The sequence below is a fragment of the Ammospiza nelsoni genome, chromosome Z (genome assembly GCF_027579445.1).
Source record: "Ammospiza nelsoni isolate bAmmNel1 chromosome Z, bAmmNel1.pri, whole genome shotgun sequence".
NCBI classification, from domain to species: Eukaryota; Metazoa; Chordata; class Aves; order Passeriformes; family Passerellidae; genus Ammospiza; species Ammospiza nelsoni.
The window spans coordinates 5,566,274-5,638,362 of NC_080669.1; the positions used below are offsets into that span (position 1 = coordinate 5,566,274).

The 72,089-nt window shown below is 44.9% G+C and overlaps 1 protein-coding gene across 1 annotated transcript; it reads left to right on the plus strand.

Moving 5' to 3' along the window:
* Positions 1-25,312: 25,312 nt before the first annotated feature.
* On the plus strand, positions 25,313-28,885 carry LOC132086407 (uncharacterized; the record flags this gene model as incomplete). Its single annotated transcript, XM_059492059.1, has 1 exon — positions 25,313-28,885. A coding segment is annotated over one exon (3,573 nt), but the record flags the coding sequence as incomplete, so codon positions are not given.
* Between the last annotated feature and the right edge of the window lie 43,204 nt (positions 28,886-72,089).

Sequence of the window (72,089 nt, forward strand, 5' to 3'; positions counted from 1 at the left end):
AAAACCCGTGACCCATTACAGTCAGTCACAACACAACTTTGACCTAATTGGTCAATCAATACAAACACTATCACCAGTCTCCAATTAACAAATCCCTTTTGGGTAAACAATCTCCATAACACATTCCACATAATACATGTGCCAAACAATAGCTGCAGCAAGCAGAAAAAAGAATTGTTTTTCTTCTTCTCTGAGCTTTCTCACTGCCTTCCCCAAGAAAAATCCTGGGGAAGTTGTGCCTCTGTGAAGAGAGCTGCGGCCACAAGTCTCTGCTGTAAAAAAGTGATTTCTATGCAACAGAGTTGATAAAGGACAAACCTGAATTAACAACAGCTGCCTTGCCCAAGGACAGCCCCTGTGCCAGCAGGGGGAAGATGCGCTGAGCAGCCCCAGCACGGGCAGGGCCCGCTCCTGCCCCGCCGGGCAGTGCCCACGGCCACAGCCCAGGGCAGCCTCAGCCCCAGCCTGCCTCCCCGGGCCTGTGGCCTCAGCCGGGCTCTCTGCAGGCTGGCAGCAGCAGGTCCCCGTTCACTGCTCTTGCACTGGCCTTCAGCTCCTCCCTGCTGCCTCCCGTCAGTCTCCGGCTGTCGTCAAGGTTTTTCCTTGCAGCTGTGGCAAAAGTGGAGGCTCTGGAATTGCTTCCAAGGCCTGGCAGAGCTGCAGTACCTGCTGTGCTCCCTGCTGGCCCGCTCCATCCCCTCAGCCCCGCCATGCTCTGGGTGAAGCCCCAGCCCCCTTCAGTTTCTTCAGCCCCTCACAGTCCTCTCACCCCCCTCAGTCCCTTCTGAGCCATCCCGTCCCCTGAGACCCGCCAGCCCTCAGCCTATGTCACTTCCCTGTCACCTCAGTGCCACCATGGCCCTCGGCTGCCCCACAGCCCTCAGCCCCAGCAGCAGCTCAGGGTCAGCGTCCCTTTAGGCGCCACCGCCCCCTCAGCCCCCTCAGCCCCCTCTGTCTCACCGTCCTTCAGCAGCTCCTCAGGGGACAGTGCCTGGGGCCAGCGGCAGCTCCCACCGCTCCAGGGACAGCCGGGGCTGGAAGTGCTGATCCGCCCGGCCCGGCTGCCAGCTCGGACCCAGCACAGGGACAGGGGACACAGGGGGTACCAGGGGAAAAGCAGAAGTGAGGGAGGAAGCAGAGCAGAGAAACAGGCCTATAAAAAAGAGGCCTGTACCTATACAGATACCAGTCTATGTAACTAAACCCCATATACAAATATGTACATAAACACACTTGGTCTCTCATCTCACAACTCATTCTGCAAGTTGCAATAAACAGCTGAATGCTCTCAGTAGCTCCAAGTTGTTCCTCTTAGCATCCTGAAGGGACAGGCAAAAGTAGTAATAGACAATATGAACAACTCTTCAATTCTATTATAACCTAACTCTTCAAAGATCAGTTTTTATTTTGTGTCTTCCAGGCAAGCAGATGGCCCAAACACACAGGAGAATATGATTTTACTCAGTGCTGATTGGTCTGGCAGTTAGTATGGTCAAGAACTGCTTTCCTCAGGAACTGGTGAGTAATCCATCTCTATGCCTGAAGAACTGCATAATGAGTAAAGCCTGAACAGACCAACTTGCATTTCATGAGTTAGATGGTAATCCTTACATACTCTGAGCAGTGTTTAATAAAGCAGTTAAGGGATATTGGAAAAACATCCTCTCCTGGCTTGATCTGTGATTTATGGGTAAGAAAAAATGTTGGTTTTCCAAAGAGAAAAATAGTGTTTACAATAGGGAATTCCCTAGATCTGCCTTAAAAAGCTGCACTTCAGAAAAGACAATGAACAATATAGGGATCAAAAAGAAACTTAGCTTAGAGCTGAGAATAAAAGCACAGAAACACATAATACAGATTTTAACCTATCTTATACACTGAATGGCTATGACTCTGAAACTTTTATTTCAAGTTGTATAAGTTTTTATGTATTTTCCATAATTTATTTTTAAGTAGGACTGTACTAATAAAGTAAGAAAAGCATGAAGTACACCTAGTACCATCTAAAGAGTGATGTTAAACACAGGCAGAATCAAATCATGTCAAGCAATTTCTGAAGCTATCTGAAGTCTGCTGGTTAGTCACTGACTGAAAGGAACTGTAGAAACACCAGAATAAATGTAAAAAAAACCAAGATTGGCTATGACATCTTTAATAAATATCCATGCATAAGTGTTAGGTCAGTTCAGATCAGTGAAAAGATTCTTGCTGACTCCAGTGGGTTGGAAAATGCAAATTGGAAATAATTAACTTTGTGAAAAGATCCCAGAGAAAGCATTAAACTAATCTTCATATCGTTTGTAATCAGTCTGTTTCCTCCAATAAAACAAGATACATGCTTATAAATCACAATCATTCCTCTGCTATTAGTCTTAGTTTGGTATTTCACACCACTCTTAAAATTGAATTTGCTGTTCTCCTTTCTATTCTTCTAGCAGTCACATGAGTAGGGACAGTGAAGAGTCAAAAAGTGCACCCCAATTGTGTGGTCTTTTTGGTTTTTGATTGCTACGTCACATACGTGTGTGACCCTCTCCTTAAGTGAGTTTCACCTTAACCATTAATACCTGCTAAATATCACAGCAATTCAGCACAGGGAATAATTTGTTTCAAAAGTCAGACTCCTAAAGTCATTGCCCTTCATGAAGCTGCTTTCCCACCGATGGAGACCTCCTCAACAAAGCCTCTTGGGTTTGTCTTGAGAATTAAGAGCAGAAGTGCCAGCTGAGCACATCTGCAGCTGCCAACATCTCCTGCAGACCGTCATGCCTCCGAGCTGAGCTAGATTTTCATATATCTATATATCTATACATCTATGTATCTATATAGATGGATATCTATGTATCTATATCTATAGCTGTATCTAATCTCTAGATGTATATATGTATAAATCTATGTATCTATATCTATCTAAACAAGCTCCCATGGAGGCACAGGTACATGGGAAACTAAAGTACAGCCCAAAATTATTAAATCTCTAACTATAATACACCTGTGGAAATAAGGAACGGGGGGAAATAAGGAATGCAAAGAAGATGCAGTCCTACTATAGAGACTTCATGTAGCTGCCTGAGTGTTTGTTATCAATTTTAATAGTATATGAAATTTTTTCTTTGCATGTCCCAAAGGGCATGTTCTGCAGGTCTTGGGTCATTTTGTGGACATTCTGCATTTAAAACAATATTAGGCAGCTGTGCTGAGACTACAGATAAATTCTAGATATCTGGCTCTAAATTATAGATATCTAAATTCTAGATACCTTGTTCTCACAGACTTGACGAGCCTTCATATACAATCTTGGAGCAGCCCAGAAGAGCAAAGACGAAAACTCAGGCAAAATGATTCTTGGCTTAGATGGCTTAAAATAATAAAATATTAAAGAAGAATATAAAGAAGAAGCATATTAAAGCATTTTTAGTATTACTTTTCCTAGACGGAAGCCATAGAGTCTGTGATCTAAAATGTCTCCTATAATTCATAGCTGCTTACCAAGAGCACAAATATTAGCCAAAGGAATAAGTCATGCTGCACATGGATAATCAAGAGATTTCATAATGTGGCCTAAACAATAACAAATCTTTGATATTGAACTGCATTGCTGCTGCCTCAGCAACCTCCAGGTGAATGAGTAGAATAATTAACTGATGCTGTTGAGTCAGGGATGGAATGAAAGACTCCAGTCTTCAGAAGCTGAATCAGAAGGCAATTTAATGATGGTAGCGTGTCTTTTATAATGTGACTCGCTAAGGCAAGACTTGGTTGGTCAACAAAGTAAAACCTCTCACACTATTGGTAAACTATGAATAGCACACTCTGGAGAACCATATCTATAAACAACGGTTACAGAAAGAGAGATAATAATTGTTTTAATTCTTTTCCCAGGCTTGGCCTGGGAGAAATTTTCTCTGTTCTTTCTTCCACTGAACCGAGGATACCCATAATTCCCCCTTTTTGTTTAAAGGAGGAGGCAGTGTTTGTAATCTCCTGTGGGATCCCTTGCAGGAAAGAGAATAAACACAGCTCCAGAGGTTTATCAGTTATCAATCAAAACCGCAATCAGACATTGGCTCAGAATGGTCAAAGAGATCTCATACTTATACTATAAATTCTCTACCATTACATTCCATAAACTTTAACTATTAATTCTAAAAGTCAGTTACCAACTTTTAGTATAGTAACATTGTTAATCTGCTCATAACACTGGGAGTCTAACTCATCAACAATCTGTTTCCGGAAACAAGAAAAAGATAAAATGCTCATACCCCATTCGCAGAGGGGCTAGCTTGTTGATGGTCAGTATCTTGATCATCATTCAAAGACTGTGACTGATGGTCAGCACTTTGGCCACTGCTTGAAGGTTGCCTGCTGGCCACATTCTGTTTCTGATGTCGCAAGTCAGGGCGAACACTCCTTGCAGGTATCCATCGTACCCTGGTACCTGTGGAGACACATGCATATCCGAGGCCCCAGGTGATAAGGTCACACGGGCCCTCACACTTATTGGTGGCAAGGTCCCATATCCAGACCTTCGCTCGACGCAGGTGCGTCTCACCTGCTGAATTTAATGAGAGAAAATGATTCAGAATTACAGGAATCTCTGAATTCTTTGGCACTGTAAGGTGATTAATTGTGTATAAAGTTTTTTCCAGTTGACTGTGGGGAGTCTCTCCCAGAATTCCCCTATTTTTGTTTTTCCAGAACATGCTGTAAAGTGCCATGAGCATGTTCAACAATAGCTTGACCCATTGGTGAATGCAGAATACCAAGTTTGTGTGAGACTCCCCATAGGTGTAAAACCTGACGTGTCTTCTTGTGAGACAAGGCAGGGCCATTGTCAGTTTCCATAGAAGAAGGTATCACCAAAACTGCAAAAGCCATCCTCCAATGAGCAATCACATCACAACCCCTTTGAGCAGATGCCCACATGGCAGAGGAGAAGGCGTCAATAGACACATGCACATACAAAACTCAGCAATGTAATATCTATTTGCCAAAGCTACAAGCCCCTTAAGCCTCTGGGGTTCACCCCTGCTGGTAAAGGTGCAGCAAGTCCATGGCACTCAGCACAGGAACTGACAATGCCATGAGCTTCAGTCAACATTAACTGAAATTGCTTTTGCAGAGTATGTGCACTTTAGTGAAAAAAATCATGTGATGCTTTGGGTTGCACAATCTTGTCAGGCTGAAGAGCTACCCACGCAGCATCAGCGAACCTGTCAGCCCTGGCATTACCTTCTGCTATGAAACCTGGTAAAGTGGTGAGACTCCGAATGTGCAGGATGTAACACAAATGAACCTGGGTTTGAATTGCACACCCCAAGGCTTCCAATAACAAACAAATCTGCATTATTGACCTCTTTCAGAAGTGAGCAATCCAAACGCTTGGTTATGTCTGCGACATAGGCAGATTCAGTGACCTAATTCAGAGGCAGAAAATTTCTGGAATGCCATAGCAACAGCTTTTAGTTCAACCAGTTGGGCCGAGCTGGACACATGGCCTTCCAGCACTTGCCATACAGACTCATCATCCTTCCAGGTAACAATGGCCTTCCCTGTTTTTCCTGAGCCGCCAGTGAAGACGGTTGGTCCCTGCACTAGCACTCAACTATTATTTGGCCATAAGGACAGACTGGCTGTTTTTGCCAGCTGCAGTAACTTGTGACTGGGCAAATGATAAGCAATGTAGCAGGCACAGGGCCTTGCAAGGGCTCCCTGGTGTGCAGAAGTCTAAGATAGGAAATGCCAAGTCATGGTGAATGGGCTAGAAGCCCCTCTCTTCTGCCTTTGGACCCCTGCTTACCTCTCTGTAAGACTGTAGGTCACTTTCCTTTAACCCTTGCTATTGGACAATTTCTGATACCCAGGTACCCTATGTAAAGAGCTGCTTTTGCCCAGCTTGGGCAGAAGAGCTGTCACTGGGAACCTTCTCAGAAGAATCAACAAAGACGCTCCTGTGGAGCCCCACACAGACTTCTCCTCTCTCTCCCTGCATCTGCCTGCCTAGGCACCTAGAAAGCTGAAGGGCTGAAATTATAATGAGCTGATAATCACTAAAGAGCTGATATCACTCAAGCTTGCTAAGTGGCTCGGACAGTCTGTCCTGAACCAGACTGCGCTATCTGGGCCCCTGCAGCCTGCTGGAGACACCCCGAAACCCAGCAAAAGGTCGCAATAAATTACGCACTGAACTGAAGGAACTCTGGAGCAGCATCTCTTTTGAAATCGTTATTGCCTTCAGATTGCTAGGGCCCCCGAAGAAAAGCCTCCATTATAGCAGGACTCTTCGGGGGGGGGGGGGGGGGGGGGCAGTCGACCCTCAGCTGATTTCTGAACGAGTCTTTGAGGAGACTGACATCAGCAGACCACCTCCAGCAGACCCTTGACCCACACCCAGCTGAAGAAGTGTAAGTTTTAACACAGCTTTTATCACAGGCATCTTGGGTCCCCTTTTTGGTTTTTTCTTTTTTTTTTTTGTCCTTTTGTCTGCTGGTAGGGAACAGGAAAACATGGAATCAAAACTTAGCATATTGAAAGGATCCCACAACTAGAGAAATTTATACTTACTAATCCTAGCAATCCTATCTTCTAACAACTTCTCTTTCTCTAAAGGTAATCTTTCAAAAACTCACCTGAAAAAATTTATAAAATGGATCCTTTCTCAGTTTCCAGATACTAACACAGACATCACTGCTAAAGACTTCTTTTAGGACCAAGTTGGGAACATGATACATACACTCCAAACTAACCAAGATTTCTCTGTAACTCAGTATATTCCTATGTTCCACTTTATAACTAAAGCCATAGAGAAAGCCAACAGAAATAGCTCACATTCCCTGCAACCTCCCACAGCAGGGACAGACTACCTCCCTTCAAATCCCAATCACACTGATAACAATCTTTCCCTGGAATTCCGCCCTCTGCCTCCGGGTCCCCCCAAGGTCGCAGTGCCACCTCTGCCGCTGTTCCATCCTCTGCCCCTTTCCCTGCAAACCTCTCGCCACTTCCCCCCACCACCTCCGCGCCTGCGGGGTTTGCGTGGTCCCCCCTTCCCCTCCCGGACGTGGCAAACGCGAATTCCATGGCATCCTGTTGTTGCCCGATTGATAAATGACACAAAACTCGGATAAGTTTTGTGGGTGCTTTATTAAGGGCCCAGGGAACTGGGGGACTCACGTCCCAAAGTCCGAGCCCCCAAATTCACGTATGGGTGCTTCACTCTTATACATGCGATTCACAACAAAGTCTCTAAGAAACAGTCCTCCGTTCCCCTTGCCTGGTCACAGACCCCTTGTGATACATTCCTTGGTTCACAAACAAGATCATTAATCCTCTGCTTATCTTATTCTAAGAGCATTGTATGCTGCCTCTAGAAAGGTTAGCATTCTTACTTTCTTGCACTAGTTTAATTATTTATTAAATCTCTAAGACTAACTGCTAGGTAACACACAAAACCCAACACACACTTTCAACGGCTACAAAACTACTTTTTAACAAACCAGTTCACACACAACTCACTATAATTAAATATTTTGCTAAATTTAATTTCTATTCCAACATTTCCCCCCTTCTGAGCATCCTTCAGTCCTGCTGCAAGGATGCTCAATCAACAGTATTGACAGTAACATCTTCATAACGAGGTGGGGAGTGTTCTTCATTCTGCCGCCCGTGGGTCATTGCCTTCAGCAACCGGAGAGATCGCCTCTTTTCCTTTTCGATCACACCTAAGAGGCATCTATATACAATCCATATAGTCACTAAAAATACTAAAAACATTAGTACATACTGTATAGCAGACGTAATCCAGCCAGACAGGTGAAGCTTCAAAGAATCAAATACTGCTCCTATCCAATTATGCTGTGCTTCCCTTTCAATTTCCTTGGTTTTTGTTTCCACTTCTGCCAGTTGAGAAATATCTTTCTCAACTTCAAGTGTAACATTTGGAATGTGTACACAGCAATGATCTATTCTCCTACTCAGGTAACCACAAACTCCATGTTCCTTTAACAGTAGCAAATCCAATGCCATTCTGTTTTGTAGGGTCATTCTTGATGTAGCTTGCAATTGCAAATTTAGATCTTTAAATCCCTTCTTAGTAGCTGCTGCCAACATTTCTGTCTGTCCTAACAAATTGTTGAGCATTTCCCTGTTTCGGTATGTCGCTACTGGGGGGAATAATGACTCTAATATCCATCCAAATTGCACTCCTGAGCCAGGTTCATGCCACTGCTCCTCTAGGGATTCTTCCCTCTTTCTGAGTCCTTTCCTTTGGATCAATCTATTCTGTTTCCAGTATGGACACAATGTGGGAACCCCTAGGGTGATTTGTGTTACTGATCCATCTAGAGGTAAATGTGTGGTCCACTGTCTGTGTCCCAACACCCAGACTAGATTTCCAGGACTGTGCACAGTAGTATATCTGCAATCTATAGGCCCATCCATGGACTCTCTGCTAACCGTGTGATCATACCCCCTACACTCGCATCCCCACTTTAATGCCATTTTCACCGGTACCAATCCGATTCGGTCTTCCGGTGTATCACATGTAAAAACCTCAGTACAATTCCAATCCTCTTTCTGCGGTCTGAACTCTCGGGAAGATGTAGACGTGATAAGGGCCCTATAATGTGAATGATTCTTTACTCCTGACCATTGGATGCACCATTGTACTTCCCCAAGGTAATTATAGTGTTCCAAAACACTAAGTCCCCATAATGTCTTCCAACTATTCCAGGTGTCAAAATTCTGTGTGACATTCTGAAAACTCATCTCGTTTAGTTGAGATTTCGTTCTTATTCGTACTGTATTGCATGGCTCATCTACTGGGGTTGCAATTAAACACCTCCTGGTATTTTGAATCCAACCATAATGATTGGATTTCTTTTCACATTCCTCTTTAGTCATAGCCCGAGTGGTCATACACAAATCCCTCCATACATCTACTGGTTTGGGAACTGAGTGGCAGGACCATGAAACATTCTTGAATGTTTCAGGCATTTTGGTTACTGGTATTATTCCCCAGGGAACTGGTTCACCTGCAGCCTGTGGTAACGGCAGGCAAGCTGTTATTTTAGTCACATTCTGCATGATCCCAAAATCTCTGATTAATCCTACCACTACATTTTCCTGCTCAGTATTTCGTTCTATTGTATCATTAACCTCCCATCTACTCCTACCGTGTCTCTGTAAGGATAACATCATTCTGTCATGCCTCCACCATGCATTTCCTATTCTAGGATTAGTGACACTCGACCATCCACAACCTTTGCCTTCCTTCCCCCACCAATTGGTCCCGTCCTCTATTCTGTCCCAGGTCAGTTCCCTATTTTGCTTCCACCATTTGACCCAAAGGTTCCTTTGATATCTTGATCTTACTAGGAAGGAACAATTTATTCTGAGAGGTGGCCCATCCCACATGTCCACTGCCATTGATACTGGATTAACCTTTATGTTTTCAGCACGATCCCCTGTCCATGGCAAAACCCTCATACTCACTCTTTTGTAATCAAAACTATCCCGTATTTTGACCAAACATGTATATTCTCCTGTATCGTTTGTGGTTACCTTGGTAAGATTCAGTACCGTGTTTCCTTGTTGTTTATCCTGATCCCAACCGACTCCTATCTTGCCTCGGCTTCTTTCAGCCCCCCGTTGCCATATTGCAATAACTTCACCGGCCTCAACTTTCTGGCTGTCAAAGATAACACAAGTTAATTGAACATCCATCCCTTCCATGACTGTAACCTTTGTTTCTTCAACCTGTACTAGAGTAGACCCTTGAACGGGTACTAGTCTCATGATCACTAGCAGTAATATAATTAAGAAGGCGGCTTTGCACGGAAGATCATCTGGGTTGGAGACACTATCTGGGTTTCCCATTGGAACGGTGCCTTCTTTACCCTGGTGTAATGGATCCAAGCATCCATCCCCTGGACCTTCACCGCCGTGTAGGTCGTCATCATCACCTGGTGGGGTCCGCTCCATGATTCCCGTAGCGGATCCGTGATCCACTTCTTGACGTACACCTGGTCCCCAGGCTGGATGTCGTGGACAGAATTCTCCAGCGTGAGCGGTCTATTCCACTGTAACGTATTTCTTAAAGAATTCAAGATCTTATTAAGTGACATAACACACTCTGCAATCGCCTGGTCCCCACTCACATGTACCTCCCCTTTTAATACAGTTGCATGATATGGTTTGCCATATAATATCTCATATGGACTTACGCCTACCTTTTCCCTTGGTTTAATTCGAATCCTGAGTAGGGCCAAAGGCAAAGCTTGAGGCCAGTGCAGTTTAGCTTCCTGGCAAATCTTTTTGATTTGTCCTTTCAGGGTTTGATTCATCCTTTCCACCTGCCCACTAGACTGAGGTCTCCAGGGGGTATGCAAATTCCAGGTTATATCTAACATTCGTGCTAATTCCTGCCCTAGCCCGGCTATAAAATGCGGACCCCTATCTGATGACAATCCTAAAGGTACTCCAAATCTTGGTATTATTTCTTTTAACAAGGTTTTTACCACCTCCTTAGCCTGATTAGTTCTACATGGAGAAGCTTCCGGCCACCCTGAGAATGTACATACACACACTAACAAGTATCCGTATCCCTGTGCCCTAGGCAATTCAGAAAAATCAACTTGCCAGTAATCTCCCGGTTGTGGCCCAACTTGCAACTTTCCCATTTGTATTTGTCTCCTAACTACTGGATTATTTTTCAAACATACTGGGCACATTGCATTAACTCTTTTTGCCATTGTTAACATCTGATTAGAGATTATCTCATTCTTCAAAAATTTTACCAATACTTCTGCCCCCCAATGACATTTATTATGTTCTGATTCCAAAATAAATTTCATTATGCGGGTAGGTACCACTATTTGTCCCATTGGTGTAACATACCACCCAAGTTGATTCTTCTGTGCCCCTAGCAAGTTTATTAGTTTTCCATCTTCTATTGAATATTTGGGCTCCTGATTCAGGTATGGGGTAGCCGGATTTGTTCTTACCAGTACCAATGCCATTTGAGTCCATACTTCCCGTGCCACTTGCCGAGCTGTAACATCAGCAAATCAATTTCCTCTGTAAACATCTCCTTCCGCAGTCTGATGTCCTCTAACATGCATTACTGCAACTGCTTTGGGACTGTGTACCACATCCAGTAGCTGTAGCACTTCTTCCCGGTGCTTGATGTTGGTTCCCTGTGAATTCAAAAGCCCCCTTTCCTTCCATAACGCCCCATGTACATGAACCACACCAAAGGCATATTTAGAATCTGTCCAGATATTAACCCTTTGTCCTTGCTCAAATACAGGGCTCTGGTGAGTCCAATCACCTCTGCCTTCTGGGCCGAAGTTCCAGGTAACAAAGCCTTTGCTTCTATTACCTGATCCAATGTTACCACTGCATACCCGGCATAGCGAGTCCCATTCTCGACAAAACTGGATCCATCAGTGTATAGTTCCCATTCAGGTTCTTCCAATGGTTCATCCTTTAGGTCGGGTCTGCTGGCATATACTTGTTCAATTACCTCTACGCAATCATGCACCAGTCCCCCAGCTTCCTGGTCACTGCGTAAAAACTCTGCTGGATTAACATGATTAGTAGTCCTTATTTCAATATCATCCTGTTCTCTCAGGATAGCCTGGTATTGCAACATTCGACTTGATGATAGCCAGTGACCCCCCCTTTTGCTCCAAAACGGCCATGACCATATGGGGAACAAACACTTTCATTTTTGCCCCCAAAGTCAATTTCCGGGCCTCTTGAATAAGAATTATTGTTGCCGCCACGGCTCGTAAACACGACGGCCACCCGGAACTTACCGAATCCAGTTGTTTGGAGAAGTATCCCACTGGCCTCTTCCAGGATCCCACCTTGTGGGTGAGGACCCCCAATGCCAGTTTTTGCCTTTCATTCACGTACAACTGGAATTCCTTGGTCACGTCAGGGAGTCCTAGGGCTGGGGACTCCTTTAGTGCCTGCTTCAATTCCTGGAAGGCCTTCTTTTGCTGTGTCGTCCACTCCAACCGATGCTGCTTCAAGGCCTCATATAGTGGCTTGGCTAGGAGACTGAAATTCATGATCCACAGTCGACACCATCCCACCATTCCTAGAAAAGATCTCAATTCCTGATGGTTACGAGGCAAAGGAATAGCACATATTGCCTCTATTCGGTTTACTCCCAAACGTCTCTGCCCTTGTGTGATCTCACAACCGAGGTAAATAACGCTATTTCTGAGCAATTGAGCTTTTTCCTTAGAAACCGGATACCCTGCTTGGCCAAGCATGTTGAGTAATTTAATTGTTAATTCCACACACATTTCCCTTTCCTTAGTAGCCAGAAAAATGTCGTCCACGTACTGCAGGACTACATACAAGGATGGGGATATTGTTACCTGGGTTATCTTCCATTCCTCCAGCTCCTTGGCCAGTTGGTTTCCAAGAATAGTAGGGGAGTTTTTAAATCCCTGTGGGAGTCTCGTCCACATAAGCTGCTTCTTTCTCCCAAAATCAGGACTCTCCCACTCGAAGGCAAAATATTTCCTACACTCTATTGCCAGTGGGATGCAGAAGAAGGCATCTTTAAGGTCAATCACTGAGAACCATTTAAACTCCTCTGATACAGATGTTAACAAAGTATAAGGATTAGCAACAACTGGATGTATGTCTTTCACTATTTCATTAATAGCCCTTAAGTCCTGTACCAAACGGTACTTACCATTAGGTTTCTTTACTGGAAAAATTGGAGTATTATACTCCGATTCACATTCCTGTAATATTCCTTGAGCCAAAAATTGTTTAATTAACGGGGCTACTCCCCTCCTTGCCTCAAGCTTCAAGGGGTATTGCTTTACCCTCACTGGTTGGGCCCCTTCCTTTAGTTCCACCTTTACTGGCTGTGCAGCTTTAGATTTTCCGGGGACCCCTGACTCCCATACCCAGGGTACTACAGCCTGCTCAATTTCTTCTGGAATAGGAGAGGCATCCACTTCCTTGATCACAAAAATGCCTGCTATTTGTTCCTCAGGTATTTCCAATTTCACCCTTCCCCCTTCAAATATTATTTTCACATTAAGTCGGGACAACAGGTCTCTGCCAAGAAGGGGTGTGGGGCAGTTTGGCATATATAAAAATTGGTGATCTAATTCCTTCCCCCCAAACCTAAGATTTAAAGGTTGTAAAAATGGTTGTTCCTCTAGCTTCCCTGTTGCCCCCACCACCTGTACCGTTGTGTCACTCAAAGGTCCCAATCGTCTATTGAGTACAGAATATGTGGCTCCAGTGTCTACCATAAATTCTTGATCCTTTCCATCTATTTCTAAAACTACCCTTAAATCCTTTTCTAGTCAGCTTTGATTCTGATAGTTTCCCAAAACTAGTGCTTGAGCGACTTCTGCTGGTCCTCCCGTTAATCCTCCCACAGGGGCATTTCCCATTGGGGCTGTCCTTAATCCCATGTTTCCCATGCCCATACCTCCTCTAACCGAGCATTCATTTTTCCAGTGTCCCAATTGTCGGCAAAAGGCACACTGGTTTGGATCCAACCTCCCCATGTTAGGTGCAAACCCAAATCCTCCCTGACCTCTTGGCAACCCCCTCTCTCCGTGATTAGCTCCTCCCCGACCTCGACCCCTAATGGGTCTTCCTCCTGCCCCTGTCTGTTGCATTACAGCCAGAATACTAGCTTGTTGTCTTTTTGCAGTTTCTTTTTCCCTGTTGTTGTATACCTTCCACGCTACCTCCAGCATTTTATCCAAACTTCTAGTATCCTCTCCTTCCAGCTTTTGTAACTTTTTCCTAATATCCTCTTGTGATTGCCCCATAAACAACAATGCCAATTGAAGTTTTCCTGATTGATCCTCTACATCTAAATTAGTAAACTTCCGAGCCATGTCTTTTAATCGTTCTAAAAAGGCAGACGGAGACTCATTCTTGTCCTGCTTGACCGAATACAACTTAGACCAGTTCATAGTCTTAGGTATTCCTGTCCTAATTCCTTCCACCAACAATTCCTGATATCGTTTTACAGCCCTTATTCCTCCCGTAGAGTTTGGGTCCCACTTAGGTTCCTCACTTGGTACCAATTCATCAACTGTCTCATTTAGTTGTCTCAACCGAATTTCCTCACGAGCCTTTTCTCTAGTGGCTCTAATAACCATTTCCTTTTCCGTGGAATCCATTATAGTATCTAATAATACCTGTAAATCATTCCAGTCCGGATTCTGAGTCTTTATTACCATTTTAACCACCATTGCCACCCTTTCAGGATCCTCCCGATAACTCCCCGCTGATTGCTTCCATATTACCAAATCCCCGGGGGAGAAAGGCACCTTTATAAGTATCCTTTCTCCCTGTGGTCCCACAGCTTCCCTCAACGGTGCAATTAAATGTGGCCCCTTTTGCCCCTTCCTTCCCTTGCGAGTCCGCCCTGCTAACGGAGTTCTTTTAACACTCTCATTCTTTTCACCATCACCACCATCACTATCACTCTCACTAGATCCCGTTTTTATAGCTATATCCGCAGGGGGAGCAGGGGGCACATTAGGAGCAACCGGAACCCTTGGAGGTGCTATACAATAAGACAAATCTTCCTCGATTGAAGGATACAAATTACGCTCCTTTCTTTCTTTACATCCCACACACTCCCTTTCATCATTCACTTCTAAAGCCAAAATACCACATTCCTTTTGCCATTCCTCTTTCCGATATAAAACGAAAAACAAATCCAAATATGGTATTTCATCCCATTTCTCATTCCTCCTTAAAATTTGCATCAAAGATTCCATTATCCCCAATTCCAGTGTACCATTCACCGGCCATCCCGCTTCCCCAATCTCATATTCAGGCCACCAATGATTACAATAATCTATCATTTTACTTTTATCCAATTCTTGATAATACCCTTCACTTTTCCACCGTTTCAATATAAAACCTAATGGTGTATTTCCAGGTATTTTACCATTGGCTTGCACTAAGGTTTTAAAAGTTTTAAAAGACATCATATTACAACCTTTAATTCCAGTATTAATCCAAATAAGCCAATATACCTTAAACCAATATACCTTCTCGCCGTCCTTCCCTAAAACAAACAGGAGGCGAGTTCTGGTCCTGCGTCCTTAGACGTCTTATGGCCGGAGCCCAGGCTTTTTTACCAACCACCAAATCCAAATCCAATTATCACCTTTTTTTCCAATATAAAGCACCTTCAGGCTTACCTTAATGCAGTTTGTCCGACAGGCGCGGGGGGTCGGGCACGACCGATGACTCCCCGAGAAGTGCTCGGTGCCAGCTTGGAGTGGATCGGGACGCGAACCGCCCCAGCAGCCTTCGGAGTCCTGCCGCGGTCGCCAGAAAACTGTTGCCCGATAGATAAATGACACAAAACTCGGATAAGTTTTGTGGGTGCTTTATTAAGGGCCCAGGGAACTGGGGGACTCACGTCCCAAAGTCCGAGCCCCCAAATTCACGTATGGGTGCTTCACTCTTATACATGCGATTCACAACAAAGTCTCTAAGAAACAGTCCTCCGTTCCCCTTGCCTGGTCACAGACCCCTTGTGATACGTTCCTTGGTTCACAAACAAGATCATTAATCCTCTGCTTATCTTATTCTAAGAGCATTGTATGCTGCCTCTAGACAGGTTAGCATTCTTACTTTCTTGCACTAGTTTAATTATTTATTAAATCTCTAAGACTACCTGCTAAGTAACACACAAAACCCAACACACACTTTCAACGGCTACAAAACTACTTTTTAACAAACCAGTTCACACACAACTCACTATAATTAAATATTTTGCTAAATTTCATTTCTTTTCCAACACTGTGTGTTATCTGCAAGTGCAAATGTGCCTCTTTCCTCTGAGTCAGCTCCCCCCACCCTTCTTGCTGCTTCTCCTACCCCGGCCACGGCTTCCCCTGCCCCCACTGCACCCGCCCCCACTGCAGCCACCTCTGCTGCGGCTCCCCCTACCCCTCCTCCCGTTCTCCCCCCGCCACCGCCGCAGTCCTTCCCATCCCCGCCACCAGTCCCTCAATCCCAGCCCCCACCCCTGCTGCTGCCACCTGCACCCGGGCGTGTATCCCCATCCCATCCCTGCCTGCTGCACTGGGAGGTCTCCCTGCATGCCGGCACACCCCAGCCGCAGCACACCACGCTGTACCCGCGGCAGCCCAGACCAATCCCACCGCCCCCTCTGCCCCGCTTCTCCTTTACCCCCACCCCCAGGCTTTCCAGCCGCCCACCCACCCTCAATGTCACCCGAACGGAACCTCAGAAACCCCCCACGGTACCACCCCACTTCCCCAACCCTGTGCATGCCATTCTGCTGCCATTCCAGCTCCACTGCTGGCTCCCTCTGGCCAAGCTCTTTTGTGCCTTCTCTCAGCCATAAAAACCCCTGCAAAATCTCACTCCAACACGCCGTGAAAAGCATAGGCCACGGCCTGCTCGCTCTCATTCCTCCTCTAAGGACAGCAGTGACAGTGACTCCGATTCTCATACAGAGGACATTGACCCATGGGCTCTAATTAAGATAGAAGCAACCAAGGCAGGAGACGGGCAGATGGCACAAAAAATTAACACCTTCTCCGTAGATTATAAAATGGGAAAAAGAGGAGGGGCCACTAATAGAAAAACATGGGAACCCAACTCAAATAAGGAACTAACACAATTAAGAAATATAGCCAAAGTACATGGCAGAAGTTCACATATTTTTAGAAATTTCCTAGAAGCTATGTTCTCAACACATATTTTAGTACCCCATGACATTAAAAATATTGCCCACTGACTCTTTGCCCCAGCAGAATATATGTTTTGGAAAAGGCGTTGGAAAAGACAATTAAAAACATTATCAGACTCATATTCTACAAATGCTGGTAAGTCTGATTTTACGGTTGAACAGCTGGCTGAGGAAGGGGATTTACAGAAACCCTCTGACCAAGCTGACACCTTACCTAAGGAAGCATTACAAAATGTGGCACTTGCAGCAAAAACTTCCTTACTTCTTACCCCAGATAACTCTATCCCTACCCAACACTTTTCTAATGTTAAGCAAGGAGTAGATGAAAGCTTTATCAAATTTGTGGACAGAATTAAAGATGCTCTGAAAAAACAGATAGAGAGCACAGAGGCAAGAAAGGGGCTGTTATGCAAGCTTGCCATGAGTAACCCAGATGAACAATGCAAAACAATTCTGAGATCTCTACCCTTGGATACAGAACCTACCTATTACATGCCCTGTTCTAAAAGACTTTTACACTGTTTTCCCTCTCTCTGTGTTTTCACATTTGTTCAACAAGGTTTTCTTTCTAAGAATATTAATCACAATATCCCAAAAAATGGTTGTGTATTTGCTCCCTAAGTATTTACAAAGGAACAATTTAAAAAAAAAATCTGTATACATGCTAGATGCAAAATGCAAATAAAAATAAACTTGAGAATTCTCCCAAAAAACCTTAAGAAAAAAACCCCCCATGTATTCTGTAAAACCCAGAGTATCCATCTACAGAATACATTCTAGAAGACAAAATTTGTACAATGGTTCTGCACAGAATTCCATGCTTTCAAGCTTTTTGCCCTTCAGGGGCAGTGCCATTCTCTGAACTGGAATGCTCTGAGCATGTTCTGCTCTCCCCTGGTACAGATCATCCTCCCAGCAAAGGGGGAGTGCAGCCACCACAACTCGCAGCACTTCCCCACACAGCAAGAACCTGAAGGGGAGAGATGGCTTTCACGAGCTGCTGCGGGTTCTAATAGTGCCACCTCTCAACTGCTGAAAGCTTGAATTTCTGTGTCGCGATGTCTTAGTTTATTGACTTAAATCTTCTATTATCTTGTGGTGTGTTCAAGTGTTCTCTGAGTTATTATACTTAGGTTCTCCTCTGTGTTATGCCCTCCTACCCAAATGTCCCTCAAGGAATTCCCTCCCTCCTCACCAGACTTTTCCCTGTCTGTCAAGACAACCCGGCCCCTTTGGCCTATCCATCAGCCCAAACCCCACCCTTTGTTCCAGAAAGTTCCCTGTCCCTCACCCCAAGATCCAATCCCCACCCCAACCCTCTCTCCTCCCCTTGTTCTGATTTGTTGTAGCCTTTGAAACCACACCCTGAGAGTCGCTTATTGGTTACTATATCGTGTCCACCCCGTTTTCAAAGATTTTAAAATCCTGTGCACAGCAAGGCTGGGAGTTGGGAGTTATTTTTATTTTTGCTTGTGTTTTGCAATTCATTCCTATATGCTTTTTCCCCACCTTTATTGATAAATTTACTGCATTATACACTGTAGAAGAGCTTCCTCTGCCTCTTTCACTTGGTCCTTGTTGGTGCTCTACAGGTCTCTACTGGTAGGCAATTAGCTTAGAGGTTCTGGCTCAGGCAAAACCCTAGTCTAGCCAGTTCCCCATTCTTGCCACTGTCCTTGGAACACCACAGAGCTAGCCAGGGCTCCGGAGGGACAGTGACAGTGACCCACGCCCTGGCATGTCACAGCCCCCAGAGCCACACCTGCCAGGCCACAAGCCCCAGCCCTGGTCCCCACTGCCGGCCTCAGCGGCTCCTGGGCATCCTCAGCCTGGGTGCAAAGGCAGCCACAGGTGCCTCCCAGGGTGCTCTGGATCCAGGCTGCAGACACCCTAAAGTCAGCACTGAAAGGGACATGGATGGGGACTGCAGCTGGATCTTCCAGTGCTCACCAGCCCTGACTGCTTTCTGAGTGCACCCAAACCTCACCTGCAGCACCTTGAGCACATTTACCCTTCTCGCCTATTCTGGAACGTGGTGTCCCCCCATCCTACACCAGCCCTTTGCAGGGAGTGACCAGCTCTCAGCTGCTCTGCTACCTTGGTCTTACTTTCTGTTTCCTAGCAATGAACTTAAGGGATACACTCATGAGAATCCCAGCACAGCATTTGTTACTCAGGAGCTCTTAGGCAAAAAAACTCCACTGATGACTAGTTTTTGCACAGAGGAGGAGGCGCTGACAGCTGAAAAACGTAAGGCACAAGCAGGGCTCGGGCATGAGAATTCCTGATCCGCAGGATTCCACCCATTGTTGTTGCCAACTGCTTTGCTCACATGTTAGAGCCAGTTTGGGACAGAAGCTGCTGTTGACAGGGTAGGAAAATTTGGAGAAATAAAGGCACAGAAAACAACCAAAAAATCCCAAGAGGAAAAATGCTTAGAAACACAGAGAACAAAAGTCCTTGGAGATGGTTCAGTAGAAAATGCCACCAGCAGTGAGCAGAGCTCAAGGCTGCTCACTGCCACCACAGGGGCTCCTCAGTCCCTTGCTGGTTTATGTCTCATCTCTACTGGGCTCTCTCTGCCCCTTCAGCAGACACAGCCCTGCCTGGAAAGGGCTCCATGCTCTCGTGTTCCCTGTTTGCTCCAGGCTACATTTTTAGCAGCACTGAAAGAAGAGGTGAAACAATGCCATTTTTTATCCTTCTTGCAAACTCTTCTTCTTCAGTGTTACTGCCAGAAATCATCCTTCTGTCAGCTTGGCGCAGTGTCTGCTGCTGCAACCTTGCCCATGTCCCTTCCATCAGCTCTTGCGTATCGGCGCTTGCTGTCACACATCATGAACTGAGAAGAGCAAAGATTGAATTTTCTTGGCTTTTCCAACAGACACAACAAATTATAAGTCCAAATAACTTGGTTGTTTGTTTCAGCCCTCTTTTTAGATAACTCTTTCTTGCTTTAATGCAAAAGGTTCTTTTCCCACATGGATGGAATGTTCTCTAATTGGCAGTTGTTGATGGGGATTTGGTGAATTTTCCATTGCTCACTTGGTGGAGTCCCCATGGGCTGAGCTCAGCGGCCGACTCTGCTGTCCCCAGGGGATGCACTGGGACGCCAAGCCCCTCAGGGCTGGAATTCGGGGTTGGGCGGGCTCGGAGCGCGCGGGGCCTGGGCCCGTGAGGAGCTGCTGCTGGCGCTGGCTGTGCTCAGCCCGCTGTGCCGAGCAGCCGCGGCCATGGAGACACGGGCGGGAGCTGTGGCCGAGGCCGGCAGGCGGCCCAGGCCGGCTCGCACTGCGAGGACGCCGACAGCCTGTGCCCTGAGGCCGGGGCTGTGGCGGGCGCTTTGCGGGCAGGGCTTTTCCGAGCCGGCCGCAATGTGCTGCCTCCCGTGTGGGCCGCGGCAGAGGCAGGCGGGAGCGCGGCGGGGCCGGCAGCGGCGGGCAGAGGCCGCAGAGAGCAGCAGCCCGGCCGGGCCCGCTGCGGAGCGGCACGGAGCTGCCAGACAGCCCTCGGCTGTGGCTGTGCGCACAGGGCAGGAGCAGAGGCCGGAGCAGAGGCAGGAGCCGCGGCAGGAGCCGGCCATAGTGGCAGCTCGCCGTGTCCGGGGCCGCAGCCGCAGCTCTCCCCTGCCGGCCACAGCAGCAGCCGCTCGCCTCCTAAGCTCCGGCGCTTCCCGAAGACGAGGGGCCCGGCCCCCAGCACGGCCTGGAGCCCTGCAGCGAGAGGAGCCGCCGGCGCCGCAAAGGGCAGCGCAGAGGGCGCAGGTTGAGGAGGAGGACATGAGGCTCGCTGTGGGCCGCGCTGGGGCAGCTCTGCCCTCTCGGCCTTCGCTTTGAGCCCTTTGCATCTTTTCCAGGAGCCCTGATCCCCGTCCTCGGCCAAGGGCCCCCACAGCCCTTTCCAGGGCTGCAAGAAAAGTTCCCTCAGTGACAGAATCACAGAGTCACTGGCTTGGAAGACAAGACACCTTCAAGATGATCGACTCCAACCCATGTCCTAACACCTCAACTAAAGCATGGCACTGAGTGACACATCCAGTCTTCTTTTAAATGCTTGCAGGGATGGTGAGTCCACCAGCTCCCTGGAAGGGTCTGTCCCAGGAAGAACCAAGATAACACTGGGGCCTTCTACCCCCCAGCACTTGGAGCTCTGGAAGTTTGCCTTTCTGCTTAGGCAAAGGCCATGGAAAAGGACTGGGAAAAGTAGTCACAAATAGAGTGCCCTACAGAGCTCTAAAAAGATGTGCAAAGAATGCAGAAAACAGAAAAGAAAAAGGCAAAACCCAAATGGCATTAGCAAAGTCTTGGGCATAAACACATAGATGCAGATGGTCTTCTCAGCCCTCTTTGTATTTCTGGGAACCAGAGGAATCCTGCTTGAGCCTCTGGGGAGATGGGTTTGGGAGGTAAAAGTTCATTGCTTTTTTTCTCCTTGGGGCAGCTCCTATTCCTAGCATCAGCTGAGCCTCTCTCCAGCCTGATGCCTGTTCTGATTGTTGCAGCAAAACAATTGATGGCAGATAGAAGACGCTGACACTTGCAGAGATGTAACTTTTTCCAATGCCAGCTGTGAGTGGGAGTCAGAACAAAAACTCCAGAAAGCACAACTCCATTGGAAGATTGCCTTCCTTTTCATTCTGTAAAGAAGCTCTAGATCCACTTGGGAATTGTCAGTTGTTTGTTAAGAATGGGAAGTTGTCTTTCATGATTTTTTTCATGTGGTTTGGAAGTGGATAAGGCTCTCCTTCTGAAGCCCCAAAGCGGATAGCCTCTAAGAAATAATGAGTTAAAACATAGAATGTGAGGCATTTGAAGAAGACATAATATTAGGAAACACATAGAGCAATTAATCAGCTAAAGCATGAAACACAATGACAGGAAGGAGATAGGGATAGGGGGAACTGATGGGCTAAGCATGTTCAGAGCCAACAATGTCAAACTGACCCTAAGAACTTTGCCAAGCCATAGAGACCAAGCCAAGTACACCGGGAATTGACCAAATTAGGGAAGAGGTTCAAAAGTTTAAAGAGGAAGAGTCATCGGAAAGACCCCGTCTATGATGAAGGCAACAGGAACGACCACCTGAAAATTCCCCAAAAGAGATGTCTCCACCTACGCTCCGCCTACACCACGCCCCATATGAATATGCATGATTGTGTATCTGATCTGATGTAATCCTATACCCAAAATTGTATATAAGGCTTGCTTTTGCTATGTGAACTCAGAAATCCACTTCATGATTTCTCCGACGCGTCGTAATAAAATACCTCCTGCTTATCTGACTTAGGCTGAGTCTCTTAAGCAGTTATTCTCGCCTTTTGGGGCAAAATTCGGCATCATTTCTGGCGACCCAGATGGGACCAGACAGGAGATCCGGGCCCTGAGGTCCTCCCGGGCCGGGTCCGGGGTCGGGATTCTCTGGGCGCCCCTGACGAATTTTTTTGTCAGAAGAGACCCCCCTGGACTGGCGCCTTGGTGGACGGAGGGTTCCCTGCATCTCCTGCTTCAATTAAGAGGTATTTTAATTGTTTATTGGTTTTATTGGTAGGGAAACGGGGGTCAGACGTGACCACCCGAAGGGAAAGCTGGGGGATGCCCCGGTAACGAATCCCAGCTGGGCTAAAACCCCAGCATTGGGTTGCTAGCATTGGGCTGCTAGCATTGGGTTGCTAGCATTGGGTTGCTAGCATTGGGCTGCTAGCATTGGGTTGCTAGCATTGGGTTGCTAGCATTGGGTTGCTAGGATTGATTGGCCAGGGTTAGATTCCCGGCATTGTTTTGTAGAGAAAAGGATAAAGTCCTGCTGAAAAAGTATTTGTTCATCTTGGTATTTTTGGTCTGTATGGGAAACTGTTTTAACATTGTGTTTGATGTTGTAATACTGTGAATTAAGGGTTAAGAACTGAAACTGCTATCTGAAGAGGTCTGTCAGCCGGTGATCTTTTGTGTCTGTTCTATGTGTTTGTTGCAAAATTTTACAGAAAACATCTTGCTGCTCTCTCTATAATTTTTAGAAGAGAATAAGTTGATAGATATCCGGAAGAAAATTGTGACCCCCTGCAATTGTTACACTGTCTACGGTTGCGATTGCACGAATCTGGCAAACTGGTGTCTCACGGTCTGTAGGTGACCTTGCGTGACCAAACCCGGTAACAGTCTGTTCCGATATAGACCATAAGGTAGGAATTCCTTTATAAAGGTGTGCGTGTATGGTTGAGAGTGAATTAGACGCAGCATCGCTGCGACGCGAGAAGCCAGGACAAAAGCGACTGAAAATTGTGTGTGAAGTGTTAAACCAACACAGGGAATAACTATGGGAAGTCAACAGAGTAAGGACGTAAATATGAAAACCCCCTTAGGATGTATCCTAAGACACTGGAAGGACTTGGGAGGGATCCCGGGGGGAAACATAAGTAAAAAGACACTCCTTAAATATTGTACGCAGTGGTGGCCGTTGTACAAGTTAGATGACAATGAGAAATGGCCGCCGGAGGGAACAACTAATTATAATACTATTTTGCAATTGATGCTTTTCCTTCGCCGACTTAACAAATGGGACGAAGTGATGTATGCTGACATGTTCTTTACCCTAAGAAATAAACCGGAGTGGCAAAAAGAGTGCGGGGTAAATGTAGCACCTCAGGACCCCCTAGTGCTAGCCCTGGAAAAAGATAAGAAAGGTTCAAAGCCTAAAGAACGGTGCTGTGATGCATGTAGCATTGGGCAGCAATGTCTTAAATTGACAAGAAGGGATAGTGGAAAGGAGAGCGAAATAAGCCTGTGGGAATACCATCCATTCGCCCCAGGACGGGAAGGGCCTCTTCCCAGGCCAAGGGAGGAACAAGGGGATCCTAGCCCCTTAAAGGAGCTGGAACGATGGTGGAAATCTAAGTTTGGGCACAGTCCTCAGAAACTAGATAACACTTGGGAGGAGGATAGTCCATTAAAATCGGGGATGGACAAGAAGGAAAGCAGCCCGCAGGGACCAGATAGTCCGCAGGGGTCGGGCAGCTACAACGATGCTGACAGCCCACCCAGATTAGAAGTTGAGAGGGAAGAAGGCAGCCCACATGGAACAGAGAGTCGAGGGGAGACACGTAGCCTCCCCGAACTAAGTCCATATGGGGATAGTAGTACACCCAGAAGCGGAGGTTTTGGGAAATCAGGTACCTGTAGAATAGAAACTAGCACACCAAGGACTGGGGATAACTCACTGGGAGGCAACGTCTCTAAGCTAAGGTATAGTGAGAAGAATGACACTGAGACATGCGAAAGGGAGGTAGAGAACAACTCACAGAAGCTGAATATAATAATTCAGATAGAGGATAAGAGAGATGGAAGGGGAACAGAAGATGAGGACAGTAGCCCGGAACAGGATAGGCGCCGGCAGATGCGGGAAGAAAGGCGACAGATGCAGAGCGAGGCGCGGCTGGACTGTGTAAACCATGCCAGGGGGGTAGTAGGAAAAGAATTAACAGAAATAGAAGGTGAAGATGAAGAACAGGGAAAGGGAAAGAGAAAAGAGAAAAGAAAGAATAGGGAAGACATTGAGGCACAGGAAGATCCTGGGGAAGGGACTAGTCATTCGTATTATACCAGATCTGTGGCACGGAGGGAAGCAAAGCAAGAAGAGGAACGGAACCATACAATAGCTCCTCTCCGACAACTTATGCCAATGGTAGGAGAAAGGACCAGGGTAAAGGTACCGTTCTCCACAAGTGATCTGAACAATTGGAGGGATGAGGCAAGGAACTTCAGGAGGAATCCAGAGGGAGTAGCGAAGAGGTTTGAATTAATGGCAAGGAATTTAGATATTGATTGGGAAGATATAGAGGTGATGTTGTCAGAATTGACAGATACAGAAAGGGAACTCGTATTGGAAACAGGAAAACGACATGCTCAAGTATTATCAGGGAGACTAGAAGATAATTTCCCCAGTAGTAAACCAGAATGGGATCCGGGCAACGAAGAGCACTATCAACGATTGGTGCAGTACAGAAAGCTGATAGCGATGGGCTTGCGTAATGCGATCCCTAAGGCTATCAATTGGTTGATGTTATATGACATTAGGCAGGGAAAGGATGAGACCCCGTCAGAGTTTTTGGATAGGCTTAGGGCAGCCATGAGACAATACACACCCCTGGACCCGGCAACGGAAGAAGGGAAACAACACCTGTTAGGGTTAATGATGGGACAGAGTAACCCAGACATCAGAAAGAAATTGCAAAAGCTTGAACATCCAGAAAATAAAAACCTGGAGGCCTTGCTGAATGAGGCATGGAAGGTATATAATAATAGAGAAGTTGAGGAGAAGAAAAGGGAGGACAGGAGGATAGCTCGAGTAGTGGCTGTGGCAGTGGCAGCTCAGAAGACAGGTTGCTCGGAACCTGGAACCAGGGGTAGGGGTAGAGGCTACCCGGTGAGAGGGGGAGGGAGGTTCCAACCCCACCCAGCTAGAGTAGGGCCAGATCAATGTGCATACTGCCTACAGACGGGACACTGGAAACAGGAATGCCCCCAGTTAAAGAGAAGGCTAATGGCCACCACTACCACCACACAGCAAGAAAGTGAATGAGGGGGACCGGTGGGCCATACCCTAGCAGACCCACTGGTTAAAATGGAGCTAGGGGAAGGTAAAAAGGAATTGGACTTTTTGATTGATACGGGAGCAACCTTTTCGGTTTTAAATCAAGAATTGGTACCTAAAAGTGATGAATTTGTACAAGTTGTGGGAGCAACAGGCCAACCAGAAAAAGCTTACTTTTTGAAACCTATCAAATACAAAATTGGGAAACAAATGGGAATACACCAGTTTCTGTATTTGCCAAATTCGCCAAAACCTCTACTAGGGAGAGACTTACTAGAGAACTTGGGAGCCATAATAAAGTTCAAAAAGGACAGATTTGAATTTCAAGTAAAAGAAGAACAACTGATTACAGCCCTAAGTCTAACAATCAGTTGTGTGAAACCTAAACCTGAGAATCACAATTTTGAGCGAGTCCTGAGCGAGGCATACCCATTAGTATGGGCTACTGATATACCTGGAAAATCGAAACAAGCAGCACCGATTGTTGTTGAACTTAAAGACGGGGCAAGACCGGTGGTAAGAAAACAATACCCTTTGAGAATAGAAGACAGGAAGGGGATTGAGCCCATAATCAAAAGGTTTCTGGAACTGGGGTTATTGGTAGAATGTGAATCGGATTTTAATACACCAATCTTGCCAGTAAAGAAACCTAATGGAGCTTATAGACTAGTTCAGGACTTGAGAGCAGTAAATGAAATAACCAAGATATTACATCCTTTAGTTGCTAATCCATACACGCTTTTAACTAGACTCAAGGATAATTTGGCCTGGTTCACTGTATTAGACTTGAAAGATGCATTCTTCTGCCTTCCCTTAGCTCCCGAGAGTCAAAAGATTTTTGCCTTTGAATGGGAATCTGTAGATAAAGGAAGAAAGACCCAACTTACCTGGACGGTATTGCCCCAAGGATGGGCGAACTCCCCTACGATTTTTGGGAATCAGTTAGCCAAAGAATTAGAACAGTGGGAAAGGCCGCTGGGAGATGGCACCCTTCTGCAATACGTAGATGACCTCTTAATAGCAACAGTAACAGAGGAAGAATGCATTGAATGGACTATTTCCTTGTTAAATTTCCTGGGTTTAAGTGGATACCGAGTCTCTCAACAGAAAGCACAGCTGGTGCAAAAAGAAGTGGTGTACCTGGGATACGAAGTCTCCAGAGGACAGCGATCCCTGGGAGCAGCTAGGAAAGAGGCCATCTGTCAAATGCCTAAACCAGAGACAGTGAGAGATCTGCGCGCCTTCCTGGGGATGACAGGTTGGTGTCGGCTATGGATCTACCAGTACGGGATACTTGCTAAACCACTGTACGATTTGTTGAAAGAAACCAAGGGTGTTCTAGTTTGGACTCCCGAGGCAGAAGGGGCCTTCAAGAAGTTGAAGCTGGAGCTAATGAGAGCACCGGCTTTAGGTCTCCCAGATGTATCAAAACCATTCTGGCTGTTCTCCCATGAACGACAAGGGATGGCCCTAGGAGTCCTGGCACAGCAGTTGGGAACACACAAGAGAGCTGTGGCCTACTTCTCCAAGCGATTGGATGAAGTAAGTAAAGGATGGCCAGGCTGTCTGAGGGCAGTGGCTGCAGTGATAATTAACATAGAAGAGGCCAGAAAGCTCACACTGGGCCAAAAGATGACTGTGTTAGTATCTCACACTGTGTCGGCTGTGCTGGAACAGAAAGGCAACCATTGGTTGTCCCTTTCCAGATTCCTAAAATACCAGGCCATCTTGGCTGAATCAGATGACGTAACCATTCAGGTAACTAACATTGTGAACCCAGCTTCATTTCTAGAAGGGAGAGCCCCAGCAGAACCCATCGAACACGACTGCCTGGAAACAATTGAAGCCGTCTATTCCAGTCGCCCAGATCTCAAAGAAGAGCCGCTCGAAGGTGCGGACAACTGGTTCTCAGATGGCAGCAGCTTCGTGAAGCAAGGAGTAAGAATGGCTGGCTATGCAGTCACCACTACAGAAAGGGTAATTGAGTCAAACCCCTTGCCTGCAGGGACCTCAGCCCAAAAAGCAGAGCTGATAGCTCTGACCCGAGCCCTGGAATTGGCAGAAAACATGCAAATTAATATATGGACAGACTCTAAATATGCCTTCTCTGTTGTACATGCTCATGGGGCCATCTGTAAAGAAAGAGGACTACTGGCTACACAAGGAAAGACAGTCAAACATGCAGAAGAGATTCTGCGATTGCTAGAGGCGGTCCAACTCCCAGCACAAGTGGCCATAATGCATTGTAAAGGACATTTGAAAGGTAACACTATTCCAGAGATAGGGAACAGGAAGGCAGATACAGAAGCTAAATTGGCTGCCACAAGGAAAAGAGAAGTGGAAATAGTGGCCCTAATACCAGGAGAGCTGGATACCAATATCAAGCCAGAATACCAAGAATCAGATCATAGGTGGATTCAAAAGAATAAAGGTAAACTGTTAGACAGTGGATGGGGACAATTAGAAACAGGACAGTTGATAATACCAGGGAACATAATGTGGCAGATTGTGAAGGCGGAGCATGAAAAGGCCCATTGGGGTCTAGATCCGCTTTATCAACATTTGCGAGCCAGGATAGCAGGACCGAAATTATTTACTACTGTAAAGCACGTCACATCCCAGTGCGAGCGGTGTCTGAAAAATAACCCGAACACAGGAACCAAAGTACATCAAGGAGCCATAAATCGAGGTAAATTCCCAGGTGAAGTATGGCAAATTGATTTTTCTGAACTCCCAAGAAAAGGGGGGTTTCGGTATTTGTTGGTACTAACTGATACATTTTCTGGGTGGCCTGAAGCATTCCCTTGTAGGACAAATAAGGAAAGAGAAGTGACTAAAGTACTGTTGAATGAAATTATTCCACGGTTTGGGGTACCAAAGAGCATTTCTTCGGATAGAGGTACACACTTCTGTGCAAAAGTGGTGAGAGCAATAAGCAAAGCATTACAAATCAAATGGCAACTACACACATCTTATCGTCCACAGGCCAGTGGGCAAGTGGAAAAGATGAATCATCTCATCAAACAGCAAATTGCCAAAATATGCCAGGAGACTAATTTGCAGTGGTATCAGGCTTTGCCTATTGCTCTGCTTAGGCTGAGAGTCAAACCAAGATCAAAAGAAAAGTTAAGCCCATTTGAAATTTTGTATGGTAGACCTTATGCTATGCCAGTTGTAAATGGGGACGCTATAGACCAAATCGGTAATCAGTATATTTATGATTATGTAATTACAGTGGGGAAACAGTTTGATAAGAATGCTACTGTGGTGATAGGGCACCAACCTAAACAACCCGACTGCAAATTGCATCCGTTTAATCCCGGTGATTGGGTGTATGTTAAGAATCTTTTAGGAAAACCCCTACAAGAGAAGTGGGAGGGACCTTTCCAAGTGCTGCTGACTACCTTCACCGCGGTTCGGATCAAGGAGCGACCTACGTGGATCCACTATTCACGGGTCAAGAGAGCTCCGGAAAACAAACAAGAGGAGATCAAACCTGCCCTAGATGTACAGACTTCTGAGTCAGCTGTCTCCGCAGGATCACGTGAGAATTCAACATAAACTAACATTGACTTTGCCAAAACCTTTATCCCTCATAGCAGAATTTAATGCCGAAGCTAGAGCTGCATTGCGTAGCACGCCAATACAGTGGACAGGGTGGGTTGAAACATACAGTCAACAAGGACCTGACCCACAGGACCCTATTCACGATCAGCCGTGTTTTGGGTGTGGGGAAAGAAATTGTGTGGGACTAATTGGATTTCTTTGTGGAGGTTGTGATAGAAAATTTTGGAACGTACAAAGTTGTTTACTGGACCTCCAATGTTATGAGTGTAGCTGCAAAGAAGCAAGGGAAAATGACGACTATTTGGCCTTAGAGAAATTCGCCAACAGACCCATTTTAGAGGCTAGGGAATTGTTTGAAGCTCCCGAACAAATTGTATTAGGGTGGTGCCATTGGAAAGTACACCGCTGGTTGCAATATTGTTTGAAACTTAGTCGTTCTAAGGTTTTATCGACCCGTTGCTATTCTTCTGTCCCACGACATCCACTAATAAGTGACCAAATTGGACCCTTTAAAAAACAAAGAGATTTAGACACTGAACTAGAAAAGGCTATTTTTCGAGTAAAACAAATTCACATCAAGCAACGAGAACGCCAAAAGAAACAAAATTGACAGCCAGATATTATGACCCCGACTCCACCCCAAACCCTTACAACTCTGATCATTGGACTCTCGATAAGTATAGCTTTTCCCCAAGACTCTTCCCCAATAGACCCATGGTCTCATGCGCACCAGTGTATCCACCCAGAGTTGGGAACGAGAGGGCCCTATTTCGAGGTTTATGCCTTACGTAACAATCAGCCATATGCAAGTGAAGTGTGGGATCAGCCCTCCATGGTAGCATACAAGGGAGACCAAGTCCAAATTGGGTGTCGAGAACTTGACCCAGAGGAAGGGAAAACAAGGCGGCTAGTATTAACAATTAAACCCTTGATGCCAGCCTTTAAACATAACCTAATTACCTTTAGTCCAGTGAAAATGGGCAGGCCCACAGTCTGGATCCAGCAAAAGGGCCCAATTTCATGTCAGTGGAGCGACTTCAGGGAGGATCCACCTGGGTCACAACAACCGATAAAGGGGGTGATTTATAGAGAAGATTCACTTGGGGAGCTACGCCCTCAAAACATAACCTATGACCCTCACCCCCTTCTCCATTCTCCGGGAGAAATTGTAATATCTAGTGGTCCTGAGGGAGGAAAAGCACTGTGTGAGATGGCATTTAGATTGGATCAGTCAATGACGTTCACATGTGAAAGGGAGTTGAAAACACTGGGACAGGATATTAGCTCCCTCGGGCGTGCTCTCGGGCGTGCTGTCGATTATAGGATACAATTACCAGAAGACGTGATCCCATTGTATCCAGATCTAGACTTGCCTCAAGAAACCACCCTACCAGTGGAGTGTAAAGCAGTACACAACCTAACCTTTATAGGGCCTCAGGTGATAAGAAAATCTAACGAACTAAAATTATTGTTAGACCCCACTTATTCCCTGAAAAAGGTGCAAATGAACATTCACACCGATATTACTTATTTGCAAAAGGATTGCCGACCATTTATACAGCAAAGCCTTAAGGGATGGAATGCATGGCTAGCGACAAGGTCTCATCACAGAAAAACAAAAAGAGATCTAAGTGGGTGGATTGGCACCGGATTTGGTATAGTAAACACAATAGATCAAGAGGTATTAGTAAACAAATTAAGTACCGTCACATCGAGCTTAGGAAAGCTTAAGGTGCCTCTCAGTACATCCATGCTTACATTAGCTGAAACACAATCGCTAGTGGTGAAATTACTAACCATGGTAGCGAACCACACTGCAGAGGATTTTGTGAAGCTCGCTAACTACACAGGGGAACTTGGCAAGGACATTGCACTCGCTATCCAATGCTCTCAGACGCAACAATGGGTACAGTCGGTAGCGGCAGGAATAATGAGAGAAGGAACGGCAGGTATATTACCTCAAGAAATAAGGGAAACAATATTAAAGGACAATCATACTACACGATTTGAAAGGGACCATCAAGCTTGGTGGCAATTAGTAAACTTCACTTATGAACCTCAACAAGAACACGTTGAAGCTTATGTCCTCACCATTAGTGCGGCAGAGGAAAGAGGTATCTTTCCCATCCTCACTTTAGGGACAATACATCAAGATGTCATTGTCAGGCCAATAAACCATAACGTCTGGGCCAGTTATGATTACACCAAAAATAAGTGGCAATCGGTTAGCACAGAAGCATGCATCCCTAGAGGACAACTAGGCTATGTTTGCGAAAATGCTGTGGTAGAAGCCGAAGATTTATGCTTAGATGCTGAAAATGGTGTATGTACCTTAGAAATGCTTCAGCATGATAGAACACAATCACAAGTTTACTATATAGGAAATGGGTGTGCTTGCGTAAGGACAGCTTGTGACAACGTCACTATAGATAATTGCCTAGAAGAGACTAACAATACTAACTTTTGTGTATGCAACTTTACCAAGATCATAGGTTGTGATTTTCATTACACCGTCCCAATAACTACCCAACAGCTAATTAACGCAAATTTCAACCTATATCAAGAGATACCGAAATTACAAATAGGGATGGACGTAAAAATTCTCAAAGCAATGCTTGCACACCCTAAAGTAAAGAAATTGGTGCAAAAGGTGAATCAAACAACTAAACGAATGGTGTGGCAGATAGAACACAATTCAGAAAGGATAAAGAACGTCCTGACCGAAGTAGAACAAGTAGGCCAGCATCACTGGTGGGACATCTTTACAGGATACTCCCCAACAGCTACACAGGTCTTCCATTACCTGGTGCACCCAATGCTAGTAGTAATTATAGCTTTGTTATTACTAACTCTTACAAACATTTGTTTGTGGTGGAGACTAAGGGGCATAATGAAGAGGACCCAAATGATTTGGGCAATGGCACGAGCCTATCAGCGTCCTGTGAGACCAGAACTTGACGAAAGAATTCGTAAGCTATAAGAAAAGGGGGGAATGAAGCCCCAAAGCGGATAGCCTCTAAGAAATAATGAGTTAAAACATAGAATGTGAGGCATTTGAAGAAGACATAATATTAGGAAACACATAGAGCAATTAATCAGCTAAAGCATGAAACACAATGACAGGAAGGAGATAGGGATAGGGGGAACTGATGGGCTAAGCATGTTCAGAGCCAACAATGTCAAACTGACCCTAAGAACTTTGCCAAGCCATAGAGACCAAGCCAAGTACACCGGGAATTGACCAAATTAGGGAAGAGGTTCAAAAGTTTAAAGAGGAAGAGTCATCGGAAAGACCCCGTCTATGATGAAGGCAACAGGAACGACCACCTGAAAATTCCCCAAAAGAGATGTCTCCACCTACGCTCCGCCTACACCACGCCCCATATGAATATGCATGATTGTGTATCTGATCTGATGTAATCCTATACCCAAAATTGTATATAAGGCTTGCTTTTGCTATGTGAACTCAGAAATCCACTTCATGATTTCTCCGACGCGTCGTAATAAAATACCTCCTGCTTATCTGACTTAGGCTGAGTCTCTTAAGCAGTTATTCTCGCCTTTTGGGGCAAAATTCGGCATCACTTCATTCACAAACTCCAGACCCAAGTGCCTTTGGAGTATGGCCCACTGGGCAGTTTTTGCCCAGCCATGGCACTTGTGGATATAAGAAAGCAAGGGCAATGGTATTTGCAGCCAAAACCCAGCAAAGCTTGGCTCAGCCAAAACATCCTGGGGAGACAGAGGCCTCCAGCTGTTCCTAGAAATCAGCAGAGTTCCAGCCAAATGGTTCTAAGTGCACTCTCTTTGCCTGGATCAGAGCCTTGCTCAGCTGAAGAAGCAGAAAGATCAGCAAGGAGTTCCCAAAGGCCCATCACATTCTTTTGATTTTGCTCATCTTGTGTAAGTTTGCAACTAAACATGTGTTTGCCGTTGAGCTGAGAAAAAAAAAAAAACAAACCAAACCCCCCCTCCCCCCAAAAAAAACCCAAAAAAAAACCCCAAAAAAAAAAAACCAAAAAAACCCAAAACACCAAGAGGCTTATGACAGGGCCATGACATTCCACAAGAGGAATCACTGGTGTGCATTTCATGGACCTCTCTCAAGCCTATAAAAGTATTGTAGCCCTGATTTAAAATAGACCAGTATGAACCAACTTGGAGAGACAGACTGAAATGGCTTATAGGGTTTGTTTTAAAAGTGAGGAAAACTACCCAAAGGGTGTTGTTTTGTGACATTTTAATACTACTTTGGAATTACCAACTGCAATAAATCAAGAGGTAAAAAAGAAATTATTTGGTATAGGAATAATTAGAAACACAAAAAATGTGAAGATATGAATGCATGTTTTCATAAAAATCATGAAATTAGAGACAAATAGACGCCCTGAACTACAATAGAAAGGCAGGTAGAACTGGACTTGAATTAGCTCTTTTTACATTGCTGCAGTTTTTTCCTTCTGAAGAGGAGCTAGTAGGGTATTCCTGAAGAAAAGTGACCCAGGCAGGATTGGGCAGCGTGCCGTGCTCCGTGCAGAGGCTGCCAGGGGCTGCCTGAAGAGCGCCCTGCTGCAGCCAGAGCCCTCCTGGCCTGGGGCCCAGAAGCAGAGGGCCAGGGCAGCCACCTCCTCGTCCTGACCCTGACACCGCTCCTTGCTGCTGCTGCTGCTGCTGAGGGAAGGAGAACCAAAGGCTGTCGGTGGAGGACACCAGGCCATTGCTGCTGCAGCCTGTCCTGCCCTAACCCTGCCTTCAGCGCTGTGCAGAACCTGGACATCCTGGACAAGGAACAACAGCTGGTGTGTGCCTGTGGCTCTGAGGCTCCCGAGAGCTGATGTGTAATGGGGAAAAGCTGCCCCAGCCCTGACTCTGCCCTCTGCAAGCTGTGGCAGCAGTACAGACTGTCTCTGCACAACCATCTCCTGTGTCCTCGGTCTACTTGGTTCCCTTGCCTGCCTGGGGATGCCCACCCTCAGGGTGCCACATCTGCATGGCTACACTTGTGGGAACAAGTGAGCACAGCTTGGCCAGAAGAAGAGGTCAACTTCCCATAGTCATGTGGTGAGAGGTCAAGTACTTGTCTGTCACTGGACAGGACCAGGGCAGGCTCTTGCTTGGTATCAACGGCTCTCTTGACTGTTTGTTCCTTGTCATACCTCTGTACACGTTGGAGCCGTGTCACCAGCTCACAGCGGGTGTCCCTGCACTGCTACCAGCATGATTTTTGGGGACCTGGCTGTGACTCAAAGCAGCCGTACACTACACATCCCTGGAATGCTGCACCTGACCAAGAATATACTGACCCAGCTTGACAGAGCCATCAGTTCTGAGAAGGATGTTGTCGCTCTTCACATCTTGGTGGCTCACGTAGTTTGAGGGCAGAAAATGCAGGCCTTGCAGGCACAACAAGAGAAAACAGGAAAAGGAGGGCAAACAAATGTGAGTTAATCACAACAGAAAGAAAACAAACACTCTCAAAGATTCCCTCTCCAGGGGAATGGGGAGTATTGGCAGAACCAGTGCCATTGAGAGGAAGAGCTGGCTCACCCACTGCCACTATCTTCCCGTTCAGTGAATATCATGATGGCATTTTCCTTCTATACTATTTTCTCAGAGGGAAAAAAAATGCAAGATGCTGATTTAAAGCAGAGATGCCAGCTTCCAGGAGATACACAAGGCAGCCCCACTCTCGGGGCCTCTCAGCCCTTTGTGCTCAGCTGGGTAACAACCACCACAAACGCAACAGGATGGGCAGCCCTGCAGTGCAGATGGCTGGCACAGAGACTGATTTTGTACAGTCCTTTGAAGAGTTCTCTTGACAGGAAACAAAGCACAGGTACATGCTGTGAGAGTCTGTCCAAAATATCTTTCATTTTTGCCTAACAATTGGCATGAAGAAAAAGACCACCAAAAAGTTAAAAACCGTTGAGCCAGTGGGGAGGGAAAGTCATAGGCCTATTAGCTTAGTGTGTTCACAGGTGTTGTTTGCAGAACATGCCATGCTGAACTTGAAGGGGGGATGCTGCCCTTTCTGAGCAATGGATCTGGACTTTCTCCCTACCTCCCGGCCTGGCTGGTCTGAGCTCTGGGGTGGTTCCCCCCTCCAAGAGAAGACCCCTCTCGCCTGCCTTCAACCACTGTGACAGACAAACAGAGATGTGAGCCTCTTCATCAGAGAACCAAGACAAGAAATCCCTGTGCAAGAAAACCCCCCTCGCACCTTCTTCCAGGGACTGGGACTGAACACCCCCCAAGCTCGGGGGAAGTGTGCACGAAGGGGGGAAAGTCTGCCCAGAATAAACGCACCTGTGAGGATTGGGCCATGAAAACAATGACTCTGTGTACTCTCCCCCTTTTTCTGTTCTTTCCCTTCCTTGGAGACCTTTGTTTCGGCTCCCCTTCCCCCCAATGAAAAAGAGTATAATTTGGGGTGCAATTCGTCCGTGCTTTGAGATCTCCCCGCACATGCCACAGTGAGCTTCGATGGCTGGACCCCAAAGGACGAAAGCGGCACCACGACTCGGTAGCTATAGCTCCCCGACTTGCTTTCCTCCCTCTTCTCTAATCTTCTCCTTTTCTTCCCCAGATCCCCTCACCAACGCATATCAGTTGTGGTTATTTCACTAAAACTGCAGTTTGTTGATTTGTTTCTGCAAATCCCCTTCCTGGTTATTTTTGCACCAAAAATCATGGCGTCACACATCCACCGGAACCAACTGTGACGCATGCATCTCACACTTGAGAGACAAGGAGATCTTCCAGATTCTGTTCTTGATGCAGGCAAGACCTCAGCAGCATGGACATGTCTCTGACAGTGCCTTCTGAGCATATTCACAAATTCTGAGCAGCACTGAGAGATGGGACCATCTATCCCCAGTGTGGGAACATGTTTGCAGCTGGCCTAACTTCACGCTGGGTAGACATTCCACCAGAAAAACACCTGGCCCATGACTGTGCAGGGGTATCTGCGGTTGGACTCCTCTGCTGCCAGTGTGGTCCAGTTCAGTGTATATCCTCATGGGATTTTCCTGGTTCATATTCTCCCTGAGGGAAACAAAATGCATGATGCTGACTTTAAAGCAGAGATGCCAGCTTCCAGGAGATACAAAAGGCAGCCCCACTCTCTGGGGCTCCCAGCCCTGTGTGCTCAGCTGGGTAACAACCATCACAACAGTTATATTCAAGCACGAATTGAATGGGACAATCCAAATCAGTGTCATGAGCTGTTTATTTCACACATCAGTCTCAGTACATTGTTAGGACAATGGAGACAGTATGTTAGCAGGTGTCTGATTCAAATGGAATGCCAAGGATACATCACGTTAGAGGGTGGCATAAAGCCATCTCAACCTAGGTTTCAGCCAATCACACATAGAGCAAAACATATTGACAATAATTCTATTCAATCATATGAAACACATGTAATGGTAGTTAACACAATACGGACTTATTTTTAACACAAAGGCTCGTTTATGAGAGACAAAGCACAAAGACTCATTCAGTCTTGCCAAAAATGATGACAGGCATGATTGTCTGTTTCACATGTGTGAAGGGAACCAAAAATTGCACCCGAGAACGTGTCCACTGAAACATGAATATTTTTGGATTTACCAAAGAAAGGGTATTTAGTGTTGTCTCTTTGCCACAACTTCAGACTTTGCAAACCTTGGGGGTTGACTGCTCCTGTAGAAACAGGAGGTTGCACAAGCTGACAGTCAGGGCAAGTACTGATGATAGCCTTAGCTTGACTTTTAGAGATTTGAAACATTTGTACAAGTGCTTGTGCGTTTTGGTGAAAAAAATAATGACTCAAGTTTTGCTTGTTCAAAAATGTTTGGCAAAGTATTTGAAATAAACATTGTCAGTTTGTCTGCTCTCGCATTTCCTTCCACGAAAAATCTAGGAAACAAAGAATAAGCCTTGATGTGAGAAACAAAATATGGATTAGTTTTATATTGCAAAGTTGTAAAACGACATGAAAGCAAATGATATAAAGTTTCATTGCTAACATCATTTAAAATTGACCCTTCTAATCTCTTAACCACATTAGCAACATAAGCAGAATCTGTGATTAAATTAAAAGGTTGAGGGAAAAGCTGAAAAGCCCGAACCACAGCAGCAAGCTCGACAATTTGAGGAGATCCTTCTACTGTTTGAATATCAGACTCCCAAGCATTAGTTTTTTGATTCAACCTAGTTACGACTGATTTATGACTTTTTCCAGAGCCATCAGTGGAGAGGGTCACTGCATTTAAAGGTTCTTCACTTAATTTAGGTTTTTCTCTGAAACTCAATTTTGCCTGCAATAGTTTGTGAGCTGGGTAGTGAACAGAACAAATACCTGGGCAACCCAAGAATGCATATTGTAAATCATCAGAATTTTGCAGTGCCCAATTGAGGTAATCTTTTTTCAATGGCAAATAGATAACTGAAAATTCTTGGCCTGCTAAACTTAACAATCTGGTTCTGGCCTTAATTACAATGTGTGCAATCATTTCTAAAACTGTGAAAACAGTCTTTGGAAACCTGTAGGGAGGAAAAATCCACTCTCTTATTAAAAAAGGATCTGGCTCTGAAGGGTCCTACTGAAAAATGAGACCACAAAGTTGCATCTTTTCTCCTAAAACTGCAAAAAAGAAAGGGCTTTCCAGAACACAGCGATGAGCTTGTCTTCTTTGGAGAGCTTCTGTGATCTTGTTGAGGGCTGCACGAGCGTCAGGGATTAAAGTTCTTGGTGAAGTGATGTTGCAGCTTCCTCTCAGCGAATCAAAGAGTGGGCCCAGTTCATCATTGGTAATTCCCAACACCAGTCTCACCCTACCAGTTCATCACTGGTAATTCCCAACCCTGGTCTGACCCAATTGATTTCTCCCAGAAGTTGTTGTAATTCTTGCAGGTTGTTGACACTGGTCCGGATCTGTATCTTTTGTGATGTTATTGTCATCTCAGTCATCTTCCATCCCAGGTACTTCCAGGGTGGAACTTCTTGAATTTTTGTTGCAGAGATTTCAAGTCCAGAATTTTGGATGTCAGCGACAACACAGGCACAGGTTTCTTCCATCTCTTCCTGCGTAGAAGCTGTGATGAGCAAATCATCCATGTAGTGTAAAATCATAGATCTTGGAAACTTCTGTGAACTGAGGACAAAACTTGTACAACAAGACACTAGCAAATCATATACATCATGACAACCATATCTTAGATAGAAAGTTGTTTTGGTTGGAATGTTTACATATGACAATCTTTTTTTAACATGACCAGGTTTACAACAAGCAAAGCAATGAGGCCTTTTGTCAGAGTCCAACCGTAGAGTGCTAAAAGAATTTTCCCAATTTTTTCTTGTTTTTCTAAAAGCTTTTCAATTTTATCCATTTGTTGTGTCAAATTATCTTCCAACGTTTTTCCCAAAGCATTGACCTGTAAATTTGCAAGATTTTGTGAAACCATAAGTCTGCTGCAAGCTGTTAGCATCTGGGTAATGGTTGGAGGCTGATCAGGCAAAGTTAAAATCATTTTTCTACATTCATCATTAGCATTTACAAAAGCAATGTTTTGAACAATATAGGAACAGGCTTGTTCATCTGGACATTGCCTTTCAACTGCTTGAGTTAATCTATCCAAAAAAGAACCATAGGATTCTGTTTCACCTTGTTTGATCAGAGGATAAGAATTTAAATGTGTGCCAGCTGGCTCAAGTGAAAACAAGGCCTTCCTTGCAGCATCTTTAATGTCTGCTAATACAGGCCGAGGCAGGTCTACTGCTTGATTTTCAGCGCTATGGTAAGGTGAGTCACCTGCTAATCGAGCAACATCTAAATCTGCATAATCAGTATTTGCTTATCCTTCAACGAACTCATTAAGAAGTTTCTTCCATTGTAATTCCCATAGTAGTTACTGTGAATTGGTTAAAATCAGAGAAGCCACATTTCGACAGTCAGCGGGGACTAAATCATAAGAGTTAAAAGTACTTTTTAACACATTGTTAAAATAGGGAGAAGAGAATCTACTTTCTTTCAAAGCCTGACGTAATTCCTTTATATCATGGTGAGTTGAGTCTTTCATATTGTGGGTTTCAATCATTCCTAACATATCTTACCGGTAATGCAAGGAATTGTTTCTTTGAGTCTAAATCTTTTTCTAATCTTTGATAATGTAAGGCCAATTTGGCAATCTTAATGGGAAATCAGAGCTGATAGTTTCACTTTGTCTAATTATAGTTTGCATTTTATTTCTGTTTTTCATCAATACTTTTTCTGATTCAGGGGAACAGACAATTTCACTAACAGCAGCTGTTCTGGAAAGTCTGCCAATGTCCGAATTCTTGGCAGGGACATTGCTGTAGCAACAAGCTTTTCCGGGAATTCTGTCAGGGTGAGCATGAGGTCACACCTCCAGATTCTTGGCAGAGACCTCCAAACAACATGCCCCCCTTGGAGCCCTGCCATGAGGGACAGAGGAGTGCTCCATCAAACAACACACCTCCTCCGAAGCCCTGCCCAAAGGGGCCGGGAAGGAGGCGTGTTCCCTGGATCGAGGAACAAAGCCAAAATTTGCCTCAGTGTTTGTCCTTGAACTTACATCTCTGATAAAGTTAGGAGCATTAATGCATGTTTCACAGTGTCTCCCTGCCAATGAAAACTCAGCTGGAGGGCTGCCAATACCAAACTGAGGATTTAAAATTCTGTCTTTTCTCTCAATAGCAAAAGAAACAGACTCTGAGTTTTTTAAAACTTCAGCTTGTTTCTTCCCAGAGATCTTTCGAAAATGTTCTGCTCTTTCCTCCAACCTCTGCCTGGGCAGAGCCCCCCTAGCTTGACTCAATTCCTGGCTGCCACTGCCAACCATTACATTCGACCTCTCTCCTCCCCTGCTCTCTGGAAACAAGGCTGCAGCTCCAGCTATTTCATCCTCTGTTTTAAAAGCCTGATGAACCACAGAAAATCCAGGCAGTGACTTATTTGAACAATTCACCAAAAAAGAACTCACTAAATCCCCAAGCACCCAACACGCTTAAACTGAATCTGGAGCGGTACTTTCCTGAGAAGGGACAACAGTGGTAGGAGCAGCCCCCACAGCCCCCCGACCAGGGAAAGTAGACTCTAAATCAGTTTTTACTGTCCTTGCTTGTACAGTTTTAGAACACACAGTTCCTTTATCACAAAACCTCTTTTCATCTCCCCTTTCCACACATCTTACAACTTCCCCTGAACAAATTTCACAAATTTTAACATTCCCGGAACGTAACGAAAAGTCTGAACAGTTTTCCCGACACTGCAAGAGTTCATTTTTTCCCAGAGGGAGGGACGGAAGGCTGTTCTCGACTGCAGGGACGCTGGAAAGCCCGGAAGAAACAGAGGACACAACACTGTCCACAGAGTCTGGAGATACACCCGATAAATTCCCCGAGAAGGATGCAGGCTCTATTTTACTTGGATTTAAAGAGTCTGAGCAAGATATTTTGTTTTGTGAGTCAGAACTGTCTTTGGTTTGTCGCAGTCGAGGCGGTCACGACATTAAAGCAGAGCCCACAAGCACTCTCAGTCTTAGTCTCGGTTGTCAACCCTTAGCACCGTTTGCAACCATTAGCAACTGTTGGCAACAGTTGGCAACACTTTATTAGTGAAAATGGCTGATACACTTTCCAGTTTTTTCCCCTCCAGTCGCAGAAGGCTCCCATCTTTCCTCTCTCGATCTCCTTGGTTCAGCTTCTTCCTCTTACTTCTCACTCCTTTAGCCAACAGGCCCACTGCTAGCCCCTTCTACAATTCCCCCTTTTTGTTTTTGACCTGTAAATACAGCTGCTATGGATTTTTGCAGGGCCCTTTGCAAAAACCCAAGCAGAGAGGGGACACACAAAATCACAATCACAACCATCAACAAAATCCCCATTCTTCCTTCATCCATCTTTAAGTACTGATGTATGGTCTTAGCCAGTGTCATCTGCACATTCTGCTTCAGCTGCAGAGCCATCGATCCTGTCCTTTCCCGCACGCTCTAGGTAAGGTTTAACACAGCGAGCAGGAACCCATTGAGGACCATTATCTGTCAAAACACAAGCATAACCCCTTCCCCAGGTTACCAGTTCCACTGGACCAGACCATATACCAGTAATCAAATCCTTGACCCATACCTTGACATTTCTATGGAAATTTGGTTGCTTAGAATTCAAAGAAGAAAAATGGCAAAAGATTGGAAATAACTGTGAGTCAGGTAGGGGACGCAAGAAGTTTAACACATAAACAGCTTTATCTAATCTCACTTGAGGTGACTCCTGTTGCATTCCCCCTTTTTGTTTTTGAACCTGACGTTTAAGAAGTCCATGAGCTCTTTCAATAATTGCTTGACCTGTGGGGACATGTGCAATACCTGTTGAATGCTCAATGCCCCAAGCATGAAAGAATGCTTGCATTTTATGCGAAGCATATGCTGGGCCGTTATCTGTTTTTACATGACATGGAGCACCTAGAATAGAAAAGGCATGATAAAAATGACGAATAGCATCTCGAGTTTTCTCTCCTGTGAATGCTGAAGCAACCATTGCGTGAGAAAAAGTATCAACTGTAACATGAACATACTTAAAGCGACCAAATTCTGGCATCTTTGTAACATCAGTTTGCCATTCTTCTAATGCAGAAAGACCTCTAGGGTTGGTACCATAATACTGAGTGACATGACTCATATGACAGTCAGGACAAGAGGAAAGAATAGATTTTGCTTCGGCAGTAGACAATTTGAATTGCTGCTGTAAAGCTTGAGCACTCTGATGAAAAAATTGATGGGATAAAATTGCCTGCTGCAACACATTGGGTACAGTTTTGATTGCAGCAGCAGCTACTAAAGAGTCTACATAGGCATTGCCTTCAGCAAAATATCCCGGTAATGATGTATGGCTGCGAATGTGCATGATAAAGTAAGAATGTTTTCGAGCACCAATAACTGTCCACAACTTCACTAATATAGTAAACAATGGTTTCTCTTGAATATTATACAACACTGCTTGATCTAAATGCTTAACCAAATTTGCAACATAAACTGAATCAGTAACTATGTTTACAGAACCAGGAAACAAAGTAAAAGCCAAAAGAACAGCAGAAAGTTCAACCAGTTGAGGAGATCCCTGCTGAATCACTGTCTGATATTCCCAGTGATCATCCTTTCTCCAAGCCACAGCTGCTTTTCCGGTTTTCCAGGACCCATCTGTAAAAAACGTTATACCTTCCACTGGAACAGGAGAACAAATTTGCTTGCCTTCAAAAGGAATCTCTTTAGTCAGTGTTAGAACAGGATGAGAAGGCAAGTGATACGAGATTTGGCCTGTAAAACAAGATAAGGCAGATTGCAATTCATGATTATTTTGAAAGCACCATTCAAAATACCACTGTTGCACAGGTATCACAATGGTCACAGGGTCCTGTGCCAAAATCTCATGACAACGCCTGCGACCCTTGATGCTAATATCTGCAAAAAGCTCATAAAGTCCTGGAGCTGTTTTCCGAGATCTGAAAGATAAAAATATCCATTCCAGAATATGCAATTGATCTTCCCAATCATCATTCCATTGACACAGTATTCCACATGGTATTTCATGGTCTTTCAAAATAAACAATTGAACACCAACAGAGGGATCTATCCTCTTAACAAATTTGTGTGCTAGGGCTAATTCAACTTCTTCTAGGGTCTTTTTTGCCGCTGAGGTCAATTGCCTCTCATCAGTGGAGGAAATGATGCCTGACAGCAAATCAAACAATGGTTGCATCTGATGATTAGTTATGCCTAAATGTGATCGAATCCAACCTATTAAACCAACCAATTTCTGTACATCAGTAGCAGTTTTAACATCAATGTCTAACTTTACAGGTTGAGGCATAACTTGAGTGTTGGTCACCAACATACCTAGGTATTTCCAAGGCATGTGTTCCTGCACTTTCTCTGGAGCAATAATTAAGCCAAAGTCTTTCAAATTTGTCACAGCACATTGTTTAAGAGCTGACAACTGTTGTTTGTTGTCAGATGCCAACAAGATATCATCCATGTAATGATAGCAGTAGCAGTTTTTAAATTGCTCCCTCACTTTTGACAAGGCCTGTGCCACAAACCATTGACAAATAGTTGGCGAACTTTTCATGCCTTGTGGGAGTACCTTCCATTGATAACTTTTATCAGGTTCAGCATGATTTATAGAAGGCACCGTAAAAGCGAATTTTTCTTTGTCCTGCTCAGCCAATGGAATAGTGAAGAAACAATCTTTTAGATCAATGACAACTATTTGCCATTCTTGTGGAATCATGGTGGGTGTAGGAAGGCCTGGTTGCAAGGCTCCCATTGTTGCCATTACAGCATTTATCTGCCGTAAATAATGTAGAAGTCTCCATTTTCCCAATTTCTTTTTTATTACAAAAACGGGGGTGTTCCAGGGACTGAATGATTCCTCAATGTGTCCTGCTTGTAATTGTTCTGTAACTAATTCTTGCAGGGCAGTAAGCTTTTCAGTAGTCAGGGGCCACTGGCGAACCCGGACAGGCTTATCTGTCAACCATGTCAGGGGTACAACTGGACGTTGATTGCCCTGCAACACAGTGGCCCCCATTAAAAATCCGTAGTAATTTTGACACCCCATTGAGATAAACAATCTCGTCCTCACAAACTTTGAGGAGCATTGGCAACATAGGGTCTGATGTTAGCTTGTTGGCCATCAGGATGTTTCACATTAATTACAATGGCTGACAGGCCACCTGTTGTAGCACCACCCAACCCGAGGAGTCCAAAACTTGCATGAGTGAGAGGCCACGATTGAGGCCAGCAAAGTCATGAGAGTATTGTGACATCTGCTCCAGTGTCAATCAAACCTGTTACTGATATAGTTCCTGGATGACATCCACTGGCGGTGAGAGTGCAAGTCTTTTCTGGACGGCTCTCTGTTACTTTCTCAGTCCAAAACACTGGAGGTACTCCTGTCTATCCAAAGCTTCCTGTGCCGCGACTTCGGTCCACTGCATTTGGAACAGAACTCACAAAAGGTACAAGCTGAGCAATGCAAGTTCCTTTCTGAATAGTGACAGGAGGGTCATCAATGAATACCATAGCATGAATCTGCCCTAAATAATCAGCATCAATAAGCCCTAGATGCACATGAATACCTCTAAGTGTAGTACTTGATCTCCCTATCAAAAATGCACTCAATCCCCATCCTATCGGACCATAGGCATCAAGAGGCACTTTACATATTTCTTTTGTTAAAATGGTTACTGTGTCAGCGGTGGGTATATCAATCCCTGCGGACCCGCTTGTTGCCCCTGGGAATTGTTCGCAAATGGGTAGCTTTGCAGGGCTGGGAAGGCCTGCATTTGCTGTTGTGGTTGTTGGGGTATTTGTTTCCCCACGCGCCCCTTCGCGCTCCTCTTTGGGTTTCCCGGCAATAGCTGACCATTTGCATGATATCTACTTCTGCATTGCTTAGCATAGTGCCCAGATTTAGCACAACGGTTGCATACAACATCGCTACTTGCACTTGGCCTAAATGTTGTTTTCTGGACAATACACTGTGACTTTACGTGCCCTTGTTGTCCACAATTATAACACTTTGCTGAAGGTCTTAGCACTGCAGCAAGAGCTGCCATTTTATGCTCAACTGAACCAACTTTCGAGCAAGCAGTAACCATTTCAGACAAGGTGGGTTCCCCAGGCAAAGTGTCAATAATCTTTCTGCAATCTGGGTTTGCATTTTCTTTAGCCAACTGTATGCACAATTTGTCTCGCGAAGTTTCATCATCTACTTGTTTCTCAATAGCGGCAGCAAGTTTTTCTGCAAACTGCAAAAATGGTTCTCTCATCCTTTGTTGTATAGTGATATATTTCTGTTTTGGAGCTGCCATTTCCATTGTTTTAGTTAAAGCACCCATGCCAATTTGCTGAGCTTGTGCCAAAATCAAAGGATCCCACCTTGCCTGTAAATCTGGATTAGCAAAAGGCCCAGTGCCCAGTAGGGCATCAACACCCACAGCATGATGAGGGTCGTGTTGAGGCAACTGCATATTTGTTAAAGCGGTGCACTCAGCCACTCGCCTCCAAGTTTCTTGAAATACACCATATTGTACTGGTTGGAATAGAATTGTAGCAAGATGAGTGATGTCATAAGGTGCAAGCAAATCTGCATTAATCACACGTATTAATTGCATTACCTCTGAGGAATTAATACCATATTGAGCTACTTTTGATTGGAGGTCTTGCACAACCCTCCAGGCGAAGACATGATGACTGTCGTTCTGTCCTGTTCCAGGAACTGCTTTGAAAATTGGAAAAGCCATAGGGTTATCACAAGCAACATTTGCAATGGCACTGTTCTCCTGAGGTACTCTTGGAGCACCTAACCTTTCTATGATGTCCCAGTTCTTTTCTTCAACTGCTTTCCTCCTAACAAATTCCCAAAACTCCTGAGGGTGTCGAGGAAGCACAGTGACTTGGCATGGAGGCAAAGTCCATGGGGCAGTAAGACTAGAGCTCTTAGGAGATGAAGAGACCAGAGCTCCCTGCCCCAACTCAGGTGTTACTGCGGGCGACTCATCACTTGACTCACTGTTGTTGTCACTGTCAGGTAAAGGAGGATATGGCCTTGCAGGTTGTTCAAGCATCTTAGAGGGGAGCGGGGGGGCAGACGGCTGGACCTTTCTCTCTGCTAAAGACATTTCAGCTAACTGGCGTAGTGGTGTAGTATATACAGGCACCATCTCGAGCTGCTGCGCAGGTGTGAGATAAGGAGGCTTAGGGGCCTGATAAGAAGAGGCTAGGGCAGGTTGTCCAGAAGTTTTGGCAGCTCTCCCAGAAGCCTTGGCAACCAGCCCAGAAGCTCTGGTAGCCTTCCCGGAAGCTTTGGCAGCCTTCCCATCAGAGCCCCCTTCTATCTCAGAGGCCCTCCCATAAGGTTCTGTTATCAGGCCCAACTCTTCGTCCACATCTTGCTCCGTTTCTCTCTCTATTTTCCATTCCTTTAAAGCCTCAAAGAGCGAGTTCCAAGTAACTGCTAGATCAACAACTGTTTTATCTCCCACTCGAATGACTTGCCAAAGTCTGTCCCCGACATTTTCCACGCCTTAACACTAAATGCTGTGTCGGGATCAGTGCCAAAATTCTGTGATTTAGCCCACAGCATTATATTATGAAGCTCATAGTCTGACGTATTAATTCCCTTATTTCTTAACAAAACTTTCCATGTAGACAGAACACTTTCTTCCTCTTTAGATAAATTTTGTCCCATTATTACTAGTTGGTGGCTCACCTACTTCCAGGTGTCTTGATTGGAGAGAATCAGGTCCGGACCTCCCTGTGGCTTCCACCTGCCACTCTCAGCTGCACCAACGCCGCCTCCCCCACTACGTCCCAGTGGGTCACGGTTGCCAATTGCTAGGACCTCGTACGGGCCCCCACTGACTATTTTCTTATCACGTCGGCGGTCACCAAAATGTCGCAGTCGAGGCGGTCACGACATTAAAGCAGAGCCCACAAGCACTCTCAGTCTTAGTCTCAGTTGTCAACCATTAGCACCGTTTGCAACCGTTAGCAACCGTTGGCAACAGTTGGCAACACTTTATTAGTGAAAATGGCTGATACACTTTCCAGTTTTTTCCCCTCCAGTCGCAGAAGGCTCCCATCATTCCTCTCTCGATCTCCTTGGTTCAGCTTCTTCCTCTTACTTCTCACTCCTTTAGCCAACAGGCCCGCTGCTAGCACCTTCTACATTGGTTAGTATCAGTTTGTTTAAAATACTCCAGCAAAGCCCTGGAGGCACTTATAAGTACACTTAGGCTCTCATCTTTTTTGAGAGAGAACAAGTTTCCAGTTGAGAGAGAACAATAGATTTTCCAGTGTATCTGATCACAAAAATCAAAGGTAAAAGCAGACTCTATATTTTGAGTATTCGCTTTCACCCAGATGAGTAAAATTTTAAGCTCAGTTTTTGAGATATCTGAACGTCCTTTTTCCTGTAACATTGTCTCAAGCCAGTAAATGACGTCCCATTCTGTTTTAGATAAATGATTTCCCATTTTTGTCACCCAGGCACCCCATAGAAAAAGATTACTTATAAACACAACAGCTGCAAGCTAAGAGGGGGATGGTAAAGTCCTCCTGATTAACACCTGGGTCTCCAGTGGCCAGGATTTTCCACAATTTTCTTTTTTATCCTAGTCTACTTTCCTCACACCAAGTCACCGTTTTGCCGCGGCAGCCATATACAAGCACAAATTCAACGGGACAGTCCAAATCAGTGTCGTGAGCTGTTGATTTCACACATCAGTCTCAGTACGTTGTTAGGACAATGGAGACAGTATGTTCACAGCTCTCTGATTCAAATGGAATGTCAAGGATACATCACATTAGAGGGTACCATAAAGCCATCTCAGCCTAGGTTTCAGCCAATCACACATAGAGCAAAGAATTATTGACAATAATTCTATCCAATTGTATGAAACACACATAATGGTATTTAACACAATGGGGACTAATTTTCTAACACAATGGCTCGTTTATGAGAGACAAAGCACAGAGACTCGTTCATACTAACCTTCTAAAGATATACATTAAATAAACTTGTTGCAATCTATAAGGACACATCACAGGGGCTTATTGTTCTGTTTGTCACGTCTGCTCTACTGCTTAGAAAACTTTTCACTGTATTAGCAATGTTCACAACTCTGCTGTCTGTGGCCTGCCTTTTTAACCACTTTCTCAAAACCCTCTAATTTTATAAATCCCAACAGCCCCACTCCCTGGGGCTCTCAGCCCTTTGTGCTCAGCTGGGTAACAACCACCACAACAGCAACAGGACAGGCAGCCCTGCAGTGCAGATGGCTGGCACAGAGACTGATTTTGTACAGTCCTTTGAAGAGTTCTGCTTGACAGGAAACAAAGCACAGGGACATGCATTCCCAGGAGAGAACGACATCACTACCTTTCAGCAGTGTGCCAAAATAATGCCTTTCCGTTTGTAAAGCAGAGCAGCTCAAGCTGGAGCTGATCCCGATCGGGCTTTCTGCATCAGGATTCTGACCTGTTCATGAGCAGGCTGAGCTCAAAGATGCCTCTCTCCCAGCTAAGGAAGGCTCCAGCCTCTGCAGTCAAAGCAACCCTCAGGGACAGGGCAGCTAGCACAACAAGGCTGGCAAAGCCCAAGCATGAGCACTGACAAACAGTGGGAAGAAGCCACAGCCAGCCTGAGCCCCATACAAGCTGTTGTCCCCATTCAGAACACAACAGGATGGGCTTTGAGATCAGCCACACAGAGGTGTGGATCAGTGCCCTTTTTGTCCCAACAGGTGATGGTAGACACAGAATCCACTGGGCTCTGCTCTCAGCCCCACCTGCAGTGGCAGCTGTTATGGGCAAGAGGCAAATTCATTAGATTGTGCTGCAGAATCACAAAGGACTTGATATGTTTTCCTAGAGACTGATCTGAGCAGGGCTTGGGTAGGATTCTAACAGTCATGGGAAAGAGCAGGAATTTGGTATGAAAAAGTGCCATGGATCTGAGGAATATACCATGGCTGGGCTGGAGGCTCTCTCCTGAGAAATGCCTGCAGTACAGTTTTATCTGATCACACCACTTGGATGTGTCTCTTGGACACATCTCGATAAGCATAAAACTAGAAGATTAAATAAAGGTTGTTACGAAAGTTTCTGTTTTATCTTTTGGGGCACATGGAAAACACCTCTTGTTTTCTGTTTGTCCTCTAACCTGATGTTTTTCAAAGTAGCTCTTACAAAAAAAATATAGCATTCTCATGAAAATAAACTGCAGATGTAGTAGTGGTAACTGTCATAAAAATGACTCAGTAAGATATGGGGCAGAAGGGCTCTTTCAGGATGGAGAAAATCAACTCCACCAAAAACCATCAAACACAATAAAAAATCCCCCGAAAAGCAACACAAAAACACACACACACACCCCCTTAAAAAATAAAACAAAAAACCCAACCAAAAAGACAAAACTGCAAATCCAGTCCATTTCTTTGAAGTTTTTTTGCTCTGATGACTGGTTGGAATTCAGGTGTCTAAGGAGGATTTAGGAAGCTGAAAATTCTGTTCAGTTTTGCCACTAGCACACATGGACTTGCCTAGATTATTTGCTAGGTCACAGCCTTTCGCTGATTCCAGAACAGTTCCTGCTTCAGCCTTTATCAGAGAGGGAAGCTCAGGCAAACCCAAGCCAGTCCAAGGTGCCCTCAGAGGCAGCAGGAACACCCAGAGCATTCTCTTTCTGCCTCGGAGCACAGCACTGCTCAGGGGAGTCCTAAATGGTCCTGTGACACCAAACTCAGGAGGAGCATTTGGTACACTCTGCTGACACCTGCACACAATGCACTGTCCCTAGGACAAGAAACACACTGGATGTACCCAGCATCTCCAGGTGCCTCTTCTCATTCTGCAGTTTCAGGGAGATGAAGGAACTGCCCGAGCTTGAGTTCCCAGGTTTGACAGAAGGGCTTCCTTGAGGTAATGCTGCTGCGGCAGCAGAAGGGCACCAAGGTATTTCTTCTCCCTCTTTTGTCTGCGGGATTGATTCCTCCCCACGGGGGAATTCCTGGTCAGGTGTGGGCAAAAAAAATTCCTCAGGACCTGAAAGATCCACCTTACCAACCCATCTGATGCTCAGTCCTAGATAGCTGATCTCTTGGCCAACCAGGAGATGAAGGAGGTCTCCAGACACAGCTGAGGATCCAACTGGGTTTATTGAGGGCGAGGCAGATGGTCCAGGAAGGGTAGAGGTGAGGAGAGAGGCAGGGGCACAACCACAGTCGAAGGGAGGCTGGTGGTGGAGCCAGGAGCAGAGGTGGAGCCAGGGTTTATAACACAGGAAAGGTGGGCAGGGCCAGGGTACAGGGAACCAATCAGAAGAGGGATCAGAGGAGGAGCTGAGGTGGGGTAACGAGGAGTACACCAATGAGAGTGGCAGGAGAGGGTGGTCTTAGAGTAAAATCCAGTGGGGAATGGAGGAACATAGAACTTTCTAGAACTGGGAAGGGAGCCACGGCTGATTGACACTCAAACAGGAGTGTCCTCCTAAGGCATCCTCGTCCCATTCTCCTTGGGTCCCCTCCTGCACTCTTGTCCTGCACCCACAGGAACTGACGGGTGCCGGCTAGCTGCTCCTGGAGTGACCGGTGGAGACCACAAATCCTGCCTTTCCCAGGTTTTCTGCAGGAACGCCTGAGTAGTGGCTCTGTCTGCAACGTGGTGACACAGGCGAGAGCAGGACTGCGAAGCACTGAGGTGAAGGAAGGAGCGGACACACGTATGGGTGCCAAGGTGCTTTATTTACCCAAGCAGGGCCAGTAACGGTGTCAGAGAAATAACTGTCAGGGAAGCACTTATAAAGGGCAAGGGCGTGACAGGAGGAGACACGAGGGAACCAATGAACAAAGCCCAGGGAAGGAGTGAGGGACACAATGAACCAATAAGAATGGCACAGGGAGGGAAAAGGCTCAAGAGACAAATCATATCTTAAGTAAGGGATGATTGACAGAGAAAATTCTCAAAATAAAGGGGGGGTGGTTACAATGATGGACAGGTAACTGGTGGGAGGAATGAACCATTTGGAGGGAGATCATGGGGGGAACCAAAATCTTAACTTATAAAAAATAACCAACTTTAAATTAAAACCCATGTAGAATACACAATGCTACATCTCCCTCTTTTTTGTTTTCAAAAGGAGAGGGGGGCACTGTAAAAAGGACAAAGTCCAGTCCATGGAGAGACCACTATAAAAGGGACAAAAATCACCCACATGTCCGAATTTGGGTGGTTCAAATATGTCCACATATCTGTGGACACCTTCTCAGGGGCAGTCTTGGCCTCAGCCCACACTGAAAAACCGTCAGATGCACAAAAACATCTGATTCATGCCTTTGCAGTTTGGGATCCCATCTACCATCAAAACAGATAATGGTAGGCCAACCAGCTGCAGTGATGCTGCCAAGGCATCTGCCCTGCGGTTTCCCTCGGCAATAAACCCAGGGAGGTCGGTGTGTAATCTTACTTGCATTATGAAGAAGGGTTGCTCTTGGTGGGAAACCAGGTGTATTAAACATGAGAGCGAGCAATAGATGGCAAGATTGGAGACTTCTTTGAGAACTGCATGTTCTGCCCAGGACACTACGCCTGCTACATAGTCTGAATCAGTTACCAGATTCAGAGTTGTGGAAACTTCTCAAAGGCCATGATGACTGCATCTAACTCAGCAACTTGTGGAGATCCCTCCACAATCTGAACATTGGCTTCCCACTGCTGAGTCTGAGGGTCCTGCCAAGTAATGACTGACTTGTGGGATCCCCCAGAGGCGTCTGAAAAAACTGTCAAGGCTTTAAGTGGGCAGCGACTTTGAATCTCTTTTGGAACCAAATTAAATTCAACATTAAACAATCGGAGGCCTGGATGGTCGATTGAAATTTGACCAGTGTAGCTGTCTAGTGTGAACTGCAAACTCTCATTAGACCAGTATAAATTATCCACCGTGTCCAAAGATATCCTCTCCGTGGATGGCTGGGTAGGGAGGTGAATGCATGCAAAATCACACCCCACTGACACATGCAGGCGAGCCCTAGTCCTCGTAATCAGCTGAGCCATCAGCTCTTGTGGCTTGGTGATGCTCTTAGACAGTTGGTGACCCAGGAACACCCACTCTATAATTAAGAGGGGGTCGTTTTGGTCTGTATCCCATTGGAAAATCAGCCCATACAGATGCGGTAGCCTACCCAGGATTATGAAGTCGAAAGGCAGATCCTCACAACACTGGTGGGCATGTTGACTTGAAATGATGGATTGTACCTTCTCAAGTGCAGCCTTAGCCTCCAAAGTCAGGGCCCTTGGGGAATCCAGGGTCTCCCCCCATTTTAACAAGTTGAAGAGAGGCGATAAATCTTTTGTGGTGAGCCCCAACCAGGGTCTGATCCAGTTTAGGGATCCACAGAGCTGGTGCAAGTCTCTTAGGGTTTTAGGGTTAGTGTGAGTAAGGATTTTTTGGGGTGTAATGGTACGGTGGCTGATCTCAAGGCCCAGAACTTCCAAGGCAGCAGGCATTGGACTTTCTCTGAAACTCAAATCCTGCCACTGACAAGGTTGTAATAGTGTCCTCTAAGGTGCGTGCAAGCATGTCGTCATGAGGGGCAGAGATAAGGATATCATCCATTGCAGCAGTTCAGCTTGAGAGAATTGCCGAGGCTAGCCGGCCAGCAACCGCTAGCAGCACGGGGAGCACTGGTCCCAATAGCTGCGCTTCAGGACAGCGCCTCAGGCAGCGCCCAGTGTTATGGCTAGGGATGCTGCCAGGTGCGGATGAGGCCGAAAGCAGGCTGCGGTAGACAGGAATAAAAAGCGCTCTCTGTTTGGGGCAAGTCCAGGCTTTAATGATGATCCCAGGAAACCAACAAGCGAAGAGGAAAAGGGAGGGATTTCATGAACTTATAAAGGGTGGGGAGTACATGGATGAAGCCAGGTCAGGAGCAAATGGGAATCCAGAGAGGAGTGGGGTACATAGGATTGACACAAAGAAAGCACTAATGAAAACAACTTAAGGGAGGGACCCTGGCCCCTGAACCAATCACTCTGAGCTGTAGACAGAAGATTCTGGAGAAAAAGGTGGTGGCAGGGAGTGACTGGCAGGGCACTGGGGTGGGGTAGAAGAAAGGATACATTGGGTTACCAGGGAAACAGGGGAGTGGTTTAAAATAGATACAATGGTAGTCGTAACAACTGGGGGGACTGGCAGTAGCTGTGAGGGGAGGGAGAACCAGGGCAGAACCATTTTAACATAGAGGGGGAATGGAACAAACCAACACAACACAACATCTCTCCTTTTTTTGTTTAAAAAGAAAAATAATTGAAAGCTCAAATAGAAGTAAACTGAACTGAACTATTGTCCTCTGAGTCCGGGTATTGGTCTCTGTACCAGGAGTGGCTCATACGGTGCCGAAGCCCATTGATCTTCTTCTGGAGCCTCAACTTCATAAGATTGCTCCTCTTCCAAGGCCACCACCTGGATGACACTTGGGGTGGATGTTAATTTGTTCAACAGTCTCTTAACTAAGCTCCAAATAATGAGAAAGGCAACCAAAACTACAACTAAGATCAGGAGAACCAAAATCACAGTTTTTAAAATCAACCCCACCCAACTGGAAAGGCCCCATCCTTTGAAAATGTCCCCAGCCAGTCTGACGTCTCCTTTTTGATGTCATGTACTAGATCTTGCATCTTTTTGATGAAGGCTCTCGCGTCCTCGGCCTTAGATGACAAGTTCAAGCAGCAGAGGCCCTCAAACTCCTCACAGTGATGGTTATGTAAAAGGAGCAGGAAATCTAATGCTGCCCTGTTTTGGAGCATTGCCTTCCTTGTTATTTCCTTGTCTGATAAGAGGTCTGACAGAGCGGCTGACGTAAAGTTGGCTTGCTTAGAGACCCAACACTCTAGGTGGGCCAATTCACGTAGAGTCTTGGCTGCAGATACCCAAGGCAAAAACAAGGAAACTGCAACCATTTTTGGCTTTGACCAATGAGTAATTTCCAAGTCACACTCAGAGTTGAAATCTGTGATGTCTCTTTTAGGTCTGGCCGAATTTAGTGTGACGTTTTTTGCTTTCCAGTTCTTAATCTGGGACATGTTGGGTGTAAACAGCGACAGCTGTCCGATGGTACAGGGACCTCCGATTAGATGAGAGGGTATGCCTGCCCACACTCACTCTCCACAAATTGAAAACACACCTCGGGGTAACATCAAGTGTCTGCTTCCAGTAGTGGATGGTACATTTATTTTGGTGACAATCTTGCACCACTGACAGGCAGTATATTCAACTTTGAATTGCGGCACCACCTGGAAGCTTTTAACAGAAGGTCAGGGGTGAAGGGAGGGACAAACTGAAAACAAAGAGAAGCATTGGTGGAGCCGAGCAATTCGAATTCAAGGGGTTCAGAGTCCAAAGGGACCAGCCCTTTGACCCTGTTCCTCCAATCAACCCTGGGGTCAAAACTAGATGGAATGGTGACCCTTTTGGGGACCAAGGGAGCAAAGGAGATGGCAAGGGTAGGAGGAAGATCACTAGGAGGGAAAGGAATCCCCACAAAGCATGATGACATTGGGTCCTCTGCTGATGTGGTGTCCAAGCATATATGGTCCCACCTGAGGGCTTGAGCAAGAGTCCGCTTTGGGAACTCAGCACATCACTCTGGATGTCCAGAGTTACCAAGACAACCCTTGGGGGGCTTGGAAATCCTGGAATGTTTCCAGAAGCCCCTGGTGGCTTGACTTTGACCCTTCAAGGCATGTGGCACCTGTTTGAGGACAAGAGAGTCACCTAGGAATGAGTGGTGTAAGAATGATGTATTTACAGGGTGAAAGACAGATTTTAGGATTTTGGTGCAGGGGGGTTATGGAGACAAGATGGAGGGATCAGGGCGTGTCTTGTCCTTCTTCTTTCTTCTTCTTGTCATCCATTTTCTGTGGTGATGTTGGCACTTCGGGATTGGTCCTTGGTGAAGGCGCACTTGCTAATATTGGTGAAAGGTATTGGGAAATAAAGGTAAATATTATGTACATAGTTTTTAGTATAAAAATAGATGATTGCCCAGTGGGAGGTCAGAGTGCCCTTGGCTGCCTTGCTGGTCAGACCTCTGTCGGGCTGAAAAAAATTTTATAGATAAGAAATAATAAACAATTTGAAGACTGAAAATCTGAAGTGTCCAGACTCGTCCTTTGAAATGCGGACTGTCCCAAGGCTATCCTACGCGTGTCCGTGCAGAGACAAACAGCCACCACTGTCCATGCAGAGAACAGACAGTCCACCAGACATTTGTCTTTGGCTGAGGGATGATCCAGGGGTCCACAGATGTGGAACAAGGAACCCGAGTGCTGCAATCAGCCAGAAGATTTTGATTGGTAAAGCGGCCATCCGGGTGAGGGTAACTAAAACAACAAGAAATATAATTAAGAAACTGGTCTGAATATTTCCGTTCTGCCCTGAGGGAAACTTAGAGGAGGTCAAAATATAGGGAAAAGGGCTTCTGCCTCCTTCGCCAACAGACCTCCTCAACCTGTGCCACTACTCCGACCTTAGGTGCCTTCTTTGGGAGGAAGGGCCGGACCCACTTGGATGGAACCCACCTGAGACCCGAGGGAGTGGACACGCAAGCATATCTCCTCCCCCAGGTGACCAGGTTGAACAGCCCTTCAGTCTTTCAGGTCTCTGGGTCCTTGACTAGGACTGGAGGCCTGGCTTTCAGCTGCAGCTGCTCGTGTTGCCTGAAGTGTCGCACTATAGGAGGGTTCAGATTATCAAACGAGCAATTTTAAAAATTGATGGTAAAAAGTGCTTTGGTGGGACAGACATGGGGGGACTCCACCTTCACAGCCGTTTGTTGTTGTTCAAGAATCCTCTTAAGGCTCTGCTGGGTCCTCTCCACCACACCTTGGTCTGTTGGGGAATAGGGGATGCCGGTCTTGTGCTCTGTTCCCCATTGCTGCAGAAAGCTCCTCAGTTCCCTGGACTTATACGCTGGGCCATTATCAGTTTGGATGACCTTGGGGATGCCCAGGACAGCGAAAGCCTGTAGGAGATGTCTTTCGGTTTCAACTGCCCTTTCACCTGTGTGGGCATAAGCATAGATGGCACCGGAGAAAGTATCCACAGATACATGTACATAAGTCAGTCGGCCAAAAGAAGGGACATGCGTTACATCCATTTGGCACACCTCACAACTGGAAAGATCTCTGGGGTTAGCTCCGGAGCTGAGTGATGGGAGCTGATGGGACTGACATTGGGGACATGTAGCCACAATCACCTTGGCCTGTTTGCGTGTAAGTTGGAACTGCCGAACCAGGCCAGGGCTGTTCTGATGGAATTGCTGGTGGCTGATCTTAGCTTGACCAAACAGATCAGGGAGCAGGGCCATTTGGACAGGAGCGGCAAGGGCATCAGCTCTTCAATTACCCTCTGCAATGAACCCCGGCAGATCAATGTGTGACCTGACTTGCATAACAAAGAAAGGTTGCTCTCAGCGGGAGACTTAATGTAACCAATTCAGAGAGCAAGTTAAACAAGGGGATGTTGGACACCTCTTGAAGAACCACATTTTCTGCCCTGGACACTACACCTGCGACATATGCCGAATCTGTAACTAAATTGAATCGTTCAGAGAACCTCTCAAAAGCCCTGATGACTGCGTCCATTTCAGGTACTTGTGGAGGACCCTCTACCTTAGTGACATCAGCCTCCCACCACTGAGTTTGAGATTCCTTCCAAGTCATTACTGACTTGTGGGATGCTCTGGACACGTCAGTGAAAACAGTCAGAGCATTCAAACAGTCAGAGCAGTCTGCCCAGAGAGGTGGATGGGGTGGAGGTGGAAGAGCTCAGGAAAGTTGCTCTGGAGACACAGTTTGTTTAGAAGCCTTGAAGCCTGTCTCATTCGCTCCTGGGCTGGGGGAGAAAGAATGCTGAGATTGCAGATCAGACCTGAGAGTTTTCCAGCTGTATCCCTGTGGGCAGGGATACGGGGTGGAACCTGTAACAGTCCATTGGAAAGAGTTACAAATACAAATTCAGGATCTACAGCTGGAGAGCAGCCCAATTTGTATGAATCTAAAAGGATCCAATTTACTGAATCCAGACGTGAGTTAGCAGGCTCTGGCTTTCTTCCTCTCACCAAGAACTTGGAGGCCTCCTCCCCAGCCCTTCCTGGCAGGGCTCCTGGGAAAGTTTGTTGCTGTGGTGACATTATTGCCAAGAACTTGGAGCTTCCTGGCAGAGTTCTTGGGACAGCTGATTGCTGTGACAACACTACCTGTTCTTCTGGATCAGATACAGGAGTGATGAAAGGGAAAAACTAAACACAGTCTAAATCAGTGGTAAACCCTCAATTGCAACTACCTAATTGGTCTAATATTATTAAAAATTTAGAAAAAAACTTGGATTCAAAACAACAACTGCTTGCCTTACCTGTAAGACATGGTCATAGTGATGTTAATCCACAATAGGAAACTCTTTCTCACCATGATATCAAAGAACTTATAGGAAGACTGTAAAAAAATTATAACTTCACCTGATCAGCCTCCAATGTAATAGAGATGCTAACAGCTTGCAGTAAGCTCATCTCTGCACAACGTCTTGCTAATGTGCAAATCAATGCTTTTGGAAAGCAGATTGCAGAATCTCAAGGAAAGGTAGGAAAAACATTGGGAGATAATTTGGGAAAGGCTTTGGGAGAAAATTTGGGGCAAAAAATGGAAAAGCTTGAAAAGGCCTTTGAAGCACAAACAAAAATTTTTGCAAAATCTGTTGGTCCTGTACAGTTGGACTCTGATAAAATGTCTGGTTGCTTTGCTTGTGGTAAACCAGGACACATGAAAAGAGATTGTCCTACAACAACAATCCAACCTAAACAGCCTTCTATTTGCCCTTGATGTGGGAAAGGGAAACATCTTACTAAGTACTGTCGTTCTCAATTTGACATCAATGGCAAAGCTTGGTTGTTAAACTGAAAAAAGAGCGCGGATTATCACCGCACCTTGACACAAGTAGTGGTCCCTCCTTACAGTCAAGTACCCAGTCAAATGGCATTGGTACCTCAGTCATTTATCCCCCAGTCAACCATCCCTCAAATGGTCCCAGGTCAATACCCTCAGGTAAAAGGTGCGAATTGGCCTCCTCAAAATCGATACACCTTTTAAATAATTTCTGTTATGAAAGTGTTTCTACTGGAATTACCAGTTTTTTTTCAACAAAGACAGTACCTGTTGATTCTAGGCAAAGCTAGCAACAAAATTTTTAGACTTTCAGGCCTTCCAGCTGTTGTTTCAATAAATTGTAACAAAGAGCTAGTAATTTTAGCTATTGCATTAAACGTTCCTATGGTGACTCCACCAAAACCATCTATTGCTATTGTACTTCTTTCACCCATGAATACAGCCAAGCAAAACAACTTTCCAGAGAATTCAATGCTGTCTGTGCCATTTGGAACTTCAAGTCCTGAGATCTTTTGGGTGCAATGTTTGGATCGCAACCAAGCAAAATTGACTTGCTGCCTGACTGACTGTGGTAAAACAATTTACATTACAGTCATGCCAGATACTGGTGCAGATGTCACTGTAATTTCTCACATGTTTTGGCCTAGCGATTGGGGTTTAGTAGCTCCTGCAGGTTCCCTCACAGGGATTGGAGGTGCTACCATGTGTTTGCAAAGTGCATCCATGATTAACATTACAGGTCCTGAAGGAAAGACAGCAATGGTGCATCCTTTTGTTCTTCAGAAGCCTTTCACCATCTGGGGGAGAGACGTCCTGTCCCTCCTGTCTGTGTTGCCTGATAGATAAAGGACACAAAACTCAGATAAGTTTTGGGCAGTGCTTTATTGAGGGCCCGGGAGCCTGTGGACTAGCGTCCCAAGTCAGAGCCCCAACTTCACGTACAGGTGCTTCCCCTTTTATATGATTTGCATACATGCGATTCATATCAAGGTCTCCAAGAAACAGTTCCCCTTGCCTAGCAACAGACCCCTTGTGATACGTTCCTTAGTTCACAAACAAAATCATAAATCTTCTGCTTATCTTATTCTAAGAACATTGTATGCTGCCTCCAGACAGGTTAGCATTCTTACTTTCCTACACTAGTTTAAATATTTATTAAGTTCCTAAGACTACCGGCTAAGTTACACACGAAACCCAACACATACTATCAACGGCTACAAAACTGTTTTTAACAAACCAATTCGCACACAACTCATAACTAAACTGTAATTAAACATTTCGCTAAATTTCGTTTCTTTTTCCAACATTTCCCCCCTTTTGAGCATCCTTCAGTCCTGCTGCAAGGATGCTCAATCAACAGTATTGACAGTAACATCTTCATAACGAGGTGGGGAATGTACTTCATTCTGCCGCCCGCGGGTCATTGCCTTCAGCAACCGGAGAGATCGCTTCTTTTCCTTTTCGATCACATCTAAGAGGCATCTATATACAATCCATATAGTCACTAAAAATAATAAAAACATTAGTACATACTGTATAGCAGATGTAATCCAGCCAGACAGGTGAAGCTTCAAAGAATCAAATACTGCTCCTATCCAATTATGCTGTGCTTCCTTTTCAATTTCCTTGGTTTTTGTTTCCACTTCTGCCAGTTGAGAAATATCTTTCTCAACTTCAAGTGTAACATTTGGAATGTGTACACAGCAATGATCTATTCTCCTACTCAGGTAACCACAAACTCCATGTTCCTTTAGCAGTAGCAAATCCAGTGCCATTCTGTTTTGTAGGGTCATTCTTGATGTAGCTTGCAGTTGCAAATTTAGATCTTTAAATCCCTTCTTAGTAGCTGCTGCCAACCTTTCTGTCTGTCCTAACAAGTTGTTGAGCATTTCCCTATTTCGATATGTCGCTACCAGAGGGAATAATGACTCTAATATCCAAATTGTACTCCTGAGCCAGGTTCATGCCACTGCTCCTCTAGGGATTTTTCCCTCTTTTTGGGTCCTTTCCTTTGGATCAATCTATTCTGTTTCCAGTATGGACACAATGTGGGAACCCCTAGGGTGATTTGTGTTACTGATCCGTCTAGAGGTAAATGTGTGGTCCACTGTCTGTGTCCCAACACCCAGACTAGATTTCCAGGACTGTGCACAGTAGTATATCTGCAATCTATAGGTCCATCCATAGACTCTCTGCTAACCGTGTGATCATACCCCCTACACTTGCATCCCCACTTTAATGCCATTTTCACCGGTACCAATCCGATTCGGTCTTCCGGTGTATCACATGTAAAAACCTCAGTACAATTCCAATCCTCTTTCTGCGGTCTGAACTCTCGGGAAGATGTAGACGTGATGATGGCCTTATAATGTGACTGATTCTTTACTCCTGACCATTGGATGCACCATTGTACTTCCCCAAGGTAATTATAGTGTCCCAAAACACTAGGTCCCCATAATGTCTTCCAACTTTTCCAGGTGTCAAAAGTCTGTGTGACATTCTGACAACTCATCTCATTTTGGTGGGATTTCATTTTTATTCGTACAGTATTGCATGGCTCATCTATTGGGGTTGCAATCAAACACCTCCTGGTATTTTGAATCCAACCATAATGATTGGGTTTCATTTCACATTCCTCTTTAGTCATAGCCCGAATGGTCATACACAAATCCCTCCATACCTCTACTGGTTTGGGAACTGACTGGCAGGACCATGAAACATTCTTGAATGATTCAGGCATTTTGGTTACTGGTATTATTCCCCAGGGAATTGGTTCACCTGCAGCCTGTGGTAATGGCAGGCAAGCTGTTATTTTAGTCACATTCTGCATGATCCCAAAATCTCTAATTTATCCTACCACTAAGTTTTCCTGCTCAGAATTTCGTTCTATTGTATCATTACCTCCCGTCTACTCCTTCTACCGTGTCTCTGTAAGGATAACGTCATTCTGTCATGCCTCCACCATTTGACCCGAAGATTCCTTTGATATCTTGATCTTATTAGGAAAGAACAATTTATTCTGAGAGGTGGCCCATTCCACATGTCCACTGCCATTGATACTGGATTAACCTTTATGTTTTCAGCACGATCCCCTGTCCACGGCAAAACCCTCATACTCACTCTTTTGTAATCAAAACTATCCCGTATTTTGACCAAACATGTATATTCTCCTGTATCGTTTGTGGTTACCTTGGTAAGATTCAGTACCGTGTTTCCTTGTTGTTTATCCTGATCCCAACCGACTCCTATCTTGCCTCGGCTTCTTTCAGCCCCCCGTTGCCATATTGCAATAACTTCACCGGCCTCAACTTTCTGGCTGTCAAAGATAACACAAGTTAATTGAACATCCATCCCTTCCATGACTGTAACCTTTGTTTCTTCAACCTGTACTAGAGTAGACCCTTGAACGGGTACTAGTCTCATGATCACTAGCAGTAATATAATTAAGAAGGCGGCTTTGCGTGGAAGATCATCCGGGTTGGAGACACTATCTGGGTTTCCCATTGGAACGGTACCTTCTTTACCCTGGTGTAATGGATCCAAGCATCCATCCCCTGGACCTTCACCGCTGTGTAGGTCGTCATCATCACCTGGTGGGGCCCGCTCCATGACTCCTGTAGCGGATCCGTAATCCAATTCTTGATGGACACCTGGTCCCCAGGCTGAATGTCGTGGACAGAATTCTCCAGCATGAGCAGTTTATTCCACTGTAACGTATTTCTTAAAGAATTCAAGATCTTATTAAGTGACATAACACACTCTGCAATCGCCTGGTCCCCACTCACATGTACCTCCCCTTTTAATACAGTTGCATGATACGGTTTGCCATATAGTATCTCATATGGACTTACACCTACCTTTTCCCTTGGTTTAATTCAAACCCTGAGTAGGGCCAAAGGCAAAGCTTGAGGCCAGTGCAGTTTAGCTTCCTGGCAAATCTTTTTGATTTGTCCTTTCAGGGTTTGATTCATCCTTTCCACCTGCCCACTAGACTGAGGTCTCCAGGGGGTATGCAGATTCCAGGTTATATCTAACAGTCATGCTAATTCCTGTACTACCCCGGCTATAAAATGCGGACCCCTATCTGATGACAATCCTGAAGGTACTCCAAATCTTGGTATTATTTCTTTTAACAAGGTTTTTACCACCTCCTTAGCCTGATTATTTCTACATGGAAAAGCTTCTGGCCACCCTGAGAACGTACATACGTACACTAACAAGTATCTGTATCCCTGTGCCCTAGGCAATTCGGAAAAATCAACTTGCCAGTAATCTCCCGGTTGTGGCCCGACTTGCAACTTTCCCATTTGTATTTGTCTCCTAACTACTGGATTATTTTTCAAACATACCGGGCTCATTGCATTAACTCTTTTTGCCATTGTTAACATCTGATTAGAGATTATCTCATTCTTCAAAAATTTTACCAATACTTCTGCCCCCCAATGACATTTATTATGTTCTGATTCCAAAATAAATTTCATTATGTGAGTAGGTTCCACTATTTGTCCCATTGGTGTAACATACCACCCGAGTTGATTCCTCTGTGCCCCTAGCAAGTTTATTAGTTTTCCATCCTCTATTGAATATTTGGGCTCCTGATTCAGGTATGGGGTAACCGGATTTGTTCTTACCAGTACCAATGCCATTTAAGTCCATATTTCCCGTGCCACTTGCCGTGCTTTAACATCAGCAAATCGATTTCCTCTGTAAACTTCTCCTTCCGCAGTCTGATGTCCTTTAACATGCATTACTGCAACTGCTTTGGGACTGTGTACCACATCCAGTAGCTGTAGCACTTCTTCCCGGTGCTTGATGTTGGTTCCCTGTGAATTCAAAAGCCCCCTTTCTTTCCATAACGCCCCATGTACATGGACCACACCAAAGGCATATTTAGAATCTGTCCAGATATTAACCCTTTGTCCTTGCTCAAATACAGGGCTCTGGTGAGTCCAATCACCTCTGCCTTCTGGGCCGAAGTTCCAGGTAACAAAGCCTTTGCTTCTATTACCTGATCCAATGTTACCACTGCATACCCGGCATAGCGAGTCCCATTCTCGACAAAACTGGATCCATCAGTGTATAGTTCCCATTCAGGTTCTTCCAATGGTTCATCCTTTAGGTCGGGTCTGCTGGCATATACTTGTTCAATTACCTCTACGCAATCATGCACCAGTCCCCCAGCCTCCTGGTCACTGCGTAAAAACTCTGCTGGATTAACATGATTAGTAGTCTTTATTTCAATATCATCCTGTTCTCTCAGGATAGCCTGGTATTGCAACATTCGACTTGATGATAGCCAGTGACCCCCCCTTTTGCTCCAAAACGGCCATGACCATATGGGGAACAAACAATTTTATTTTTGCCTCCAAAGTCAATTTCCAGGCCTCTTGAATAAGAATTATTGTTGCCGCCACGGCTCGTAAACACGAGGGCCACCCGGAACTTACCGAATCCAGTTGTTTGGAGAAGTATCCCACTAGCCTCTTCCAGGATCCCACCTTGTGGGTGAGGACCCCCAATGCCAGTTTTTGCCTTTCATTCACGTACAACTGGAATTCCTTGGTCAGGTCAGGGAGTCCTAGGGCTGGGGCCTCTTTTAGTGCCTGCTTCCATTCCTGGAAGGCCTTCTTTTGCTGTGTCGTCCACTCCAACCGATGCTGCTTCAAGGCCTCATACAGTGGCTTGGCTAGGAGACTGAAATTCATGATCCACAGTCGACACCATCCCACCATTCCTAGAAAAGATCTCAATTCCTGATGGTTACGAGGCAAAGGAATAGCACATATTGCCTCTATTCGGTTTACTCCCAAACGTCTCTGCCCTTGTGTGATCTCACAACCAAGATAAATAATGCTATTTCTGAGTAATTGAGCTTTTTCCTTAGAAAGCTGATACCCTGCTTGGCCAAGCATGTTGAGTAATTTAATTGTTAATTCCACACACATTTCCCTTTCCTTAGTAGCCAGAAAAATGTCGTCCACGTACTGCAGGACTACATACAAGGATGGGGATATTGTTACCTGGGTTATCTTCCATTCCTCCAGCTCCTTGGCCAGTTGGTTTCCAAAAATAGTAGGGGAGTTTTTAAATCCCTGTGGGAGTCTCGTCCACGTAAGCTCCTTCTTTCTCCCAAAATCAGGACTCTCCCACTCAAAGGCAAAATATTTCCTACTCTCTACTGCCAGTGGGATGCAGAAGAAGGCATCTTTAAGGTCAATCACTGAGAACCATTTAAACTCCTCTGATACAGATGTTAACAAGGTGTAAGGATTAGCAACAACTGGATGTATGTCTTTCACTATTTCATTGATAGCCCTCAAGCCCTGTACCAAACAGTACTTACCATTAGGTTTCCTCACTGGAAAAATTGGAGTATTATACTCCGATTCACATTCCTGTAATATTCCTTGAACCAAAAATTGTTTAATTAACGGGGCTACTCCCCTCCTTGCCTCAAGCTTCAAGGGGTATTGCTTTACCCTCACTGGTTGGGCCCCTTCCTTCAGTTCCACCTTTACTGGCTGCGCAGCTTTAGATTTTCTGGGAACCCCTGACTCCCATACCCAGGGTACTACAGCCTGCTCAATTTCTTCTGGAATAGGAGAGGCATCCACTTCCTTGATCACAAAAATGCCCGCTATTTGTTCCTCAGGTATTTCCAATTTCACCCTTCCCCCCTCAAATAATATGTTCACATTAAGTCGGGACAACAGGTCTCTGCCAAGAAGGGGTGTGGGGCAGTTTGGCATGTACAAAAATTGGTGATCTAATTCCTTCCTCCCAAACCTAAGATTTAAAGGTTGTAAAAATGGTTGTTCCTCTAGCTTCCCTGTTGCCCCCACCACCTGTACCGTTGTGTCACTCAAAGGTCCCAATCGTCTATTGAGTACAGAATATGTGGCTCCAGTATCTACCATAAACTCTTGATCCTTTCCATCTATCTCTAAAACTACCCTCAAATCCTGGTCTCGTCAGCTTTGATTCTGATAGTTTCCCAAAACTAGTGCTTGAGCGGCCTCTGTTGATCCTCCTGTAAATCCTCCCACAGGAGCATTCCCCATTGGACCTGTCCTTAATGCCATGTTTCCCATGCCCATACCTCCTCTAACCGGGCATTCATTTTTCCAGTGTCCCAATTGTCGGCAAAACACACACTGGTTTGGATCCAACCTCCCCGTGTTAGGTGCAAACCCAAATCCTCCCCGACCTCTCGCCATCCCCCTCTGTCCGAGATTAGCTCCTCCCCGACCTCGACCCCTAATGGGTCTTCCTCCTGCCCCTGTCTGTTGCATTACAGCCAGAATACTAGCTTGTTGTCTTTTTGCAGTTTCTTTTTCCCGTTGTTGTATACCTTCCACGCTACCTCCAACATTTTATCCAAACTCCGAGTATCCTCCCCTTCCAGCTTTTGTAACTTTTTCCTAATATCCTCTTGTGATTGCCCCATAAACAACAATGCCAATTGAAGTTTTCCTGATTGATCCTCTACATCTAAATTAGTAAACTTCCGAGCCATGTCTTTTAATTGTTCCAAAAAGGCAGACGGAGACTCATTCTTGTCCTGCTTGACCGAATACAACTTAGACCAGTTCATAGTCTTAGGTATTCCAGTTCTAATTCCTTCCACCAACAATTCCTGATATTGTTTTACAGCCCTTATTCCTCCCGTAGAGTTTGGGTCCCATCTGGGTTCCTCACTCGGCACTAACTCATCAACTGTTTCATTTAGTTATCACAACCGAATTTCCTCACGAGCCTTTTCTCTAGTGGCTCTAATAACCATTTCCTTTTCCGTGGAATCCATTATAGTGTCTAATAATACCTGTAAATCATTCCAGTCCGGATTCTGAGTCTTTATTACCATTTTAACCACCATTGCTACCCTTTCCGGATCCTCCCGATAAATCCCCGCTGATTGCTTCCATATTACCAAATCCCCTGGGGAGAAAGGCACCTTTATAAGTATCCTTTCTCCCTGTGGTCCCACAGCTTCCCTTAACGGCGCAATTAACTGTGGCCCCTTCTGCCCCTTCCCTCCTTGGCAAGTCTGCCCCGCTAACGGAGTTCTTTTAACACTCTCATTCTTTTTGCCATCACCATCACTATCACTCTCACTAGATCCCATTTTTATAGATATATTGGCAGGGGGAGCAGGGGGCGCATTAGGAGCAACCGGAACCCTTGGGGGTGCTATACAATAGGACAAATCTTCCTCGATCGGAGGATACAAATTACGCTCCTTTCTTTCTTTACATCCAACACACTCCCTCTCATCATTTACTTCTAAAGCCAAGATACAGCACTCCTTTTGCCATTCTTCTTTCCGGTATGAAATGAAAAACAAATCTAAATACGGTATTTCATTCCATTTCTCATTTTTTCTTAAAAATTGCATCAAAGATTCCATTATCCCCAATTCCAGTGTACCATTCACCGGCCATCCCGCTTCCCCAATCTCATATTCAGGCCACCAATGATTACAATAATCTATCATTTTACTTTTATCCAATTCTTGATAATACCCCTCACTTTTCCATTGTTTCAATATACAACCTAATGGTGTATTTCCAGGTATTTTACCATTGGCTTGCACTAAGGTTTTGAAAGTTTTAAAAGACATCATATTACAGCCTTTAATTCCACCTTTAGTCCCAATAAACCAATATACCTTCTCGCCGTCCTTCCCAAAGAACAGGAGGCGAATTCCGGTCCTGCATACTTAGACGTCATATGGCTGGAGCCCAGGCTTTTCCATCAACCACCAAATCCAAATCCAATTGTTAGCTTTTTCCAATATAAAGCACCTTCGGGCTTACCTTAATGCAGTTTGTCCGACAGGCGCGGGGGTCGGGTACGACCGATGACTCCCCCAGAAATGCTCGGTGCCGGCTTGGAGTGGATTGAGACGCGAACCGCCCCGGCAACTTCGGAGTCCTGCCGCGGTCGCCAGAAAACTGTTGCCCGATAGATAAAGGACACAAAACTCGGATAACTTTTGTGCGGTGCTTTATTGAGGGCCCGGGAGCCTGTGGACTAGCGTCCCAAGTCAGAGCCCCAACTTCACGTACAGGTGCTTCCCCTTTTATATGATTTGCATACATGCGATTCATATCAAGGTCTCCAAGAAACAGTTCCCCTTGCCTAGCAACAGACCCCTTGTGATACGTTCCTTAGTTCACAAACAAAATCATAAATCTTCTGCTTATCTTATTCTAAGAACATTGTATGCTGCCTCCAGACAGGTTAGCATTCTTACTTTCCTACACTAGTTTAAATATTTATTAAGTTCCTAAGACTACCGGCTAAGTTACACACGAAACCCAACACATACTATCAACGGCTACAAAACTGTTTTTAACAAACCAATTCGCACACAACTCATAACTAAACTGTAATTAAACATTCCACTATATTTCGTTTCTTTTTCCAACATCTGGGGGAGCAGAACTGGAGGTGGGACTGTGACAGAAACCACATCAAAACCTGCCACTTGAAAGCTGACCTGGAAAACCGATCATCCAATATGGATTGATCAATGGCATTTAACAGAGAAAAAATTAAATAGCCTTAAAAGATTGGTAAAGGAGCAATTACAAGAAGGTCACATCACAGCCACAAATAGTCACCGGTATTCATCATCCATAAGAAGATATGGGATTCCTGGAGGTTCTTTCATGACCTGAAGAAGATCAATGAAGTGGCTGAAGACATGGGACCTATTTAACCTAGACTTCCTTCTTTATCAATGATCTCAAAACACTGGCCTCACATTGTCATTGATTTAAAGGATTGTTTTTTCGAAATCTCACTTCATCCCAATGATGCTCAAAGATTTGCCTTTTCAGTTGTAGTCATCAATCGAAGAGAACTCATGCAGAGATACCACTGAAAATCATTGCCCCAAAAAATGAAGAATTCACCTATAATTTGCCAACATTTTGTCACACAAGTTTTGTCTCCAGTTTGACAGAAGTATCCAAGATCCATGATTCTACACTACATGGATGATTTGCTCATCACTGCTCCAATGCAGCCAGAGATGGAGCAAACCCATCCTAGTGTTGTTACTGAAATCCAACATGTAGGACTTAAAATTTCTATACCCAAAATTCAAGAAGTTCCACCCTGGAAGGATCTGGGATGGAAGATGACTGAAAAAACAGTAACACCACAGAAGATATAGCTCCAGACCAGTGTCACCAACCTGCAAGATTTACAACAGCTTCCAGGAGAAATCTATTGGGTCACACCTGGTTTGGGAGTCACCAACAATGAACTGGGTCCACTTTTCAATTTACTGAGAGGAAGCTGCGACATCAAGTCTCCCAGAACTCTTACACCTGAAGCTTGTGCAGCCTGTGACAAGGTCATGGAGGCTCTCCAAAGACGACAAACTCATCACTGTATTCCAGAAAAGCCTTTCTTTTTTGCAATTTTAGGAGAAAAAATGCAGCTTTGTGGTCTCATTTTTCAAAGGGACCCTTCTGAGAGACATGCTTTGTTGATAATAGAATGGGTTTGCCTTCCCTACAGATTTCCAAAGATTATTTTCACAGTTTTAAAGGTGATAGCAGAAATTGTGATTAAGGCCAGAACAAAATTGTTAAGTTTAGCAGATCAAGAATTTGGAGCTCTCTATTTACCACTGAAAAAAGATGATCTTGATTGGGCATTGCAAATGCATTGCAAATAAAAAATTCTGCAAAAATCTGATGATTTGCAATGACCATTGTTAAATTTTCTGGGTATTTCTTCTGTTCATTACCCAGCTCACAAATTGTTGCCGGTAAAATTGAGTTTTAGAGGGAAACCTATGTTAAATAAAGAACCTTTAAAAGCAATAACTCTCTTCACTGGTGGAGCTGGCAGAAGTCACAAATCGGTCGTAACTTGGTTGAACCAAACAACTAGAACTTGGGAATCAGATATTCAAATAGTAGAAGGATCTCCTCAGATTGCTGAACTTCCTGCTGTAGTTCAGGCTTTTCAGCTCTTCCCACAACCTTTTAATTAATTCACATATTCTGCTTATGTTGCTAATGTGGTTAAAAGAATAGAATGATCAGTTCTAAAGAATGCTAGTAATGACACTTAGATATCATTGGCTTTCATGGCTTTATACAACTTTGCAATAATGAACTAATCCATATTTTGTTTCTCACATCAGGGTTAATTTTTCGCTTCCTGGATTTTTAGTGGAAGGAAATGCCAGAGCAGACAAAGTGACAATGCTTATTTCAAACACTTTGCCAAACATTTTGGAACAAGCAAAACTGAGTCATGCCTTTTTTCAGCAAAATGCACAAGCACTTGTGGGAATGTTCAAATTTCCAAAAGTCAAGCTAAAACTATCATAAGTACTTGCCCTGAATGTCAGCTTGTGCACCCTCCTGTTTCTACAAAGAGTGACCAACCCACGGGGTTTACAAAACTTGCAGTTATGGCAAATGGATATCACTAAATAGCCTTCCTTTGGTAAATTTACCAATACTCATGTTTCAGTGGACACATTCTCTGGTGCAGTTTTTGCTTCTCTTCACACAGGTGAAACAGGTAATCATGCCTGTCAACATTTTTTGCAAGATTTTGCTTCATGGGGTGTGCCTCAAGAAGTAAAAACCAACAATTATGCTGCATATACAGCTCAAAAATTGGCCACATTTTTAAAGATTGTGGTGTTCATCACATCCTTGCTGTTCCTCACTCTCCCACAAGTCAAGCAATTGTTGAGAGGGCACATCAGACATTAAAACGCATTTCAGATCAACTGAAGGGAGAGTAGTGGTCACACCACAGATGCGGTGGAACAAAGCTTTATGTGTTTCTAATTTCTTAAATAGCTCTGTGTCAGAACACAATCCACCAATTTTTAGGCATTTTTCCAATAACACACAGGCAAAACTGAAAGAAAATCCCTGTTTTAATTAGAAACCCTGGGAAAGGACCCACTGAAGGTCCTTTCTGATTAATCCCTTCGGGCAAAGGGTATGCTACCGTCTCTACAGGTGCAGGAATTAAGTAGGTCCCAGCCAAAAACGTCAAACCATATTGCAGGCAAGAATGTGTTGACAAGTTCAAGACTGTATGTTGCCGGGCTTGCAAGGGTTCCTCAGGGGTGAAGAGATAGATGAGAATCTTGACTCCATAATCAGGAGGCTGGATTATATATTTTTTTTATATATTATAAAACAATAAAAAAGTTATTATTTTATAATATATAATACATTAAGACCATACTAAAAGGAATAGAGACAAAAGTTCAAAAGCTGCTATGCTAAGAATAGAAAAAGAATGAATAAATAAAGGAGCTGTCCTTGATTCTGTCCCAGAGAGAGCTCAGCCTTTGATTGGCCCTTAATTGTAAACATGCGACATGGGCCAATCACAGGTGCACCTGTTGCATTCCACAGCAGCAGATAACCATTGTTTACATTGTCTTCCTGGGGCTTCAGCTTTCCAGAAGAGGCAAAAATCCTAAAGAAAGGATTTTTCACAAAAGATGTCTGTGACAACTTTAGAAGCAAGTAGGCAGACGTGAGTGAAACAGAGGGATCATGGGTCATGCCTGATGTTCCCTTTTCATCAGTGGGATCTGCAAACTCTTATTTGATAATATTTATAAATGTTTTAATTGTTGGTTTCATTGCTGTAAGTCTGGTGAAATTGACAATGGGAGCAATCCTGTATTGCATAGGAACATTTGGACCAAAGAACTTCCCAAAGCAGTATCTGAGCCCCAAGAATTAGAAATCCTTGACCCTTTTGTTAGCGTTCAAAAACACATAATCGTGGGGACTATATGCGGTGCTTTTTATTAAGAGCTCTGGGTGTCAGGGGTATTTCAACCCAAATCTGATTCCGACCATACATCCAAAATGATCATGTTTTATACTCTATCATTACATAACTTTCATGTTAATTATTAAACTTATATTGTTCTATTGTATACATAAATTTAGCCCCTCTCTTCTTATGGTTATATAATAATTACATTTAATTACTAAACAATCATCACATCTAACAATTATATAATTTATCATACTGCTGACGCGGGTGCAGTTGATCTGGGAAAGCACAAAGCCTAACATTTTTAGATTCTATCTTTAACTTTTTCCAGGGCTCCACTATCATTCTCCCCCCTTTGAAAGCATTTTCACTTCAGTACAGGTGTAAATGTTTTCACTTGATACAGTCCTTTATTCCTCAGTTCGTACTTGGTTCTTCAAATCCAGGGTTGATGTAAATGTTGTCGTGGATGCTGTTATGAACTGGAGAACCAGAAGATGGTGGGCGTGGATCTCGTGTTAGTGCCTTTATTATCCTCTGGTTCCAGGATGTTTTCTTCTGTATCTCTCCCTTTAAGATGCTGTAAACTAACCAAATTGCTAAGAATACAATTAGTAAGATTATCACACTCTCAATGATAGATTTAATCCATGAACTCACATTCCACCCTAATCCTTTAAAGATTTTTCCTGACCAGCTTGTAGCCAAATCCTTTTGCTCTTCTTGTGCTTCATGCTCTATTTGTTTCAACTGATTGATGTCATATTCTACATCTGCAGTTACATTTGTGATATGAACGCAGCAATGATCAACTTGTCCCTTTAAGAATCCACATACTCCATGCTCTTTCAGGAGTAACATATCTAGGACTAATCGATTTTGTAGAGTCATTTTTGTGGTGGCATGTAACTGTATATTTAATTCTTTAAATCCTTCCCGGGTGACTCTTGCCAGTCTACCTACCTGACCTGTAAGTTTGTATAGTATCTCTCTACTCTGATAGTTTGCTATAGGACCAAGCAATGACTCTAGGGCCCATCCAAATTTCACTCCACTAGACGGTTCTTGCCAGGTGTCATCTGGGTTTTCATTATCTAGAACTTCTCGTCTTGCTCTTATCTGCAGAGGTTCATGTTTTCCATTAAATGGGGACTTTTTCCAAATTGGACATAAGGTTGGGAGGCCTAAAGTAATCTCCTTTACTTTCCTGTCTACAGGCAGATGTGTTGTCCAGGTACCATCACTTGCTGCCCATACAAATTGTCCTGGACCTCGAATTGTAGCCTTGGTACACCCTATAATTACTCTGTAATTCACTCTGCCTTGTTTATGTTTGATCCCTCTGCAAGCACATCCAATTTGTAGGGCTATTGCTAGGGGTGGCATCTGTTTTATCTCTTCATCATCTGAAGTGCAGTTGTAAGTTTTATTACATACCCACCAACTTACTTTGTCTGCCCTCGTTCTGCTGCTAGTGTCAGTGTTCATTATTGCTGGATCTGTTTCATTCTCGGGGCCTTCCCACTTAATACACCAAGGGGTGTTTGCCATATATTGGAATCTTTGAAGAATACTCACAGACCACGCACTGTCCCAAGGTTCTATCTGATCTTTCTTATCCTTGGCCTCACATTCCCATACCAGAGTGGTTTCTGTAACTTGCCTCGATTCAAGTACCTGTTTACATGTAATTGTTTTGTTTCTTTGTATTTCAGGTAGTTTTGATGTTATGATTCCCCAATTTACTGGGTCTCCTGCTGCCTTTCATATTGGCAGACAGGCAGTTATTCGACTGGTGTTTTGCATTTTGGCAAAATCTTTGACTAATCCAATCATTACATTCTCAGCCTGAACTGCATTAGAAACCTTTATCACCTGTGTTTCCATTTGTACCTCCCTCTTCATTCTAGAA